Raw genomic sequence first — 71,800 nt, 5'->3', positions numbered from 1 at the left:
CTCACTCTCCGAATTCTGATTCACTAAGTCCAGAGCGAGGCTTGGACACCAGATTGACATATACACACTACTATATATAAATTAGATAACTAATAAGGACCTACTGTATAGCACAGGGAACTCTACTCAATACTCTGTAATGTCCTATATGGGAAAAGAATCCAAAACAGAGTGGATATATGTATATGTATAACTGAATCACTTTGCTGTACAGCAGAAACTAACACAACACTGTAAACCAACTATACTCCAATAAAAATTAAAAAAAAGAAGAAGAAGAAGCGCTAGGTAATTCTGAGGCTAGTGGTTCACATACAACAGCCTGCCCTGCTGCCCCAGCCACTAGTTCTCAAAGTCAGTTTTCAAGCACTGCCCTGTGGCAGCTTCGGCTGCTTCCTGCCCAGGCCAGCACAGATAACGACCGCCAACCTCTCCTGGAGGGGAGAGGGGAGACTGTAAGAACCCTCCTCAGCCACTGCCTCTTGTTGCTTCCGTGGGATTTTTCGGCCTGGACCCTAAATATTGCCTCTTTCTGTGATTCTTTGATTCACTTTCCAGATCTGGCCAGAGGAAGCGGGAAAACCCAGGCGTGGATGTTGCAATAGTAGATTGTTTTACACGACTGGAGTGTTCTCTGCATCCTGAGATCCCCACACTAGAAAATGAGACATTCCTGGGCTGCCCGCCAGGCCTTGTCCACAATCACAAGCATTTATGCCAGAAACAAATGGCTCTTTGCCCTCCATGGCCCATCTGGCTGTTTCCTTCCTACCCCCATGCCCACGGCACCAAGGCACTGAATCAGATCTTAGCATTTCAAGAGGCTTGCTTCATGGGATGGCATCTCGTGGACTTCCCTATCTTCACCTGCTATCACGCAGGCCTGTTCCTTAAAGGCACCCCTCTTGGTCACAAGATTAAAAGAGAAAACTGCTTCTTCCTTCCTTTCTGGTTATGAGTAATGATTGACTCTTTCTCGTGGTCACTATGTGGTGACCGTTTCTGCAGAAAGAATCTAAATTTAATGAGAAGTTCCTGGACTCTCTGACTACATTCTGTGTGTTCTCTACGGCAGAAAAGATTCAGAGAGACCGGGTTAAAATGCCTGTGTGACTTTGAACCAGCTACCTAACCCCTCTGAGATCCAGTTCCTTTATCAGTAAAATAGGGATAACAGTCCTGCCTCTTGGTTAAGAGAACGGAATGAACATGTAGTTCAAAGGGCTCAACAAAGTTGCTGGTGCGTAGTAGGGGCTCTGTGTACCCTTGTACCTTGTCATCATTCACATCTTGCTACACAGTGTGGTCCCCAGAGAAGCAGCATCTACATCACCTGAGATCTTGTTAGAAATGCAGGATCTTATACGTCACCCCAGACCTATTCAATCAGAATCTGTATCTTAACATGTTTCCTGAAGATTCAAATTATATTAAACTTTGAGAAGCAGTGATGAATTCACTATCCAACAGGGTGGGGAGGCTGGGGATGTGTACAGCAACAGCTTTCTAAGCAACCTGTTCATCTCTTTTGTACTGCTCATTATCCCTGCCAAACTGTGCCATATTCATCTTGCATCTTCCTGGGGTAGTGATCTCACTTAAACAGAACTCTGGCCTGGTCACTCTCCTGTGTATTGACAGTTCCCTGTTGCCTAAAGGATAAAGGACTTACTCCTTGGAATGGCATTCAAGTCCCTTCCCAATCTTGCTCTAGCCAACATGGGCAATGTCTGTCATTTTCCAAAGGCAGTCTTCACTTGCAGATCTCAACTCTTAATTCCAGAAATGATCCCTTCCCCAAGGGGCACTGTCTTTTCATCACCTTCTCCAACTTATTCAAGCTCTACTTCCTGGAATATTCTTCTCTGTCTCCAAAACCCTGCTCAGCCTTCAAGGCTCAGTTTCATCGCCATTGTCAGAATATGGGCACATCAAGTTCATGATGGATGAGCATCTCAGAGTCAAGAACTTGGGTTCTTCCTTGGCCCACCAACAGCTCCCTAAATCTCTTTGGGCAAGTCACCTGAACTTCGAGACTTGGGTACTCCCATCAACCCTATCTGGGTAAAGGAGATGATAAATGTCCCAACTTCAGAGAATTGTTATGAGGATTCTTTCAGGCTATTTGTTTAGCACAGTGACTGGCATATAGTAAATGCTCAATAAAACGTAGCCAAACCCACTACTGTGTAAACCCACTTCGGTGTAAATTCCATAGAGAGAAGCACCTATGTCTCTGTTGTTCCCCATTATCATCCCAGTATCTGGCCCAGTTTCTGACACACAGCATATACTCAATAAATATTTGTTAAGTAAATAAATGCCTAAAAAGTGTTATGTAAATTGTAAAGCTCCGTACAAATAAAAGCTTGCTATTTTGTTTGGTTTTATTTTAATGATCAGGGTTTAGATGCCTTGAGAGAGAAACTGAGATCATAAATTTATTATTATTGCGATTGCTGACTTATACTGTCTTACATGGAAGCCAGCTATGACTTCCTCATACACATTTCAAAGAATGTGTACTCTGGGTTTTTTCTCCCATTATTTCGACATTTGTCCAATCTGTTTACCATCTTCTATCACCATAACAAACCTGCACCCCCATACATAATAACAATTTTGCGCCATAATTTTCTCTAGAGCCCCTGGCATCACCAATTAGGCTGTAAAAGCTCCAATACTCAGTCCATGTCCAACTTCTAGGAGCCCATGTCTGTCTTTGATTATCCCCCAATCTCAAAAATGCCGACAAGACATAGAAAACAAATTTATGGTTACCAAAGGGGAAAGGCGGGGGAAGGATAAATTAGGATTTTGGTATTAACATATACACATCACTATATATAAAACAGATAACCAACAAGGACCTACTGTATAGCAAAGGGAACCATACTCAATATTTTATAATAACCAATAAGGGAAAAGAATCTGAAAAAGAATATATATGTATATGGCACTGAATCATTTTGCTGTACACCTGAAACTAACACAATATCATAAATTAACTATACTTCAATGAAAAAAAATGCCCAGAAGAGGTATCTTTTCTAAGAAACAATATAAGAGAGATCCTGGCAGGATATGGTCCAAACACCTGGATGTAGAATATAGGAGAAGGCTAGCTCCAAAATGTGGCTCTTAATCAGGAGGTCAAGGACAACAGAAAATGCTTATTAGGTCATGGAGCCTGTACTTCCCCAGCATGATTATCATCATCTGTTTTTCAGGCCATCTGAGCTGTCTCCCACCCCTCACACTCAGCCCTCACTGTGTCTCTCTCAAATGCAGGGACTCAGGCTCAAGAGGCTGGAGATGACCTCTATCCCACATCTTATTAAATAGCAGAATTGCCTTTAGTTCTTGTTAAATGGTGGATTTTGAGTCAGTAGATTTATGGTTGGGCCTGGGATTCTGCATTCCTAATCAACTCCAGGTAATGAAATTTTCTTGGTCTGTGGACCACACTTTGAGTAGCAAGGCTTCTACTCTGTCTCTGGACTATGGATCCCATCATTCTCCTGGTACCTTAGAGGTCCAGTCCTCAACTAAATACTTTAAATTTTTTTCTTATTTTATTTGTCAATTATATCCATATAGAGCTAGAAAAAGACCAGTTATACATATGGAAAATTATATTTGAAGTACAAAAAATTTCTTCTATAGATTACATAATTCAAATTAATAATTGATACCACAAAGTAATAGATATTGAGTATTTTGCATGTGGAATAAAAGATGAGTTCTAATTACAGTGTACATTGAATATTTACTATCTTAGTTTTGGGGATTTCTTAGTCCTTTTCATAGAAATATAGATTTTTCTATGTAAAACAAAGCTTATACAGTATTTTGTTTGTTATTCTTAAATTACCCTTCTCTTTTAATGCCGTTTTACTACTAGTATTGCATTCATAATCTAAGGGATCTTCCTTCAGACAGCAACCAGGATGAATGATTATTTGGCTACCTGTCGGTAAAGTTGGTGATAGTATAATAAAACAACAACAAAACATTTATTGAGTATTTATTAGGGGTCAGGCACAGTGCTAAGTACTTTATAAGAATTTATCTCATTGAGTCCTTACAATAACATCATGTAAAAATTATTATCAGTTTCCACTGTAAAAATAAGAAAATCGAGGCCAAGAAAAGTTACGTAAACTTTCTCCTATTCCCCAGGGCTGGTAAATTTTTTTAAAATTTGAAAAATAAAAGAAATTCAAGAAACGCAAGAACAGGTTTTAATTTTAAAAAATTCAAAAAGTACAAGAAATCCAAACACTCTTTGGACATCTGCCCAATTACCACAGACCCTTTTAAGAAATATTAATATAAAATTTAAAATTAACTTTTAAAAAATCTTGTTTTCTTTGTGGACAGATGGCCAGAATTATATCCATGAAACATTTTTTCCACACTTTAGAAAAGTAGTATGCAATTATTGTAGGAGTGAGCCTCCAAAAGTTGTTCCTGTCCTGAGCTGAACTAATTTAATAACAAGACAGAAGCACCAGGAATGTCTATCTGCCTTCGCGGGGCCAAATCAATCCTTTTGGCATTTGCTTATCTGGGTCTGTAACTTTGTTTGACTGCTTTTTCTAGTTCTGACTCTTTATAGTAAAATAAGCATAATCTTCTCAACAGTTTAAAACAGACTAAACCTCCTTTCACAGATATGTTGAATTGTGATCAACACATTCACCATATAAAAACTTTTTTAAAACATTAGATATTTGGAAAGTATTGCTTCACCAAGTTATGCAGATCTTCTAAATGTCGACATATATCATTCTATGTCAACAATTATATTCACTAATATCACCATTAATCCCATTAGCAAAGTCCTTAAGTATTGGGAAACTCACGCTCTTGGTGGTAGATGCAAGTTTTCCAAAATTCTAACTTTCACTCCAGTTTTTCCCCCGTTTTATTGAGATAGAATTGACATATAACCTTGTATTAGTTTAAGGTGTACAAAATAATGATTTTATATATGCATATACTTGTATATGCATATAATCGCAAAACGATTTATGCATATATTTATATATGCATATAATTGCAAAACAATTACCACAAAAGTCTAGTTAACATCCAATACCTCACATAACTACAAATAATTTTTTTATTTGTGATGAGAACTTTTAAGATCGACTCTTTTAGCATCTTTCAAGTATACTATACAGTATTGTTGATAATAGCCACCATTACATCCCCATGTATTATCAATCTTATCAGTCCTATAGCTGTAATTTTGTACCTTTTGACCACCCTCTGCTAAAGACTTTTTAACAGTTGTTGTATAGCTACTGTATGTCAGGCTGTGTATTAGGCACTTCAACTAGCTTATTTGCTGTAATGTGTTCACATCCCCACTTTATAGATGAAGAACTTGAATCCCAGAGAGATGTACGGGGTCTTTCGGTCCCTGAGGTGTGGAATTATGAGCTTGAGCTGCAGCTGGGGACACTATGGCTGCAGACAAGACACACCCTCCTGACAATGCTAGGGCACAAGTGGGTGTTTGCTTTGTGTATTTACATTTCTGCTGTTAAAAAGCAGTCTCCAGGATCTGAAAGTGGATTAGCACCCACTTGCTATAACCCACACAGGTGCCTGTAGATAGGTGTTTCTCAAGAGAGTGGGCTCCAAGCCTCCAAGCCGTCTTTGTTAGAGTTACCAAGGATGATGCTTATAATAAATGCAGATTTATGTCCCCATCCAAGGTCATGACTGAGACTTCGCCAAGTTCACTTTCCCTGCTGGGCACACAGCTGGACTATATTTCCCAGACCCCTGCGTGGGGCCACGAGACTAGTTCTTGCTGATTGGATGTGACTAGATGTGAGACAATCACCTCTTTGCTGCAGCAGTTAAGAGCAGTTGTGTCTTCCCCACACCTACCGCTTCATTCCCTTCTTTGTAGTATGGACACAGAAGACCTGGTAAAAGACTGAGGTCCTAGGGAATGGTAAGACCACTAGATAGAGTCCCAGGATGACCAAGTGAAATAGAAAACTCTCCCCCACTGGCCCATACTGGACTGTGGCATGAAAAACGCATCTTTATTGTGTTCAGCCATTGAAGCTGTGGGGTGACTTGGTGCAGAGTTTGTCCTCCCTGATGAGTACAAAGACCTCATGGATCTTGATAGAAGGATCCCAGAAATCTGCATTTTTAGAAAGCCTGCAGCTAGTCCTGAAAAACTGGAATTTCATGAAAAGCGTCAGGCCTGGGACAAAGGGTGGAAGTATATTTGCATGGCCCAAAGAGCTGTATAGAAGGCAACAAACAGCAATCATGTTTTCGCGTCATGCATGATCCTGATGTCTCCCCCAACGCCATTCCCTCTCGTGGCCTGAAAGATTGAAGTCTCAGCCCACCTGTTTTTTTTTGGCTACACCACTTGGCTTGTGGGATTTTAGGTCCCCGACCAGGGCTCAAACCCGGGCCCTCGGCAGTCCTAACCACTGGACCGCCAGGGAATTCCCTCAGCCCACCATTTAGAGACTGCCCTGGTAGCATGTCTTTCCTTGCTGATGGAAAAGTTAATTTCTGGAAGGTGAGTTCAATCTCACAGCGCTCTAATAAGATGATCGAAAACAGAAGTCACAGAGCCTGGATGCATATCAGGTATTTTATCTATCAAAACTACTGGGCATATACCCTGAGAAAACCATAATTCAAAAAGAATCATGTACCACAATGTTCATTGCAGCTCTATTTACAATAGCCAGGACATGGAAGCAACCTAAGTGTCCATCGACAGATGAATGGATAAAGAAGATGTGGCACATATATACAATGGAATATTACTCAGTCATAAAAGGAAATGAAATTGAGTTATTTGTAGTGAGGTGGGTGGACCTAGAGTCTGTCCTACAGAGTGAAGTAAGTCAGAAAGAGAAAAACAAATATCGTATGCTAACACATATATATGGAATCTAAAAAAAAAAAAAAAAAAAAGTTCTGAAGAACCTAGGGGCAGGATGGGAATAAAGACGCAGACCTACTGGAGAATGGACTTGAGGACATGGGGAGGGGGAAGGGTAAGCTGGGATGAAGTGAGAGAGTGGCATGGACATATATACGCTACCAAATGTAAAATAGATAGCTAGTGGGAAGCAGCCGCATGGCACAGGGAGATCAGCTCGGTGTTTTGTGTCCCCCTAGAGGGGTGGGATAGGGAGGGTGGGAGGGAGACGCAAGAGGGAGGGGATATGGGGATATATGTATACATAGAGCTGATTCACTTTGTTATACAGCAGCAACTAACACACCATTGTGAAGCAATTATACTCCAATAAAGATGTTTAAAAAAAAAGACAACCTGTGAAGGTGATTCATCTTTACTTTCCTATCTACCATCTTGTCTGTCACTTCAGAGCTAGGGGTCAAGCCCCGGGGCAGTGCAGGGGTTGGGAAAGTGTGTGTGGGTCTGGAAGTTTATTTCAACGGCCAACCCAAAGGACTGGCTCCCAAGTGACTCTTGCGTCTCTGCCTCTTGTAGGGCTCTAGGGACACAGTCGTGTGGCTGTTCTCTCCACCCTCAACACACATACACACACTTAGAGCCCCCTGAGGGAGAGAGCCCCCTTCCCTCTGCATTTGGCTGGCGTGGCTACCAGCTGGGTTGAAGGCTGTGGGTGGAGAACGGTTCCTGTTAAGGAGAAATGAGTGTCCCTTGTCATCTTCACGGAGCCTGTAAAGGGCTCCTTCTCTGTTAATCACTCACTGTTTCTCTTAGTTATGGGTGAATGGCCACTACGGTGAGTCACCCTTTTTCCAGAACTGCCTGAGACTATCAGACTCTGGCACGGAGAGGACAGGGGGTGGAGAAGGGATGGTCTCTGTTCGGTAAAAACAAATCACAGCATCAAACAGCTGGAACAGACTGGGAACCAGACAGCCTCTAGGTTACCTTCAAAGGTGAGGCAGGAAGCCTGCTGTACCTGGTGCTCCGGACTGAAAGCAATTGGCCCCTTTCCTGTTCTGAAGCCAAAGGAATCTATCTTCAAAGTCACAAGAAGGACGATCCCCCCTCCTAACTCACACACACACCTGTCTTGACCCCCTACCTGTTTCTGGCTAGCTAGGGATACAGTGGTACCCTGAGGTCTTCCTGGCTCAAAAGGAAAGAAACAGATCCCAAGGTAAACCCCTCTTACATAGCAAAGCAGAATCAATCTCCAGGTTCTGATAATTCAAAACTGAAGTTTCCCTCCTTGGAAAATCTGGACGCTCTGTGCTATACAAACTTTCACTTGAAGCTGCCGTAATGTTGGAATATAACAGGTTGTCGTGGGTCCACAGACCCTGAGCATCTGGAGGGCAGGGACTTTATTCATCACCGTAATGCCAAGCACGTAATAGACACTCAATGAAATACTTGCCAAATAAGTGGGTGAATGAATGAAAGACTCAACATTAAGGGCTCAATTTTCCACAGGCTTTTTTTGCAAGACCCGACTCCATCATAAAGAACTATCTCCAAGATGTGAGAAGATATAGGAACTAAATCACATGGATGCTGAAAGCCCCAGTTTTAGCTAAATGCATGAATCATCAGTGCAAAAGGGATTATGTCCTACAGACCCAATGATCTGGTTTGAAGTTAAATTTATTCCTTGTGACCTGATTATTTTAAGTAGTCTCAGGCACCTGGAACTAAGTAAACCAAGCCACATCCAGCATCTGGGAAGAAATGGAAAAGTGAATAAATAGATGTGTGTATTGGATGAAAGGTTGCCGCAGCCTTGGAACTTGCATTACAAAGTCAAAAAGAAAAAAAAAAAATCTAGGATTCCAGTTGAAGCCACATTTCTGAGGTTGGGTATAATAAACAAAGCATGAGATAGGGCTCTCTACAATTATCCCTCCAGCCTCTGTTCCCAATGGCAGAGTCTAATTCCTTTTGCTGTGCATGCCCCCATCTCCCAATATTGAATACATTAAAAGAATTATTATCAATGCTTCTACGGTTTCGAGGTTCCTATCACTGAAATAGAATTGGCATTGGGCTGTATAGGGGTCAGTTAAGGGATCAATCTGTACAATGTCTTGGGAGGAAGTGTGGCAGAGGGGAGAGAGCTATGCAACTTGCATTCAAGCAGCCTCGGGATCACACCTCAAATATGTCACTGATCACAATAGTATTTTTAACAATAGTAGTATATTTAATACGGGTATCGCACGGATTAAATGATATATCCTATGTAAAATGCCTCACACCTGTGACATAGGTCAATAACCTTGAGCCCCGCTCTCTTCTCTTCTTTTCAGCCAAAAGCCTCCACATCTCCCTTGTTCTTTCTTCTCTGCATCCCTTATCGAATATTTCACCTGCCTTCCAGAGGCCAGCACAGCGCTGGGTATCTTGTAGACACTCATGAACGGAACTCTCAATTGAAATGCATCCAGTTGAATATAAGCAAATGAAGCACCTTTTCTGGTTCTTCCTCTTGAAACCTTGTCTCCGATCTTCTTCCTTTCAGTTCAGTTCAATGTTTACAAGCCCTGGCCCAGGGACTCAGGAAGCGTGGAGAGTGGCTGGTCCCACCTGCTTGCTGACAACCTGGAGAAGGTTTAGGGAAGGAGAGAGATGCCCAAGCAGATCTTCTCAGTGTTTTCTGTGCTGTAACCTTCCTTCCTCCTGCAATGGGTATAATTCCCTAGCACACTCCATCCAGCTCTCCGTATTGACCACTGCACACGGATGGGAGGTTTCCCTGAAGAACACATGGAACCCAGCACATACTTTGTGCCACTATTCACATTCTGCTCAGATGATGGGTATTAGTGAATTTGTCTTATTTTTTCTCTCATTTTCCCCTCCCAACACACACACACACACACACACACACACACACACGAAGGTGACAGCTGCCCTAAGACAGATACTTCAGGTATCTGACCCTGGATCTATCTGCCTTCCCTAACTGTGCAAACTTGAACAATACCAATAGCAAATACCCTTTCTGAACCAGCTTCAATGTCATAGTATGCAAATTGGAGTTCTTGCAGGTATTGGGAGGAGCAAAAAAAAAAAATTGTGCGCATTTCTTTCCTTTCTTATGCACCATTGCATCTCCTAGCCACGTACCCAGCACCGGGAACTGAGTCTAGCTCATTTTCCCTCAGCCTGTGGGATGGGGAGCCCTGTCTTGAAAAGACCTCCATGTGGGATTGGTGCTGACTTGCTCACACTATCCCAGAAGGGTGCCTTGTCCCCTCCTCTGAACCAGAATCCATTCAGTCACCCAACACAGGGGCTGCCCTGGCTGTACGATGCCCTCCCCTTTAGACTGGTCTCGGGACTTTTAGCTTCCAGGGGCTGTGATTCTGTTCCTGCTCCCCAGGCCCTAGCTTCCTGCTCCCTCCCTCAGCTTCCCACCTGATTCAGAGACGTCTTGTTAGACTTTTAGCAGTGTGTCTCCCCGTGTACTGGATGTACTGCTAGGATGTCCTAGGGGTCCACCTCCACCACCTACTAACTGTGGGACTTTGGTTCTTCCTTCTTTCCTTCCTTCCTTCCTTCGTTTCTTTTTCTCTTTCTTTCTTTCTTTCTTTCTCTTTCTTTCTTTCTTTTCTTTCTTTCTCTCTTTCTTTCTTTCTTTCTCTCCTTCTCTCTCTCCTCTCTCTCCTTCTCCCTCTCCTCTCTCTCTTTCTCTCTCTTTCTTTCTCCTTCCTTCCTTCCTTTCTTTCTCTATCTCTCTCTCTCTCACACACACACACACACACACACACACACACACTCTGCTTCCTCCTCTGTAAGTAAAGGAGCTGGTGCTAACATTCTTACAGCCCCATCTTATAAAGGACCACACTCTTTCTCTACAATCAGAACCCCCTGGGCACACTGCGCACTGCTGACTGGGTCAGGCCTGCCATCAGAGGCATGCAAAATACAGCGAGGGTGTGCCCCCTGGGAAGGTCATGGGACCAGTACTGTAGGACTTTATCTTCTCAAGTCATGTATTACAAACATCCATAGCTAGATTCCCTGCAGGGGGAGATCCAAGGGGACAAAATGAGGCATCATCAGGGCCAGACATATCCACCCACTCATCACGCCCCAACCCCCGCCCAAAGCCCGTGACTAAGGGGTAACAACCTCCCTGAAGGTCCCTGCCTCACGGCGCTGTCCTCACGAGTCACCAAAAAAGCTGGAGCCCGTCTTCCACCGCTAAAGCCTGATTCCTCTGCCGAAGCCCCGCCCAGCTTCCCCTGGGGTCCTGATTGCAAAAGGACTTGGAGGCGGACACAGCTGCCCCGACCTACCCCGCAGGCCGCACCTGCTCCATGTGCTATGGATGGATGCTCCAACCTGGCCCTGGAGGCCTCGGGAACCACCCCCTCACTTCCCTGCCTGGCCCCCAGGAGCCCAACAGGCAGCAGAAAAAGAATTTAAAAAAAAAAGAAAGCAAAGAAAGCCTGGAGTTTCCTCCTAGACTCTGAAATTGGGAAAGTCCCAGCTATGTTGATAGTATCCAAAAGGCAGGTGAAACCCCATTGACAGGCCTGTCCTCCCAGCCCTGAGGGCAGGTCACTGCCGGGGGCCTCTTTCCAGCGGTAAGTGTGGTGAGCCCAGCCTACATCCGTCGCGCCGGTACGGTACGCTGGGACTTCTCCACACCCTCAGGGATGCAGGAAGCCATCGCAGGTGCCCTGGTGGTCTGGGCACTTGTTAGAATCAGAGGGAGACCCAAGTGACTTCAGGTCACGAGCAGCCTTTGTTTCCACATCCCTGAAAGGGGAACAGGGGTGACCTCCCAGAATTATGGTGACGACGAATAAAACAGTGCAGAGCAGGAGTTCTGGGGAATGGGGTTGACTGTGAACTCAAACTTGCTGGAGGCGGCAGGCTGTCTCACCTGCAGAGGGAGGGCCAGGCCATGTGGGCAACCAGGCCAGGTCTACACCCCCAACCCGGCGTCAGAAGGGCGGGGCTGCCTCCTGGCTCTACTTCTCCCTGGCTGTACAATCTTCATCGATGGTTAGTTAGCCTCTCCGGGCCTCCATCTCCTCATGTGTTAACCGGTGATGATTAAACTGTCACATTTAAAGGAGCTAATGTCTGCCAGGTGCCCGCCTCTGTGCCTGACAGGTGGGGTCCCTACCCTGGACACTGACCCCTTAGTCCACTCACCACTCTCGACACACTTTCATCACCTCCTCTGCCCACCATCAGCACATCTCATGTGGTTTTCTGAGAAGTTTCCCTTCTCTTTTGTGAAATGCAGCAAATAGGGACTCCCCTGCCCTTATAAGAGGAAGTCCTCCAGCCCCAGAGCCTTTCCCCAGCTTTATGTGAGGACCTATGCTCAGTCACCCCGAGGGCCTCTAACACGGATTCTCTTTTCTCAAGTTCTTCGAATGAACAGCAGTCAACTCCCTCTTCCCCAGTCCCCCAGGGTCTGCCCAGAGCCACAGCTGGGCAGAATGGGAGTGAACCAACTCTTTCTTGGGGCTTCCCCATCACCCATTATTATGACCTTGGCACTCCAAGAATACCCACCCTCAGCCCACTTTCCCCAGAATTCTGCCTGGCCCACTTGCCCTGGCATGGCCCATGCCATCTGGCTCTACCCCAGCTGCCCTCAGCAAAGTGCGTCTGTTCTGGCTGTCAGGCTTCAGCTCCACGGAGCCCCACTGTGTGTTAATAAGTGAGAATCCGTCTGTTAACTGCCCACTGGTGACAAATGTGTAAGACGTGATACCCTAGTCCATGGTTATCCGAGACCAGGACATTAAACAGCAATGAAGCACTAGTACCGAAAAGCATTCCCTTTTCTGTTATCTTTTTTTTTATTGAAGTATAATTGATTTACAATATATGTTACTTTCAGGTGTACAGCAAAGTGATTCGGTTTTTTTGCAGATTATATTTCTTTATAGGTTATTATAAGATATTGGGTGTAATTCCTTGCATTATACAGTAAATTCTTGTTGCTTATCTATTTTATGTTTAGTAGTTTGTATCTGCTAATCCCATACTCCTTATTTGTCCCTGTCTCCTTCCCTCTCCCCTTTGGTAACCATAAGTTTGTTTTCTGTGTCTGTGTGTCTGTTTCTGCTTTGAATATAGATTCATTTGTATTATTTTTTAGATTCTGCATACAGGTGATATCACATAGTATTTGTCTTTCTCTGTGTGTCTTGCTTCACTAAGTATATTCTTTTAATTTTTCTGATTCAATTAATAAGGAAGTCTCAGTACTTGCCAATCCCCCGTCCTTCTCTCTCTGCTATTTTTCTTCAACGAGAGAGTTAGCTCAGGACTCAGAAGAGCAGGCAGGCAGCTGCCTCAAGTACAAACTGAAAAACAATGTTTGTTTTGATTGTATATAGAGCATTAATATTGGTTTTAAATGTATAGCAGTTTTAAATGTATAGCAGTTATAAATTGTTTCCTTCCAAAATGAATTTAAGATACAAAAATGAATCATCTTAAAGAAAATCACCAAGTATATGAGAAAACGGTGTTACAAAGACCTGTGAAAAATCACAAAGGTAGAACGCCAGAACCAGGGACGTGCTTTAGCTGAAAGACACACACACTGTAACAGTGACAATTCCAGACCCTTTGGACCAGCTGGTGGGGAAGGTGTCTGGATCCCAGACTTTCTTAATGTGCCCTTGAGTCTCAGCTTTGAGGGTAAGTTTCATGCACCCTTAGGATGAACTGCACCTTTTTCCCCCCGTCCATTCATTCATTCAGCCAGTAGGTATGTTAAAAAAAAAAAAAAAAAGACTAAAAGACCAAAATTTACTGAGCAGAGAGCCTCATCCAGCACCAAGTATGAGCTCTGGGAGACGAAACTGGGGAGAGGGGAGATGGGGCAAACAGGCAAAATTGGCATTACAGGTGGGCTGTCAAGGTCTGGGTTCATCAATCAGGTGAGACTGGGCCTGAGTGGAGGTGAGCTCTGGGTGACGGTGGCCAGCTGCTTCTGCTGTACATGGGACACATGTGAGTCAGGTGATGAACCCAGACAGGTCTGCTCCAGTGTTGGAGGCTAGCTGGGGAGGTCACAGGTGTCACTTATTCAAATTGTGTCCTAGAAAGACCACACGAATAGGAGTCAGAAGCCCTGAGCTCTGACTTCAATTCTGATTTCTGCTGATTGTATGACCTTGAACAAGTCACTTTACCTCCCCAGACCTCAGTTTTCTCACTTGCAAAAGGACAGGGATGGGTGCTATCTCTTAGTTCATAGGGCTATTGGGAGACTTAAAAGTGAGCTTTAGATAAACAACAAGGGTTGACTGGATAGCACAGGGAACAATTTTCAATATCTTGTAATAACCTACAATGGAAAAGAATCAGAAAAAGAATATATCACAAAATTATTTTGCTGTATACCTGAAACTAACACAATATTGTAAATCAACCATATTTCAATTAAAAAAAAAAAAAAGATTAAATGTGAGCTTCACCAAGGCAGGAACCATGCCTGTTAAATGAGTTAACGTAGACCCAGTATCTGTCCCAAGTTAAGTTCTAATTATCTTCATGAATTAATATGTAAACTGTCCGGCAGAAATGTTCTACCTATTGCCGGGTCTTGAAAATGGTAGGTCTGATGATACAGTCGTTCCCTCTACTCCTAGCACCAGCCTTTTTCTGCAGCGAGGATGAATCCACAGCAGGACAACAATGAGGGAAGCCAGTTGAGTTCAGCTGTTCCCCATGGATTTCAGGAGACTTAAACATGAGCAGATGCATGGGTCCCAGTTCCCAGGTGCAGCAAGGCACCTGTGTACCGAGCTCCTTCTCCAAGCTCCAGCTTTGGCAGTTTGCCCCTGAGTGGGAAGAGCAGAAAGACTCTGGGCTGAAACCCTGACCATGGAGCAGAGAGAAAGAAACTCCGGCTAGCAAGGGGGAAAGGTCAATTGGCTTATTATTCTCCTCTTGAAAACCGCCCGAGGACCTATGCTACAGGCAAAAACCACAGGAAAACATGCGGACTTTCCCAGTTACAATGACTAAACTGCTCCTGCTTTTTGAAGCATCTTGAAATGGGGCTTGAAAGCGATCCATTTGTTCTCCAGAAAAACAGACACAGACACATTCCTGCCTTCTGAGCTCCAACCACCCACAAGGGAGGACAAAGTTGACTACATTTTGCAAGCTGCTTTGGAGCAGAGAGGATAAATAGCTTCTTTCTTTGAAATGTTTCCTGTGTTCATTCAATAGAACATGACTAAGCACCTTCTTGGTCTAGGCATTCTCTATGTAATAGGGATCCAAGATCCCACAGGTAAACGGGAGACAGGCAAGACCGATAATGCAATAGAATACATGAATTCTTGTTTGGGGTGAACATTGATGCTGTAGAAATGTAGAAGAAGCATCTTTTCCAGCCTTGGCTTCCATGACTAAGCACCTTCTTGCTCTAGGCATTCTCTATGTAATAGGGATCGAGGATCCCACAGATAAATGGGAGACAGGCAAGACCAATAATGCAATAGAATACATGAATTCTTGTTTGGGGTGAACATTGATGCTGTAGAAATGTAGAAGAAAAGCATCTTTTCCAGCCTTGGCTTCCAGGAGGAAAGAGCCTCTGAGCTGGGTTTTGCAGGACGAGTGATGCCGAAAACTTGGCCTCTGTGCATCAGTGCCAAATCGAATCTCAGAGACAGAGTTTTGGGTGAGACAGGAAAGGATAGATGTATTGCTTTCAGGCAAAGGGGGACACAGCAGGCTCTTGCCCTTCAAAACTGTGTAACTGTGTGTGCCAACCTGGAGGGATTTTGTGAGAAGTTTTATAGCAATTGTTCCAGGGTGAGGTTGCTGATAAGGATTAGGGAGTATGCAGGGCCTGCACTCCTTTAATCTGGCCTCAAATGGTCTCTTGAAGAGTTTCTCTGGTTCATTTAATCTGGAATGAAGAATGCTACCATCTTCCATTTGTTGGGGGTTTATTTCTGTAAAGAGCTCAAAGATATTGTTATGTGTATCCCTTGAGGTGGAACTAGGACCCTGCCCCAAGGCTGCACTATTGTTTCTTGGCTGTCCCTCCCTTGTCTCTGCATCCCCTCCCTTCCCTGATTAGCAAATGCTTGAATCTGCCCTTTGGAACTCAAGGAAGGTCATGGAGGCTGGAGTCTATTCCCTACAAGAAATGGGGGACACGGAAAGTTTTCCCCACAGGGTAGAAGTTGGTTTGTTAATGAAGAAGGGTAAGATCCTCCAGGAACAGGAAACAGCTTATACAAAAACTCAGAAGTGTGCCTTTGGTGGATGGGAAGGAGAGGTAGGGTCCCTGCAAACTGCTTGGCCTTTCTGGTCCTATAATAATCAGAGTGCCGGAGGCAAGAGAGGAGAAATGAAACTGGAGCAAGAGGAAAGGACCAAGCCATCACCAAAGTCCAGGCAGACACACTGAGGGACTTAGCGTTTATCCTGAGGGCAGGAGGGAGCCATAAAGGATTTTCAGCAGGGAAGAGACACAGTGGGATTGGCATTTCAAGCTTTTGGCATCAGGGGGGAGGATGGATTAGAGGTGTGAGATTGTGGGCTAAGAGCCCAGCTGGGAGCCTTGCAGTATCCAGGAAAAAAGTATTTTAAGAACCCGAAGAAGTGCAATGCCAATGATGACGATGAGGAGAAAGCTGGACTTGGAGTGTAAAGTAGATTGAAGAGCCCAGGGTGACTTCTAGTTTTCTATTCAATCTGCTTAACCAAAATTTAACTCCTTGAAGTCATGTACAATGTTATGTCAACTTCCAGCCTCCTAAGCAGCTAGCATGATGCCTTTCACAGAATAGATTTTTTTTTAATTTTTTAAATTTTTTATTTTTGGCTGCTTTGGGTCTTCATTGCCGTGCACGGGCTTTTCTCTAGTTGCGGCGAGCGGGGGCTACTCTTCGTTGCAGTGCGCAGGCTTCTCATTGCGGTGGCTTCTCTTGTTGTGGAGCATAGGCTCTAGGCACATGGGCTTCAGTAGTTGTGGCACACGGGCTCAGTAGTTGTGGCTCATAGGCTCTAGAGCACAGGCTCAGTAGTTGTGGCTCACGGGCTTAGTTGCTCCGCGGCATGTGGGATTTTCCCGGACCAGGGATTGAACCCGTGTCCCCTGCATTGGCAGGCGGATTCTTAACCACTGCTCCACCAGGGAAGTCCCCAGAATAGATCTTTGATAAAACGTTGTTAAAGGAGGGGGAATGAATGAGTGAGTGAATGAATGAATAAAATCTTCCACTAATACCTCTCTCAAGGTCACTGCTAATCTAATCAACACTGGCTATCACTTTTTGTCTTATCTTCTCTTTAGGGACAGTGGATGTCCCGAAGAGATGAGGGTGACAGGAAACTTCAGTCAGCTCAGATGAGAAAGCCGCCCACCTTCCCTCAGAAAGGCCGGACTGGATTCAGTGGAGAGAGAGCTCTGGGCAGGAAGCCAGGTCCTGGCCTCTGGCCTGACCTTGGCCATCTGCCTGTGAGGCTCGCCGGGACCCAGTTGGGGATTTTGCCATGGGGTTGGGGCCTGGGCATGGAAGACAAGGCCGGGCAGTGGGAGGGACCCTGAATTTGTGATGCAGTCACTTAATCACTGAATTTCAATACAGGTGACTTCAGAAGATTGCTGTAAGGAAATAAAGAGTCAAAGCTGTTGAAGGTGCTTATTACACCTGAACTTATTATGAGTTTCTGTGTGAGAGCAATATAGCAAAACCCCCCAGATTTAGAGCTTCGGTTCTGTTGTTTTCTATTTACGTGGCCCTGGCCAAGGTGTTTAACTTCTCTGAACCTTAGGTTAAGAAAATAGAGTGTCTCTAGAGCAGACTGGTGTAGAGACTAGAGATGAGACACATTCTGCAAATGAGCTTAATCAACTGTAAAATGCAACCTACATCTAAGGGATTGTTAATTGTCATTACTATAATCATAATGGGAAAGGCGGCTGGAAGATGGCTCTTTTCTGGGAACAGATCATTTGGTGGCCTTGAAGAGTTCTTCACTTTGTGAGCACAAGAGGATGTCCCTGCAGCTTTGGGACAGGCATGGGAATGATCAACAGTCCCTGCCTCAATTTCCTTCATCAAGGCTTCGGAGAGCCATGTCTGCAAAGAGCTCTGTGGTCAGCATGTGACCGAGCGATTTGACCCCCTCCAGGCAACTTCTTCAGGTTTAAAGGTATCAGGTAGGAATGACTGCAAGAGATTTATCCAGAATCCATGCTTGGAGATTTTGCAAGTCACTTACCAGAGGCTTCTGATGCTCCAAGAACCTTGTGGGAGAGGAATGACTTCTTCCCAGAAAAGTTCTCAGAGACTGAAGTTTCAGCCCAAACCTGGGTCACTAATTTGCTGTGTGACCTTGGGCAAGCCACTGCTTTCTCTGTGCTCTAGGAACCTCAATATGCAAAATGTGGCATGGGCGCCATGATCTCTTTGGTGCCTTCCCATTCTCAACCTAGACATGCAATGTTCATGTCAATCAACCCTCTTACCTGTGGCTGTACCCACTGATGGAAGGATGGTCTCTTGAGCTGATAGGGTGTTAGTAACCCTGATCTCTGCTCAACCTGGAGAAAAGGCCACAGCAAACGTTGAGGGTCTAGAGTCAGAGTTGCCTTTTGATTTCCGCAAGGGCCAGGCTAAGAACCCAGCATCCCCCAGCAAGGCTGTTTCTTGTTTAGCAAGATGCAAATAATGGAGGAGACAGGGGCTTTCTGACTTGACTTCTCCTGGAAGGTCTAGAAACTAATATCACCCCTGGAAAAATCAGTGTCATCCTTCAAAATGGGATGTCTGACGTCACCGAGACTGCCAGTTGGGATGATGACAAGTCCCAAGGAGATGAAAATGAAATGAGAGAAAGAAAAATGGAGAACTAGAAAAACAACTGTAAGAAAGATTGAGCTGCAGAAGCTGATGACCAGAAAGGGAACTAGAGGCTTGATGTTTGGCCCAGAAGAGTGAAGATAAGAATTACATTGCAAAACATATCCGAGAAACAGGAACAAAGAGGATGTGGTTTTGGCCAAGATGTGAGAGCAGACCCCACTGCAGACCACACTGGTTTCAAATTTGGGTATCCAGACCCACTTTCTTGCCAAGATGCCCAGCAAAGCAGTATTGGAGAGTCCCAAACTGGGCTGGTTGTAGATGCAAACGACCTGCTTTCCAATACTTGTGCCGCCACCTTCTCGCACTTGACCTTGGCAGGTCATGTGACCTCCTTATATAATGGCATGATTATCCCCGACCTACTCACTGTGACAAATATCAAGTGAAATGATACTAATGCTGGGCCTGCGGGCAGGAAGCCAGGCATCCCATCCAATAGGGAATTTCCAGAACTGAGATATTTCCTTCCTCTGCAGCTGCCTCAGAAGGGAAGAAGTAATGGGACAAATGAAACTCAGAATTATAAGGAAATTCAAAGATTTATCATTTCCCTTCTGCCCATGAGGACCCATGATAGCCAAACACTCAGCCAAGGTAATAAAGTGAGTCAGTGGGAGGGGTGAATCTGATGAGTGGATGCCCAGTATAGCTAAGACCCAGTCAAAATACAATCAAAACACAGATGAGATTTTTTTCAGATTTTGACCCTTTTATTGAGTTGAGGTCTTCCTGTCCCCAGGCTCTCCATTCATTCAGCAAATATATGCCTAATATAGACTCCCTGTCCAGCAGAGACTAGGAGGCACTTAATTACTGCTTGTTAAATGAATGAGTGAATGAATGAATGCCAGGCTCTGTTCTAAGTGCTAAGACAAAGTCAAAAAAGAATAGGTAGATCCTGCTTATCTTTGCTCAGAGTGTGGTGCAGAAGACATACATATAAAAAACCTTTAAAATACAGGGTGCAATCAAGTGCTGTAAAAAGGAAAGTGTAAAGTTTTAAAAGAACATGAAGGATCATGTGTCTTAAGGAGTCTGGAAAGACCTCTTAGAGAGGGTCCAGCTACTTTTCCAAGCAAAGGAAATAACGCATGCAAGGGCCATGTTCTGGGAAAGATGATCTAATTGGTATTGGTATTCAAATAACCAGCCTAGGGTATTTGAAAGTATTGACTCATGACATGTGCCCTTAAAGGTATGCTGGGCCCAGGTCAGCCCTCTTGATGGCCATTCTAAGGCCATCAAGTGGATATGGAGAGTTGTTGAAATATTTTTAGCAGATCAGATTGGTAGTTTGGGATAGATACCTTTGCCTTCAGTAAAAAGGATGGGCCGGATGGTAGATTTCTCTTGGCAGGAAATCACATTAAACTGTTTTAATAGAACTCAGACTGAGGCAGGGTCATCTGGGACAAAGAAGAGGAAGTGAATGCAAGAGATGCTTCAGAAGTGCAACAGATGACATACCTACAATGGAATACGACTCCGCCATAAAAAGGAATGAAAGTTTGCCATTTGCAGCAACACAGATAGAAGCAGAGATTATCATACTAAGTGAAGTAAGTCAGAAAGAGAAAGACAAATACCATATGATATCACTTATATGTGGAATCTAAAATATGACAAAATAAACCTATCTATGAAACAGAAACAGACTCACAGACATGGAGACATGGTCTTACTGTAGAGCACAGGGAACTATATTCAATATCCTGAGATAAACCATAATGGAAAAGAATATAAAAAAGAATGTATACGTATAACTGAATCACTTTGCTGTACAGTAGAAATTAACACAACGTTGTAAATCAACTATATTTCAATAAAAAATTTTTTTTTAAAAAGAAGTGCAACAGATGGATCTTAGTGGACCAATTGGATGTAAAGGAGGTGAAGAGGAAAATCTAAGGATGGTCTCTGCACTCTGCTTTGGCCTCCTGGGTGAGTGGACATGGGAATTCTTGGCAGGGCAAGCAGATCTGGGAATAGCGTGGTGGTTCTGGGGACTGTGTATCAGGATTGATCTGCAGGCCTTGCACTCAGCATGGCTGCCAGCAGAGTAGTCACATACAGAAATGGCATCAAGGGATGGTTTGGGGAAGTTTAAAACCCCTCCTCAAAAATTCTCCATAGATTCCCTGCCTGAAGCCTCCTCAAATGAATAAAGTAAGGGAAAATGATGTCCCTTTTATGCAAATACAGCCTCAACACCAGTCCTTTACCCCATCTTCAAACCAAACTGATTCCCCAAGCCCCTCGGAGGTAGAAGTTCTGCATCTGCCACAGGGGCTTATTACATTTTAGTTGAAAGAAGAAAAGAAAGAAGGAAGAGAGGGAGGGAAAGGAGAGAGGCAGAGAAGGGAAGATGAACTTGTTGAAGTTGAGTGGCATCCAGGTAAATGTCCAGTGGGCAGATAGAAACACAAGTCTAGAGCTTATCTAAAGACTAATTAGCTGGATTATGAAACTTAACTGTGGGAGTCCCTGGGAAAAAGGGTCCAGGCCCAAGGTAACAGATTCAACTATAACAGGAACTAGGCAGATAGGATAAGTGAGTGAAGGGAGGGAACAATAATTAACCGAGAAATTGTGGGGAAGAGAGAAAGGGATTCTCTGGTAAGCCTGTGAACCTATCCTTTATCCAAAGGGACCACTGCCACTCTGCTCCCATGGACCGTTGCCATGCGAGGATGCAGGCTCAGTGCTGCCAATTCTGATTCTACCGAGACAGACCAGATATCCAAATTTTTAAATGAGAAATCACTCCCATTTTAAACATTAGCCATTACTTTTATTCTTTTGAATCACTGTACAAGACAAACAGAAAAAATCTCCAGGCCAGAACCAAGCGATGGGCCACCAATCTGCAAATGCTCGTGAAGAGTGAGAATACAGGGACTTCCCCCCTGGTGGCTCAGTGGTTAAGAATCCGCCTGCCAATGCAGGGGACACAGGCTCCAGCCCTGGTCCGGGAAGATCCCACATGCCGCAGAGCAACTAAACTCGTGTGCCACAACTACTAAGCCTGCACTCTGGAGCCCGTGAGCCACAACTACGGAAGCCCGTGAACCTAGAGCCCGTGCTCCGCAGCAAAGAGAAGCAACCACAATGAGAAGCCTGCGCACCGCAATGAAGAGTAGCCCCCGCTCACCACAACTAGAGAAAGCCCGCGTGCAGCAACGAAGACCCAATGCAGCCTAAATAAATAAATATATTAAAAAAACAAAAACAAAAAAAGAGTGAGAATACAGGTATGACTCCTTAGTGAAGAACAGTATTTAGGGATGAACAGAGAGAAAAAGCCAGTGAATGCAATGTCAAAAAAGAAGAAGCAGAGAGTAACTCGAGAAAAGAACAGAGCCCCAGACACAAAAGGAGGACAGGATTTCCTGAAAGAGGGAGTGGTAGACGGTGGTTTCACAATGGATCAGAGTTGTGAATAATTCCTTTAATTAAGTAATGAGGAGGTTGCTGATGAGACCATAAAAATTGCAGTTGAGCAACAGATATAGGAAGCAAATGGCCACAGTTAAGGAATTAATTGAGAATGTAGAGGCCACAAGTAGAGATCAATCATTCAAGAGTTTTTGCCATGGAAAGAAAGAAAAGCAAGGGAGTGGCTTGAGGGAGGATGGAGTTAAGGGAAGTACTTTTTTTTTTTTTTAAACGATGAAGAAGACTTGATTTGGAAGAAAGGAAGGGGATTGGAATGAGGGAGATCGAAAAGGCATGGAGCTAATGGAGAATGCCAGGTTCTGGAAAAGGTTGCAGGAGATTAAGGATATGGATTGATCCGTGACCCTCAAAAAGAGGCACCATCTCTTCTTCTAAGGCAGGAGAGAAGAGATGTCATAACATGAAGATGGGATTAAGTTTTGATAGGGGCATGGAGGCAAGCATTTAGGGAATTCTTATCTCATAGTCTCTGCTTATACTGGGGAGTATATTGTTTCCTGAGAGCTCTGAGGCTGGAGCAAGAGATGTAAGAGAATGATGAAGGTTTGGAGCATTGCTGTGGAGTGGGGCAGAAAGAAATAACTAGGGATATGAGAAAGCATTGCTGGTATAGCCATGGAGGAGAGCGAGATTTCCAGCAAGGCTGACAGCTTGGGAGTGGTCGGGAATTGGGGACATGATCAGATGACCTGGGTTTGGGCACTGGTGAGTGGGGGGACAGAATGGTAGAAATGAGAGGATCGGTATGCTGGTGAGAGTGTGACCGACCCCAGGCTGGGCTGGGGAGGAAGGGAAGCCAGGTAGGGGCCGAGGGGCCAGGAGGAGCTGACACAGTGATGCAGAGTTGCTGAAGGGGAAGGAAGTGGAAGGCTGTGGTCAAAGAAATTTATTACTCAGTCCAACACTATGAAATGGAGAAGTTCAGGGAGATGACAGAGTCCAGAGAGCGGCCATGTGGGGCAGGGGCTGAAGTGAAGTGGCGATGAAGTCATTTGAAGAGGGACCCAGAGTACACTGGAGAACGTCCCTGTTATTTGGTTTACATCACCTAACTTTTTCCTTCCCTTCCACCTACTCACCAAGCCTTCCATGTACACAGTAGATGGAGGTGATCTCCAAAGGTGAACTTTAGGATGAAGGGAAAGGAAAATAACCAGGAGAAGGAAATGACTGTTGGAACATAAAGAAGTGTGATCTTGGACGGGGAACACGTGGACTTCAATCCCAGTGCTTCTATTTCCTAGACCCCTTGTCCTTGAGCAAGTCAACTTCTAAACTTCAGTTGCCCCACCTGTGAAATGGGGGTGATGATCCCGGTCTCACTCACATTACAGTGCTCTTCTTAGACTCACATGGTTTAATGAGTCATAAAGCACACATCATGGCCTGCACACAAGTTCTAGAAGGCATTCCGTAGATACTACAATTAATGTTTATCATCATCATGAAATCAAAATTGTATAAGGGAAAAGCTTTTCATGATTTTGAAATATAAGTACCTCCTAATTGTACTGGGAGTGGAGTGGGGAAAAGAAAGTGGGCACATGATGGACTGGAGCAGTGGATTGTCCACAGTAAAGAACTGTGTGTGTGTGTGTAACTGCCATAGTCTTTCTTGTCATCTCAAGGCACAAATGGTTCATGTCTCTTTTACTACGTTCAGTTAATCCCTAGAGCCCCAAGTTGTCCAGATTAGGAGGAAGTGTAATAGTTCATGCTTAAGTGCCCCCTCCCCGCCTCCTCATGTTGCCCGGGGACCATGGAGACCTGTTCGGTCCAGCTGATCAGTCCTGCTGCTAGAGTTCAAGCAAAGTGAGAGCGGGGTGATCTGACCCACCAATCAGTAGCCAGGGCTCTTGGCTGCCGTTGATTCCATCACAGCCCCTGGGGGGAACTGTGGACAGCTGACCCCCAGCCACCCAACGCTGTTCCCTGCTCCTTGCTCTAACTCTGCCTCCTCTTGTCTTGACCACAGTGCCACCCTTGGGCTCCCAAGGTAACAGCATCGTCAGCGTCATCAGCTTGCCCCCAAAGCATGACTACCGCATGGTGGGGGGCGGGCCAGAAGGTCTTCCCACCTCCGCCCTCACCCCCTGAATTCTCAGCCCGGACTCAGAACTCGAGTCAACCAATCCACTTGGAACCTCTTCAGACTCTCAGAAAATGTCTAATAATTTTGGACTTGAAAGACAGGGTCTCGATTCCTCTCCTTTTAGGAGGTCACCTGGTCCTTAAGCAAATGTCTATTTGGTCCATTTGCTCCCCCTGTGGCCAGCTCTGCATCGCAAGGCGTGCTCGAAAGGGCAGCCTTTCTCTTTGGCCACTAAAGGTTCTTTCCTCCCTCCCTCCAGGGCAATGAGTGCCTATTTACAATGAGTGCCTAATTCTATGGTCTCAGTAAAATTTCTCTATAAACAAAGAAGTGCTTCTCCTAGAGAAAAAGTAGCTGGCAGTCTCACTGGAAAATGTTAAGATCCCTGACCCGGCACTTCCCACAACACACACGCACAGCTTGTCTGCACTGACTTACGAGTGCACTAAAATCCTGGGAAACATTCTTTTTTTTTTTTTTTTTTTTTTTAATTGAAGTGTAGCTTTTTTAAAAAATTAATTAATTTATTTATTTATTTTTGGCTGTGTTGGGTCTTCGTTTCTGCGCAAGGGCTTTCTCTAGTTGTGGCAAGCGGGGGCCACTCTTCATTGCGGTGCGCGGGCCTCTCACTATCGCGGCCTCTCTTGTTGTGGAGCACAGGCTCCAGACGCGCAGGCTCAGTAGTTGTGGCTCACGGGCCTAGTTGCTCCGCGGCATGTGGGATCTTCCCAGACCAGGGCTCGAACCCGTGTCCCCTGCATTGGCAGGCAGATTCTCAACCACTGCGCCACCAGGGAAGCCCCTGGGAAACATTCTTTTCCCCATTTTGATTTAATCAGGGCAGGGATTGTCAACTCTAGGATCTTTCTGGCACCTTCCTGCTCGAGTTATCTTCCCCGAATTCATTCATTATCACATATATGTCAAGCCTCTAATGCTAGGTGCTGGTGCTGGGGATACAGGACAAAAATCCCTGCCCTCCTGCACACCTGCCATTCCCACCCCATTAAAAACAGCTCGGAGGAGAACAATGTAAAGTGCTTTCACTACCCTGGCTATATTTTTGAACAATAAATAAGTTGCAGAGTTGGATTATTTAATAATGCTTTGTTCTCAAGTCCCTGCATCTAAGCCAGAAAAGTTGCATGTGTTTTGCAGAACAATTTCCCCCAACTTCACTCTCTCCCCCCCAACAAATACCTTCAGCATCCTCATTCAGACCCTCTCTCAGACTCCAATTTACGTAAATGCAGGAAGAGCTTTGGAGTGTAGCCAGTGCTTTGCAACCGCAGGTTCCACCAGCGAGCCACCTGAAACTATTAACAAAGAAGGAGCTTTTCTTGGGCTGAACTTTCCCTTTCTCGGCATGCACGTTTTGCAACCAAAAGGGAGAAACAGCCCATCCCCAAAGAGGGATTTATGGGGCCCCTGAAAGCCACCATTTGGTAGAGGTCCAGGCACTGTTTCCCCAGCCCTGGCACGATCTTGTCGCCAAATAGAAGAAGTGGGGAACTCGGTAAACCAAAAGTCTTGCTTCCCTACTCATTTCCCTGCCTGATACTAAATCATCCCATAATTCAGCTATCTGGGAGAAATGCTGTGAGATTCTTGGGCTGTTCATCAGTTCAAACAATATTTGTTGAGAACCCATTATAGGAAAGACACTGTACCAGGTGCTGGGATCTGGCCTGGGCAAGGGCCTTGAGGTGGGAAGGAGCACGGAGGGTTCTAGAAGCCAAGAATGACTCTGGGGGCCACAGGAGGTTAAAGGCAGACAATGACCTGTCAGAATGTGAACTTCTGCTGAGAGCTGGCTGCTGTGGGAGGAACTGATACCCTAACTCGATTTGGGGGCTGCTCCTCTCTGACCCTCAGTTTCTGTCAGCCCCTAAAGGCTCTCTCTCTGTCCACACACAGACAAGAAAACAGCGATAAAAAAGAGCCTGGGAAATCGAGACCTGACTGCATGATATAGATGCCCAATCCACTTTCAGAGCAAGAAATAAGAGTGGAGGCTTGGGGACTTCCCCAGTGGTCCAGTGGTTAAGAATCCACGCTTCCAACTGCAGGAGGTGCGGGTTGGATCCTTGGCTGGCGAACTAAGATCCCACATACCATGTGGTGCAGCCAAAAAAAGAAAAAAAAAAGCATCAGGGTTTTCCTGGGCTTGGCCTTGTACCCGGAGACTGTCTGAGATCGTACTTGCTCAGGCCCTCAGAGTGACACAGCTTTTTACACGTTGCTTACAAAGCATCTTTGGTTTATTATTTCGTATTAGTCTCATGACAACGTTAGAAACGCTGTCTTAATAATCATACGTTACAGAAGAGGCCCAGAGAAGTCAAGTGACTTGTGCAAAGCCATCCAGCTAGATAGAAGCAGAGCCAGGCCTCTGGCCCTAGTGGTCTGACGTTGCCTAGGGCTCTTTCCACGATTCTTTTCCCTCTTCTTTACCCCCTCTCTTCTCTTACACTTTCCATCTCCCTGTTTTCTTTTTTCTGCCTGTGTCTTTCTCCTGTTTGTGCCACCCAGCCCGCCAGCACAGCCTCTACCCCATGCACCCTACGCTTCAGCCCAGGGGTGCCCAAATATAGACCAGCAATCATCTGAGGGGAGGAGGAGAGCTTAGAAAAAATACAGCTTTGGGGGGTGGGGGAGGGATGGATTGGGAGTTTGGGGTTAGCAGATGCAAACTATTGTATAGAGAATAGATAAACAACAAGGTCCTACTGTAGAGCACAGGGAACTATATTCAATATCCTGTGATAAACCACAATGGAAAAGAATATAAAAAAGAATATAAATATATATGTATAACTGAATCACTTTGCTGTATAGCAGAAACTAACACAACATTGTAAATCAACTATACTTCAATTTTAAAAAGGGGGAAAAAAAGAAAAAATAATCTTTAAAGAATAAAATTACAGACTGCGATTCAGCAGGTCAGAGGTGAAGACCAGAACTCTATTTTTGTTAGGTTCAATTGTCCTTAACTATCTGGAGGTCATGGATGCCTTTGCTAATCTGATGGCAGCTATGGACCTGCTCTCCAGAAAATTACACAATCACATAAATGTGGGAGACAATTACAGACGATTCTTGAAGCCTAGCCAGGAGCAACAGATAAGACCCTTGTCTAGACAAAATGAACTGCTCATGTTTCCCACCCCTGACCACAATTTCCCCTGCTGAGCCCTTTTAAGGTTCTTCTAATGGGACGATAGACCAGCATCATAAGCCTCACCTGGGAGCTGGTTAGAAATGCAGGATCTCAGGCCCACCCAAGACCTACGGAATCAGAATCTGTACTTTAACAAGATCCCAAGAAGATATGTGAGCACTTTAAATCTCTGATCTCTATAAGTTCGCTCTAAAATTCACTCCTCCTCCATCCAATAATCACCCAAGGTTCAAAACCTGCCAACCCCTGAGCCCATCTTAAAAGAACCACCATGAAGCTTTCCTGAGCCCCTTAGCTGGGGCTCTCACAGCTCTGCCTCTCTCTGGTTATTGCAGTGATTCTGTGTGTCACTTGCGTTTCCTTCAGAGGACCCCAACACAGGTGTTAAAACACGGATGCCATAGAAGGCTGTCAAAGCGATGGTTCTCTGTCTCCACCCCACCTGCTCTCCATGAGCTCTGTTCCCCTACGATGCCCCCAAGTTCAGGGCTGTCACAGGGGTACCTCAGATGTGCTCGCCAGTCCCCCTTGACAGTGCCCGGGGCACCTTGGGCAGTGAATCCCAAGAAAGTGGCTTCTCCCACACTGTGCTACGCCTGGTTACAGTCTATCTGGGGAGCAGTATCGAGTCTTACACTGTCATTATCCTAACAATTTTCTTAGACGTGACCCCCTTGCCCAGAGCAGCCCCCTCACTGTAGGGCTCAGCTGCTGGTCCCTGAGGACTGGCCCAGAAGGCAGTCTAAGTGACAAGCCCCCCACTTGGCTGAGACCCATTCTCTCCCCCCGCAACCAACAAGAGCTGGCTGTCACAGGTGAATCTCTCCTTTCTTTTCCCATAGGCTATACCCTCCTGCTCCCTCCCCGCAAACATCCTTGGCTCTTTCATACATATAAACTTGGGGCAGATTCACCCAGAACACAGGAAATGCCTGGATGCTGAAGCTTGGGGTGAGCACTGCTTAGGTTTATTTATAAACTCAGCCCGACTTCCCGTGGATAGTTAATCATCTCATCTGGAAAGCAGGCTGCATGTCTGGCTCGCTTTTCCCATCCTCCACCCCCAGTCCCCTACCTGGTGCTGTGCACCGAAACGATAATAACTGTTTGTGTGTTATAACAAGGAGCTGGTGCAGCATCTGAGGAAGGATGACACGCTGAGAACCCAGAAACGGACAAATCCCCACAGACTCTGCCGTTCGTCTACTACGTCACCTCAGGCCTGTCACAGTCTCTTTCTTGGCCTCAATTTCCCCATCCGTGAAACAGGAAGACAATCTCCAAGGTTCTGTTTTGTGGGTTTTTTTTATAAATTTATTTATTTATTTATGGCTGTGTTGGGTCTTCGTTTCTGTGCGAGGGCTTTCTCTAGTTGCGGCGAGCGAGGGCCACTCTTCATCGCGGTGCGCGGGCCTCTCACTATCGCGGCCTCTCTCGTTGCGGAGCACGGGCTCCAGACGCGCAGGCTCAGTAGCTGTGGCTCACGGGCCCAGTTGCTCCGCGGCACGTGGGATCTTCCCAGACCAGGGCGCGAACCCGTGTCCCCTGAATTGGCAGGCGGATTCCTAACCACTGCGCCACCAGGGAAGCCCCAAGGTTCTGTTTTTATCTGACATTCTGTGCAAGAATAAAGAATGGATTTCTCATCCTTGAAAGGCAAGGGATCTCAGAGTTGGGGCCCCAGGAAAATAAGCTCTGTCCTCCCTAGAATTCAGATCTCACGTAGAGGAGAACGGGACGTAGCAGCTGGAGGAGAGGCCTGGGGAAATGTCTAGAAAGGACCTAATGGGTGCAAGGCCTACTGTGTATCTCACACAAAGTCCTGAGCCGGGGGAGAATCAGCAAGCAAAGGCGAGGGCGCCCCGTGCTAGATGCAGAGGGGGAAGCAGGCGAACTGTGGAAGGGACCAAGGCAGGGGCGAGGTGCTGGCTTCTGATATGTCTAGAAAGCTCACTCTCAGTTCCTCTTTCCTTTGCCCCTGACACTGAGTGGGAGTCTGGGCCGATGATCAAGGTCCACGCGGAAGATCCTGGTTGGGGTGGGGGGCGGGGTCAGCCCACAGGGAGGAAGGAAGGAAAGATTATTCACCAAGAGGAACTTTTCCATTCCTTATCTATGCATTGTTGAGGAGGGGGGTCCCAGGGGGACTGGGGATTCTGGGGAACAGCAAAACCTTAACCCTGCCTTCTCGCCACAACTCTCCCCGGGCCCCTTGCGTGCCCTCAAGCCGGACACCAACCCGGACCTTGCACTGGGATGTTCACAGCACAGCCCCACGTGAGATGTCTCTGGCCCCAAACCCAGCATCTGGAATGCAGGCTCCAGCCAAGTTCATTCTTCTCCAAGGAATCTGGGAACTTCCAGAGCTGCCTCAGAGTGGGAATTTCCACTTGTTTCTCCCATCCTGTGATTGACCCTCCAGCTGGGGAGAACACCTCTTCCTGACTGAGCAGAAGTGAGAGGGAGACGGCTACCATCTTCCAGAAGACTTTCTCTTTTGATTCATCTTTCACCTTTGATCTGTTTATTGCCTGACACTTGCAGTGACTGAGTCACTTTCCAAAAATGGTGATCCCTTCCTGAAGCTGAGACATGGCTTCAAATACTCAGAAGTCTGCCTGAAAACTCAGAAAAACCAGAAAACTTCTCTGTGTGACTATGGGTGACCAGGGGCCAGCTGCTCTCCCTGCCCATAGCAAGAATATGGTTTCCTTACGTAAGAAGAGGAGATTTACTGTAAGATCTCTACAGGTGCATTGGCTCTAGGAGACGAGGAATGATAACTACCTGACAGAATCAAGAGAGAGTAGTTTCAAGATCTCAACGTCTTTATTTTTTTAGGGGAATTATATTTTTATTTATAAAGACAAATTATCAGTGTCGTGAATGAAAGATGACACATCAGCATTTAACCTTTAGACAATAAAGAGGTAATAAGAGGATACTGTGGACAAATATATGTCCATAAATTGAACATGATACATAAAATCGACTAATACATCACAAGAAACAATTTACCAAAACTTTCCCACAAAGAAATAGATAACCTGAATAATCATATACGAAAGCCTGATATCTATCCAGTTAAAAACTTTCCAAATAAAACCTTCAGACCCAGATGTTCTCTTACTTTTCAATATTATGGGGGTTTTGTGGTTTTTTTCCTTATAGATTTACATTTTTAAAGATCTCAACATCTTTAAATTTGTTACCCTAGACAAAAATCCAAGGAATGACCGGATTCTAGAGGGAAACGGGATGCAATCCACCAAGTCCACAGACAAGGACACTAATAGATTAGAGAGGAGTTTCCATTAATATGAGGAAAAATGTCTTGGAAGTTAAGGTGAGATGGTCTGGGAAGACATACGTGAAGTTACACAGTCTCCATTCCTGAAAATACTTGACTCATTCAGTAAGAATGGATAGAGCCATTGGCAGAGCACTGAGCCAAACAGCCCAAGTCGGGGGAGAGGGGGTGGTAGAGGGGTTAAAAAGAGTCAGGCAGAATGCAGTTAAGGCTCCTAGAGGGGTGCAAGCAGAGCAGTACACAAGTTAATTTGTTCTCTTTGTCCTGCCTTTTTGGAATTACACCCAAGAGCCTGGCATGGCCTCTCCATAGATTCTCTGCTCTTAGATTCTCTAGGAAACCAATATCCATCCTGAGACATTAAGCCTAGTGCCTGGAAGGAGGGATTCTGGAATCGGTGTCCTGGGTGGAAATCTCAGCCCCACCTGCTCTTACCTGTGAGATCCTCGACAAGTGAGTTGACTTCAGTTTCAATGTAAGGCAAGTTGGGTTGTTTGGAGGACCAATGAGACAATGCTGGAAATCACCCAAGCACAGGGCCTGGCTCCTGGGAAACACTCAATGACGCCAGCGAGTCCTCTTCTTCGCCATTACTGACCACTAACTATGGACCAGATACAGTCGTTTGTTCAATAGAACCCATTTCTTATTACAAATGTAGTAATGGTTACAAATGGCAGATGGTTCTTCTAAAAAGTTCCATGTATTTCATAGACCTTATCTCAAAGACTCTTTAAGAAAGAAAGGTCACCAGCTCCTTCCATGCCCACTGGGCAAAGACCAAGCAAGCTCAAAAGCATGAAGCAGTGGAATGAAGGAGTAGAGACCTGAATTCGAGGCTCGGCTTAGCCACCAACATGCCTCAAGGAATCCTATCGTACTTGTAAAAGAAAAGAGTTCGCTGAAATGAATGCTAAGGTCTTAGGTATTATGACTGCTTCTGGGGTTTCTGAGGAAATCTAAGACAGAGCTGCAGCATGAAGGCAAGTGTTCTAATTCCAGTAATACTGTTCCTTTGCTCACTCCTGCTACCTAGGAAACCAGAAAGAAGCTGGGATAACAGCCGCCATAGCAGAGGACACGCTTCTTGTCTTGTCTGCCTGCTGTGCTAACCACAGACTCCAACTCCCATAATGACTTAACCGCAAGGAACATCCCCGACTCCCCTTTAGATGTCTGTTAGTTTGGCAGAGGCTGAGGACAGAGGGCACCCAGATAAATGACCAGACAGCCAGCTGGAGAATGTGCCCCTTTCATATGTCCTAGTCATGACAGCACAAGACATGGGGTTCTTCTTGGGGGAACTCAAGCAGGTTACTTAACTTCTCTGTATCTTGGTTGCCTGGCTATAAAATGGGAATGAACAATACCTACTAGATGGGGTTGGAGAATTGAAAGACTTGGCATTTGTAAAGGGCTTAGAATATTCCTGGCACAGAGTAAGTACTGCATTAGTATTACATGAAAATTTCTTTTGCAGCACTACATGATCTAGATGGCTTCTTCCAAGTCTTAAATCTGATGATTCTAGAATTCACTTTTATAGTTTAAAAAAACCCTATAGTTTGGCTAAGCTTCAATTGTGCCACCATCCTACATTCTAAAGAGCAAAGGGATTTAATACACTGTTCGGGGAGGCTGCCAAGACTTCAGGACCCTTTCTTGGTTTGAAGGTCCCCTGGGATGTTGCTTGAAGGTGGACCAGGGTTAAACCAGGGTTAAGCTCAGAGATGCTTTCATCGTCCTTATGACCTCTCTTTCCCGTGCTTCCTTTCTTCTCTGCAGAGTTTTCACTTCGGAGAAAGCAGAATTCTTAAGAATAAACCATTTGGTTTATGTCTGTGGTCTCTCGGGATATAACTGTTCCTCCCATTTCTTTTCATCTCAGCTGCGAATGGAAAAAGTGCCCAGTCCTGACCTACCGCTTCTCTCTCCTACTTCCTGGAAACGTCCTCGGGTGCTTCACTTCCTCAGCACTTTCAAGATTCCACTTCATCATTCATTGAGGATGATGTTGCCCTGGGCCAACCTCTCTCCCATTGCTCCACCCTCTTGGTTTTCAATAAAAGGCAGGCAAAGCCACTGCAGGAGCAGAGAGGCTGAGATCAATCCAGAAACCAACAGCTCCCACGCTGAATCTTGAATCCTCTCCCTCCAACATGAAGGTGTCCGCAGCCCTCCTGTGTCTGCTGCTCACAGCAGCTGCCTTCAGCACCCAGGTGCTCGCTCAGCCAGGTAAGCCCCCTGTCTCTTTCCCTTTGAAGCACATCACCCCATCTCTGGGTCATGATGGGCCATCAGAGCAGAAGTGTACCCACACTCTCGCTTTAACTACAAGATCAGGAAAGTCAGAGAGGCATAGGAGTGAGCTTGATCACAGAGCTTCCCTTGGGCAGAGCCTGGATGAGAATTCCAGCTGTAGACCCCAAATCCAGCTCCTTCCAGGACTCCAGCTCTGGAAGCATGAACCCAGAGCAGTTACTGCCCTGGCTCCTTTCAGCAACATTTGGGGACTGGGATATAAAGAGAGGGGGTTCTCTGGCAGGGTATTTCCAGATAGTGTGGAGGGCAGAGGAGGAGACCTGGAATCTGGACTCCAGAGACTCAGTTTTGCAGAGGCAGTGGGTACCAGGGAAACTCACAACCAAGCATCGATTACTTGGAGCCTAAAGGGGACCCACAGCTGTTGTGTCCCTGACCCCGATAACTTGGATTATTAGCTCCTCCTAACAGCACTTCCAAAAGTTATTTAGTTTTAACAGAGCTCCCTTCCCTCAGTTCATTATCGATGCTATATACCCATTTTAGAGCATAGGAAACTGAGTTTGTATGCTATTCTAGCATAGGCAGAAGTATTGGGATTTAAGCAGTTCTACCTCCACTCCTGACTCCGTTTTGTGTTCTCCTTACTCCTCTTTTCTGCTCTGATTGAGATCAGAAAGAACCTATTCCATCCTAAAGTGCTTTTTCTTTGTGGTTCTATTTTCAGATGCAATTAACTCCCCAGTCACCTGCTGCTATACACTCACCAATAAGAAGATCTCGACACAGAGGCTGATGAGCTATAGAAGAGTCACCAGCAGCAAGTGTCCCAAAGAAGCTGTGATGTGAGTTTAACACTTCAGGCCTCCGTGGTCCAGTTCTTCCTCGGGGCACTAGGGGCATGGCTCACAAATGTAAAGTCAGAGAGTTACATGACCTAATCCTATATCCAAAGGTGCCCAACGGAAAAACTGCAGCCACAAGGGAAAAAGTTACTCCTAACATCACTCTCCATCTGGGTGCTTATTCAGACCATCCCAGTTTCTTTAGTCTGAAATCAGGATGGCTTTAACTGTGCCATCTACAGGACTGACTTGCCCTGGGCTCCCTCCTTCCACCTGCCTTCCTCCTCAAGTTCCCATGGCAGCGTCTTGGAGCAAATAGCCTGCATTCACAGGCTGAAATCTCAACGGAACTCCATCTAACCGTCCCCTCTCTCCTCCACAGCTTCAAGACCATACTGGGCAAGGAGATCTGTGCAGACCCCAAGCAGAAGTGGGTCCAGGACTCCATGGGACATCTGGATAAGAAAAGGCAAACTCCAAAGCCTTGAGCACTCCCTCCACAATCCGAGAATCTGAAGACAGTTTGTTTTCTTCTAGCTTTTCCTTAACTGCCCTCTGATGTTATCTTATTATAATTTTAAAGAGTATGAACTTTATTGATATGAAACATGATGTCTTAAGTAATATTAATCTTATTTAAGTTATTGATGTTTTAAGTTTATCTTCCATGACTACTAGTGTTTTGTGTTTTTTTTTTAAATGGAGATTTGGGCAAATTGCTTTCCTCTGTGAATCCCAATTCTACCCCTGGGATGGCGGGAGGGTCCTTGCAAGGATGATTAATGAAAAAACTTTTTGTTTTACATTCTAAGTCATTGCTGAAAGTGCTATTGTGGAAATGTATATTATGTAACTATTGAACAAAATATATATATTTTTGTACAAAACCTGTCTTTTGACATTTTCTTGAAGGAAATTAAAAAGCTGAGTATAATCTTGGTGAAGGGGGAGGAGCAGGGTTTCAGAGCATGGGGCTCATGTTTTGGAAGAATAAGAATGTGAACTGGCTCTGATCTTTTCCACTGGGTGAGCTCATCTGAGTGCCTACAGAAGAATTTTTATGGCAGGATCCAATCAGGCATTTCATCACTACCACTCCAATCCCCGACACCATCTGCCCAGATCCCAATGACCCTTGTCACCTGTTTAGCAACAGCCCACCCACCCCCATCCTTTTGCTCACAGCCCTTGACCCCTGCCCTCAATATCTCCTATAATCTATTGCAACTTTCCTCTAACTGTGTTACTTTCCTCCAATTTCTCCCCCTCCTGTTAATCCTCCAACTTGGAGTAATACAGACACTGTAGACATTGGGAAATCAGGGAGAGACTTAATGACCATCGATAAGATTCATTAAGAATATATGACTTGAACTTATCTTTGATGAATGTATGAGATTTTTCTAGACAAATTACAAGATCATTAAGAAAAGGAGAGGGAATTCCCTGGCGGTCCAGTGGTTAGGACTCTGTGTGATCTCACTGCCAAGGGCCAAGTTTCAATCCCTGGTCGGGAAACTAAAATCCCACAAGCCATGTGGCATGGCCAAAAAAGAAAAAAGAAAAAGGAAAAGAAAAGGAGAAGAGTGGGACCAAATATCTAGAGGTAAAAATGATGATGACATGCCCATCAAAGAGGGAGAAAACCAATTAGATGAGAATTGGGCTCCATGTCTGTGTCAAGTGACAGGGAAGATTAGGAAGGAAGGTTGAGCAAAGGGTTTTATTTATTTATTTATATTTTGGCTGCAATGGGTCTTCGTTGCTGCGCATGTGCCTTCTCTAGTTGCAGCGAGCGGGGGCTACCCTTCGTTGCAGTGTGCAGGCTTCTCATTGTGGTGGCTTCTCTTGTTGCGGAGCACGGGCTCTAGGCACGCAGGCTTCAGTAGTTGTGGCACATGGGCTCTAGAGCACAGGCTCAGTAGTTGTGGCGCACAGGCTTAGTTTCTCCACACAGGCTTAGTTGCTCCGTGGCATGTGGGATCTTCCTGCACCAGGGCTCAAACCCTTGTTCCCTGCATTGGCAGATGAATTCTTAACCACTGTGCCACCAGGGAAGTCCCGAGTAAAGGGTTTTAAATGTCAAGGTGGCAAGTTAATAGCCTCATAGGTTAACAGGAGATGCTGGAAATGTTTGGGCCACTAAGGAAGGATATGTCCATGTTCAGAGGTTCAGAGATGAGTTTCAGTAAATGTAACTTACTGGCTTCATGCAGACCTGGACAAGTAGGGACAAGGAAGAGGCTACTGCCATGGTCCAGGCAAGAGATGATGAGTGTCTGAATATGGAGTATAAGAGGTAACATCGGAGAAAAATGAGCTGGGAAGAGTGAAATGCTGGGTATCATAGATGGAGGAGAAGACCTGTGACTTAAGATACAGAGGAAGCTCCTTCTACAACCTACATTTTAAGGGGACAGCTTTCCCTGAAACCAGAATGCACTTTTCTCCATCACTATCTCCCAATCCCAACCCCAGGAGCCTGGGATCATATTTTAGATGGACAGGCCTCTTTTTCCAGAATGTCCACCTAAGTTGTCTATTCCTTTGCATGGCTTTTTTTTTTTATAATGGTTTTTTTTAAATTAATTAATTAATTTATTTTTGGCTGTATTGGGTCTTCGTTTCTGTGCGAGGTCTTTCTCTAATTGCGGCAAGCAGGGGCCACTCTTCATCGCGGTGCGCGGGCCTCTCACCGTCGCAGCCTCTCTTGTTGCGGAGCACAGGCTCCAGACGCGCAGGCTCAGTAGTTGTGGCTCACGGGGCTAGTTGCTCCGCGGCATGTGGGATCTTCCCAGACCAGGGCTCGAACCCGTGTGCCCTGCATTGGCAGGCAGATTCTCAACCACTGCGCCACCAGGGAAGCCCCTTTGCATGGTTTTTGACCTACCTGTGAGGCATTTGACCTACCTAGACACAGACAGTTCCTCCACTAAGGAAAGCAAATATCTTTCCCTGTGAATAAACTCTGCAAGGTGAATTTGCAGATACCGAGGCCACTCTTGTGGGGAGAGGGCTGCTGTATCAAGCTAGATCAGGCAGTGCCTTTGGCAGTAGGGGAGAACCCTGGTTGGCAGAACATTTAGGTTCTAATCCCGGAACTGGCACTGACTCACTCTGTTACCTAGGGCAGGTTGAGTATTCTGAGTCTCCATCGGTAAAATGGGGATGATGTTGTATTACAAGTAGGAACCCAGCAGACCCTAGGTTTTGGGATCTGGGGGTATGTCTTTTGGAAAACTTTCATTTCTACCACCTAGAGCTGAAGAGGAAGAGAGGGGATTCTGCTTCTAGGAAACCAGATTCCTGAGCCCATCCGGAGTCCCTGATTCTGGCTGAGGGATTCCATCAGAGCTCCAAGGGACACTCCCAAAGGGCCCTGGTACATCAGTCAGCAGACAATTCACTGGCAGCTATTAATGGAACTCACTGACCCTCGTGCCAGGTCCAACAGTACCCCCTGTCCGTCCTTCACTCCTCCAATCCTCAGCCTTGACCGCTCAAATTGCAGTGGATGCCAGGAGGCAAAAACAGAATGAAGTGCATGCAAATGGGGCATCACCCTACAGCTTACTGAGCATCAGACCCTCTAATGCCAGGCTGATTTGAAGTGGAGGGTCTGGAAAGAGGGGAGGCTTAGGGGCGGGGCAATGCCTGTGCTCAAGTCCCCAAAATAATCTACTCACATTCCCTTTGCAACCCATATCTACTCACTTTCAGGAAACCTTGAATCCATTTTTGTTGTTGCTGTTGTTCCAGCTAAGCATGGGATTCCTTGCTCCTTGCGTGACGAATCTCTGAGCACAAAGCACTGGCAAGAGGCCCTGTTTTAAGAGGGAATGCCAAGTGTATTCATATCCCGTCACTGCCAATAGTCTGTTCCAGGAAACCTAGGCTTTTCCTATCATGCTCAAGATTCTTCCAGCCTCTTCTCGTTGCCCCATTCTAAAGTCACTTCTACATGTTTTAGTATTTGTAATAGCAGCACCCCACTTCCCGGTACCAAAATCTGTATTCATTCCTTATTGCCACTGTAACAAATTATCATAAACTTAATGCCTTAAAACAATACAAATATATTATCTTACAGTTCTGGAGATGTTTAAAATGGGTCTGTAGGGCTGCATTCCTTCTGGAGACTCTAAGGGAGAATCAGTTTTCTTACCTTTTCCAACTTCTAGAGGCTTTCTGCATCCCTTAGCTCCTGGCCCCCTCCTCTATTCATAGCAGCCTTTTTTTTTTTTCTCTGCCCCCCCTGCCCACCCTTTCCACCTTCTCCCCACACACCTGATAATGGTGAATAAAAGACTGGGGCAAAAGAAATAAGCCAGAGAGAGAGAGAGAGAGAGAGAGAGAAGGGGCAGGTGATAGGCATTAGCCAGATTCTGTGATCCTTCATTCATCTTCCCTGCATATAGCGGGAGAGCTATATAGGATCAAAGTTCACATATACTATTGAAATTAAGATGGTATTAACCTGAACTAGATTGTTACAAATTACAATAATAGCAGTAATCCTCATAGTGCCCACTAAGACAATAATTCAAAAATATACAATAAAAGAGAAGAGGAAATAAAATGGTACACGAGAAACTATGGAACACAAGAAAATTTAAAAAGTAATGGAAAGAAGAGTGAAGTCAGTAAGATGACCAAATAAGATGTCCCTTGCTCATATCTCCCCATCAACAACAACAATTTTTCAGTTATCCATAAACAAAAATGCCTTTTTGGAGCTGTGGGATCGAGTACTGTATGCCACGGGACCTGGGAGGAGTCTTGCCCACCCATTCATCAGGTCAAAAGCATATAGATCAAAGTCCTAGCTGTGAAATCTGCAGTAGCCCATGAATTGGCACCAGCCTCTCCTGTCTGTGGTTTGGAAGCCCCTGGAGAACAGTGTCTTAGCCAATTACCCACAGATGAGAGAGTCTTTGTGGAAGTCCAGGTTTCCAGTGGAGATGTTCCAGCACACCACGCAGTTGGAGCAAAAACACCAAGTTTGGATGCATTGGAGAGCGTAACAGGACCAGTTTCATGTTACCTGCATTACCCCTCCCCCAAAGTGGTACAGCTCAGTGCCAAGAAGGACATTCTGAGCTGCTGTGCTTTCTCCTGGGAGGTTGGGGGGCAGGGAGTGAGATTGTGTGTGTGAACTTCCCCAGCTCCCCAGCTGTGTGGACACTGCCCCAGAAACCCATTTCTTTCCTGCTCCTTACAGAGTCTTGATTCCGAACTACATACATGACTAGGGGGCAGGAAGAGGCTGGGAGAGCAGCAGATAGAACTTTGGGGAGGCATTAGAAAGATACAGATCCTAGTAATTGCATTGCAGACTCCGAGAAGCCTGCAAGATCTCAGCTGCAGATCCCCCTAAGTGGCCCACGGGCACCCCAGCACTCCATGAGCCTCACCCACACACACACACCAAACCTGTGGCTGGCTCCCTCTGAGTGTTCCCGACAATGGCAAGAGCGAGCTTTGGCAGACAGCTAGAGAGCACATGCAGAAAGCTGGCCTGAATCTGTGCCTCACGGAGAGATCTACTTGGGCTTTAACCCCGCCCTTGAGAAAGCAAAGGAGGCTGTCAAGCACTTGGTAGGCTTGAGAGAAGGCATGCAAGTTAAAGAATTCTGCCACAAAGGGGAGCTTAAAGCATGGAGCAAGCATATTTTTAGAAGTTCCGAGAGAACCTCAAAATCCCTAGCAGGGTTGACAGGAGGTATTTCTCTCCTGAAGTCACTCAGTAAAGACCAGAGGGAGTGACTGCTACTTCAGATTCAAAGAAAGCAACACAAGACTTCAAGGAACATGAAAAGTCGAGGAAAGGTGACACCATCAAAGGATCACAATAATCTTCCAGTAACTGACCCAAAGACACTGAGATCTATTATTTACCTGAAAAAGAATTTTAAATGTCCTTTTAAAGGAATCTCAATGAGCTACAAGAACATGGAGAAAGACAATTCAACAAAATTAGTCAAAAAATATATACACAAACAAAATAAGAAGTTTAACAAGGAGATAGAAAATCATTTTTAAAAATTCTGTGGCTGGAGATACAATGAATGAAATGAAAAATACAATAGATGCCATCAACAGCAGAATGGACCAAGAAGAATTTGTGAAATAGACGGCAAGACCTTTGAAATTATTAGTCAGAGGAGAACAAAGAAAAAAGAAGTAAAAAGAGTGAAGAAAGACTTTGTGATCTATTGAATACTGTCAAAAGAAACAATCTGTGAATTATTGGAGTCCCAGAAGGAGAAGAGAGGGAGAAGGGGGCAGAAAGCTTATTTAAAGAAATAGTGGCTAAGAACTTCACAAATCTGGAGACAGATTTGGATATTCAAGTTCATGAAATTCATAGGTTCCCAAACAAACTCAAAGAGATCTTCTCCAAGACATGTTGTAATAAAACAGTCAAAAATCAAAGACAGAGAGAATCTTAAAAGTACAAGAGAAAAGAAGCTTGTAACTTAAAAAAGTAACTCCCATAAGGTTGTCAGTGGATTTCTCAGCAAAAACCTTGCAGTCAGAAGAGAGTTGGATGTTATAGTGAAAGTGCTGAAAGAAAAAAAAAAAAGCTGCCAACCAAGAACACTCTACCTGGAAAAGTTGTCCTTCAGAAGTGAAGAAAAGATAAAGATTTTCCCAGATAAACAAAAACTGAGGGAGTTTATCACCTCTAGACCTGCCTTACAAGAAATGCTGAAAGGGGTTCTCCAAGCTGAAATGAAAGGACATTAATTAGTTATATGAAAATATACAATACACTGGTAAAGGTACGCATATAGTCAAATTCAGAATACTCTAACACTGTAATATGATTTTACACGTAACTCTAGTACAAAGGTTAAAGGACAAAAGTATTAAAAGTAAATATAGCTACAATAATTTGTTAATGGTTACATGATACACAAAAAGGTTAATTGTAACATAACAAACATAAAAGGGGGATAAATGAGTAGAGTTTTTCTATGCAATCAAAGTAAAGTTGTTAACAGTGTAAAATAGACTGTTGTGTCTATAAGATATATTATGTAAGCCTCATGGTAAACACAAAGCAAAAAACTAGAGCAGATACATAAAAGATAAAGAGAAGGGAATCAAAGCATACCACTATGAAAAAGCATCAGTTCACAAAGGAAGGCAGTGAGAGAGGAAGAAAGGTTCAAGGGAACTACAAAATTGTTAAGAAAACAATAAGAAGGCAGTCCTAAGTCCTTACCTACCAATTATTACTCTAAATGTGAATGGATTAAATTCTCCAAAAAAGGCATAGTGTGGCTGAATGGATTAAAAAGACAAGACCCAACTATATGCTTCCTACAAGAGACTCACTTCAGCTTTAAGGACACACACAGGCTCAAAGTGAAGGGGTGAAAAAAGATATTTGATGCAAGTAGAAACCAAAAGGGAGCAGAAGTAGCTATACTTATATCAGACAAAATAGACTTTAAGCCAAAAACTATAAGAAGAAACAAAGAAGGTCATTATACAAGGATAAAGGTGTCAGTTCATCAAGAGAATATAACAATCATAAGCACATATGCACCCAATATTGAGGCAACTAAATATATTAAGCAAATACTAACAGATCTAAAGGGAGAAATAGACAACAATATTAGTAGGGGACTTAAATACCTCATTTTCAATAATGGCTAGATCATCCAGACAGAAGATCAATAAGAAAATATTAGACTTGAACTATACTTTAGACCAAATGCACCTGACAGACATATACAAAACATTTCATCCAACAGCAGCAGAATACACATTCTTCTCAATCACACACCAAACATTCTCCAGGATAGATCATATTATAGATAACAAAATAAGTCTTAGCAAATTTTAAAAGATTGAAATTATGCCAAGTATTTTTTCTGATCACAATGGTATGAAACCATAAATCAATAACAGGAGAAAAACTGGAAAATTCACAAATATGAAAATGAAACAACACACTCCTGAACAATGGGTCAATGAAGAATCAAAAGGGAGATCCAAAAAAAATCTTGAAACAAGTAGAAATGGAAACACAATACAACAAAACTTATAGGATGCAGCAAAAACACTCTAAGAGGGAAGTGTATAGTGATAAATGCCTTCATCAAGAAAAAAAAAAAAAGATCTCAAATAAACAACCTAACTGTACACCTTAAGAAACTATAAAAAAGAGGAACAAACTCAGCCCAAAGTTAGCAGAAGAAAGGAAATAACAAAGATCAGAACAGAAATAAATTAAACTGAGTCCAGAAAAACAACAGAAAAGATCAACAAAACTAAGAGCTGTTGGTTTTTGTTTTTTGAAAAGATAAACAAAAGTTGACAGTTAGTTACACTGAGAAAACTAAGAAAAAGAAGAAAGAAGGCTCAAATAAATAGAAGACTCAAATAAATATAAAATCAGAAATTAAAAAGAAGACATTACAACCAATACCACAGAAATACAAAGGGTCATAAGGGACTACATCAACAGTTTACACCAACAAATTAGATAACCTAGAAGTAATGGATCAATTCCTAGAAACTTACAACCGACCAAAACCAAGTCATGAAGAAATAGAAAATCTGAACAGACCAATAATAAGTAAGGAGATTGAATGGGCAATCGAAAATCTTCTAACAAAGAAAAGCCCAGGACTAAAAGGTTTCCCTGATGAATTCTACCAAACATTTAAAGAAGAATTAATGCCAATTTTTCACAAAGTCTTCCAAAAATTTGAAGAGAAGGAAGCACTCTCAAACTAATTTTACAAGGCCAGCGTTACCCGATATCAAAGCTAAACACTACAAGAAAAGAAACCTACAGCCCATGTTCCTGATGAATATAAATGCAAAAATCCTCAAAATATCCCAAGCTGAATTCAAGAGCACATGTAAAGGATCTTATACCATGATCAAGTGGATTTATCCCTGAGACATAACTATGGTTCAACATGCACAAATCAATAAATGTGATACACCACATTAATAGAATGAAAGATAAAAACCACGATTTTCTCAACAGATGCAGAAAAAGCATTTGATGAAATACAACATCCTTTCATGATAAAAACTTTCAACAAAAGGGGTATAAAAGGAACATACCTCAACATAATAGAAGCCATAGATGACAAGCCCACAGCTAACATCACACCCAACAGTGTAAGGTTGAAAGCTAAAACAGTGGTTTTAAAACGTGTCTGCAAATTCTTTCACACTCCTTACATTAAGATACATGGTCTACGTTCCCTGGCCTTGCACCCGGGAGCCTAAAAGGAAAATGGGGAAATTCCTTTCATCTCCTTGACCTTGGTATCCCTACTTCCTGCCTTGTTCTACAGAAAGTGTTTTATTTAAAAAAACAGGACCCTTAATAATAGCCAGAGGTCACATCCTGTGGTCTGACTTGGTATAGCCCCTACCTCCCCTACCGCTCCTGATCTTAGAAGGAAAACAGGCCAGCATCAACTCACACTTTTCTCTATCTCCTAACAGCTTCCTCAGGGCAGGGTGATGGCTCGGCCGATTTATTACTCCATCCTGTGATTCACCCAGAAGAATAAGGGCCTCTCACCCACTGACTTTCTCCCTATTCCTGTGTGCTCTCTATAAAAAGTAGGCAGAGCCACCAGAGGGGAAGAGAGGCTGAGACCAACTCAGAAACCAGCAACTGCCATGGTGAAGCTCAAGTCCTCACCCCCCAGCATAGAGGTCTCTGTAGTCCTCCTGTGTCTACTGCTCACAACAGCCGCCTTCAGCACCCAGGTGCTCGCTCAGCCACGCAAGCCCCCCTCTTCTTCCCTTTGAAGCACATCACCCCGTCTCTAGGTCATGATGGGCCTTCAGAGCAGAGGGGTATCCACACTCTCACTTTAACAACTGTTTTTACAAGATCGGAAAAGTCTGAGAAGGATAAGGAATAAGCCTGACTGCACGGCTTCTCCTGGGCAAAGCCGGGATGGGAATTCCAGCTGTGGACACCAAATTCAGCTCCTTCCAGAACTCCAGCTCTGGAAACATGATCCTACTGCAGTTACTACCCTGGCTCCTTTCAGCAGTGTTTGGGGACCAGGATATCAAAGAGAGAGGGTCTGTACCAGTGGGTGTGCAGAATATTTCCAGATATGGTGGAGGGCAAAGGAGGAGACCCAGAATCTGGACTCCAGAGACGTATCTCTGCAGAGGCAGTGGGTATCAGGAAAATTCATGACTGGGCATAGATTGGCTGGAGCCTAATAGAGGACCCATACCTGAGGTCCTTTTGCCCTAAGGAATTGTAATATTCTATTCGCCCCTCCAAGCATGTCAGCCCAGAGTTGCAGTCAGTTCTTCTCCTCTCATTTGGTGATGGTGCCCTCCCACTTTACAGCACATGCAAGTGAGACGGAGAGTTTAAGGAATACCTCAGAGGGCAGACCACTGGGTTTAGGATGGGCAGTTTCCCTTTTCTTTGACTCCTCCTTCTATGGTTCTCTACTTTATAAACAGAAAGCCCCGGAACACAGTCTAAGTAGCCTTTCTTTTGTTGTTTCACTAAGAAGGAATTAATCATTCAACCACCTGCTACTATAGACTCACCAATAAGTAGATCCCCATCCAGAAGCTGGAGAGCTACAGAAGAATTATCAGCAGCCAGTGTCCCCAGGAAGCTGTGATGTGAGTGGACCACGACCACCCACGTTCAACCCTCGGTCCTGAGTTCTTCCCCTGGGGCAGTGGATAGGGTTATTATCAGACTGAGCTGGAGATGCTTTAAACCATCTCTAATCCAATTCTAGAAATTTTCCATTGGGAAAACTGAATTCAAGAAAATAAAGAGACTTCTCCCTCCCAGGTCCTGTCCAGTCATTGGTTCAGCTCTATAGTTCCTTCATCCAGGAGCCAGGATGGTTTCCCCTGGACCAGCAAAGGCAGCTGCTTCTCCTAAGGCCCCTTCTCCTCCTCCATCCCTGGGGCAGCTCCATCATCCAGACTATTGGGCCAGGCATGTTTCCTATACAGTAGGTTACACTCCCAGGCCTGAATACTCAAGGCTCCCCATCTAACTGTGCCGTCTCTCCTCCCCTCCACAGCTTCAAGCCCAAACTGGCCAAGGAGGTCTGTGCTGACCCCAAGCAGAAATGGGTCCAGGATCTCAGGACAAGAAAACTCAAACACCAAAGCTTTGACACTCATGGGTGCACTGAAGCCAAGCTGGCACCTGAGAAACAATTAATTTATATTCCCTATCCTTCCCAAGATGCATTCTGAGATAATTTTATTATAATTCTAAAGAATGTGAGCTTTGTGTAATAATTTGAATCATAGTTTTTCTTCCATAATATTTTATATTTTTAAAAGTAATATTCTAATTTAATGTGACATGGAATTAATTCAGTTAATTAATTTAATAAAAGTGGGATTTAAATGCAGACCTTTGGACACCTCACATCACATCAGTACCCTAAAAACTACAGGGCGCTCCTCTCCCCTCTACCTCACTGATTTGCCATTAAAAACCTAAAATGTGTGGTATTGATTAGACATTCAGCAGCAGCAGCAAGGAAGCTAATATCTCAGGTTGAAGAGATGGAGGTTCATGTTACAAAGGGTCAAAGCTGTGAGGTCCTGTCTGCTGAAACTGTAGCGCCAAGGAGAGAGTATGAAAAATATACATTAGTCATATATTGGTTGTTTTTGTCTTCATTTGTTAAAGTATTGCAAGAAAGAGATGAGCTCAGAAAAGAATGGACAGGTTTTAAAGTAGAAATGAAATAGAATAAAGTCTCCAGATCCAGGACCTGAGATTGTTGGGAAAGCCATCTGTTTCTGGGTCCCAAACCTTAAAAGAAGGAGTTTAAGGGGAAAAAGTAAAAGAATTTTAGTAATAAAATTCAGAAAAAGAACTCTTAGTTGGATGAAGTGACTTAGGGCAGAATCAGATTGAAGTTGTAGCCTTGCCATTTCAAGCTCCATTAATAAGAGGAAGAGAAAGAGAAAGAGAGAGAGGGAGAAGAAAAAGCAGAAACCATTTGAGAAGTTTATCCAGAAATAAACTTGGGCTGTGGTTGTTGGCATATGAAATTGACTGAGTGGAAAGGTATCAGCCTACTAAGTTATCAAGAGAATTATACTATATTGCCATTAAAACAGTGAATGAATGGGCTTGGACTGGAAAAAAAAACAAACAGAAAAAAACAAAGAGAGAAGCCATTGACAGTTCAAGATGAAAACAAGCTCCAAACACTACAGTGCAGCAAGCAGTCTTCAAAGGCTGCAGAGCCCCCATAGAAGATCATGTCTCTCTTCCACATCCACTTCAAAGGTGGCCAAGGGGAATAATGTAAAAGGAGGGTTCTCACAAAGGCAATCAGGAGCCAGGATCAGAAAGACAAAAGAGACTCCCCAGATTGCAGAATCAAGCCTCATCAAGGGTGAGGGACTTTTCCAACCTCTGCCTGAAGGACTGCAGGATTGAGACACAGTACTGTCCACTGGGGTCTACCATCTTCCCCTCCATGAAGGAGGGTGTTGATGGCAAGTAGACTGTCCTCTGCAAACTTGATATATTACATTAGGGGCAAAGAGTTTGTCTTTTTAGTTCATAGGTCACTGGACAAAATATATCCGTATCTTCACCTGACAGAGAGGATCACCTGCCATCCAGAGATCCTGGACATTTAGGTTGATGCAATGACTACATAGGACCTTGGGTTGTCTCTCTCTCGGGGATAGGTTAATTGTGTTAACCTATGTTGAGAAGGAAGTGAGCAAAGGACAGACTATGATAGAAACGATCAGCCCTAATCAAAATTTATGTGCTCCTCTTCATTTCTCAGCCTCCTTTGCACTTAGACTAGAGTCATGTGATGCATGAAGGTCAACAGGATGTAGGCAGATGTGATATAAACTGCATCCATGCCTGGTTCTTTGAAACATCCTACACAATCTATCCACTCTCTCTCTCCCTGCCTCAGTGAACTTGGAGGCCACACGTTCCAGATGGTGGCTGTAATTTACAAACAAGCTGGATCTTAGTCACTCCTCAGAAGAGAGCACTCTTGACAAAGCAACCTGACCAATATCAGGCTGTGACATAAACAGAAAATAAATGTTACAATAAGCTACTGAGATTTTCATGATTGTTATCGTTGAAGCATAGGCTAGCTTTACCGTGACCAATGGCTCAGGAAAATACTTCCAGCATTCTGTGCATCAGTTTTACCCTTTGTATGAAAGATTGAAGTTGATTGCTCCAAAAGGACTATATGAGATAATATAATGAACAATAAGAGTCTTTTAAATACAAGACTTTTAAATATAAGGGTTTTTATTTATCTATTTATTTATTTATTTTTATAATTTTTAGTGGGGTATAGTTGATTTACAATGCTGTGTTAGTTTCAGGTGTGCATCAAAATGAATCTGTTATACATATACATATATCCACTCTTTTTTAGTTTCTTTTCCCATATAGGCCATTACAGAGTATTGAGTAGACTTCCCTCCCTGTGCTGTACAGTAGGTCCTTATCAGTTATCTATTTTATATACAGTAGTGTGTATGTGTCAATTCCAATCTTCCAATTTATCCCTCCCTCTCTTACACCACTGGTAGCCATAAGTTTATTTTCTACATCTGTAACTCTATTTCTGTTTTGTAGATAAGTTCATTTATAGCCTTTTTTTAGATTCCACAGATAAGTGATATCATATGATATTTGTCTTTCTCTGACTTACTTCACTCAGTATGACAATCTCTAGGTCCATCCATGTTGCTGCAAATGGCATTATTTTGTCCTTTTTATGGCTGAATAATATTCCATTGTATATATGCACCACAATTTCTTTATCCATTCCTCTGTTGATGGACATTTAGCTTGCTTCCATATCCTGGCTATTGTAAATAGTGCTGCAGTAAATATTGGGGTGCATGTATCCTTTCAAATTATGGTTTTCTCTGGATATATGCCCAGGAGTGGGATTGCTAGATCATATGGTAGCTCTATTTTTAGTTTTTAAGGAATCTCCATACTGTTCTCCATAGTGACTGTACCAGTTTACATTCCCACCAACAGTGTAGGAGTGTTCCCTTTTCTCCACCCCCTTTCCAGCATTTATTGTTTGTAGATTTTTTTGATGATGGCCATTCTGACCAGTGTGAGGTGATACCTCATTAAGGAAACAATCCCATTTACCATTGCATCAAAAAGAATAAAATACCTAAGAATAAAGCTATCTAAGGAGGCAAAAGACCTATACCCAGAAAACTATAAGATATTGATGAAAGAAATAAAAGATGACACAAACAAGTGGAGAGATATACCATGTTCTTGGATTGGAAGAATCAATATTGTGAAAATGACTATACTACTCACAGCAATCTACAGATTCAATGCAATCCTTATCAAATTACCAATAGCATTTTTCACAGAATGAGGCCAAAAAATTTTACAGTTTGTATGGAAACACAAATGATCATGAATAGTCAAACAATCTTGAGAAAGAAAAACAGGGTAAGTGACCTGGAAGATAAAATAGTGGCAATAACTACTGCAGAGCAGAATAAAGAAAAAAGGATGAAAAGAACTGAGGACAGTCTCAGAGACCTCTGGGACAACATTAAACACACCAACATTCAAATTAAAGGGGTCCCAGAAGAAGAAGAGATAAAGAAAGGGACTGAGAAAATATTTGAAGAGATAATAGTTGAAAGCTTGCCTAATATGGGAAAAGATATAGTTAATCAAGTTCAGGAAGAACACAAAGTCCCATACAGGATAAATCCAAGAAGAAACACGCCAAGACACATATTAATCAAACTATCAAAAATTAAATATAAAGAAAAAAATATTAAAAGCAGCAAGAGAAAAGCAACAAATAACATACAAGGGAACCCCCATAAGGTTAACAGCTGATCTTTCAGCAGAAACTCTGCAAGCCAGAAGGAAGTGGCAGGACATATTTAAAGTGAAGAAAGGGAAAAACCTACAACCAAGATTACTCTACCCAGCAAGGATCTCATTCAGATTCGACGGAGAAATTAAAACCTTTACACACAAACAAAAGGTAAGAGAATTCGGCACCACCAAACCAGCTTTACAACAAATGCTAAAGGAACTTCTCTAGGCAGGAAACACAAGAGAAGGAAAAGACCTACAATAACAAACCCAAAACAATTAAGAAAATAGTAATAGGAACATACATACCAATAATTACCTTAAATATAAATGGATTAAATGCTCCCACCAAAAGACATAGACTGGCTGAATGGATACAGAAACAAGACCCGTATATATGCTGTCTACAAGAGACCCACTTCAGACCTAGGGACACATACAGACTGAAAGCAAGGGATGGAAAAAGACATTCCATGCAAATGGAAATCAAAAGAAAGCTGGAGTAGCAATTCTCATATCAGACAAAACAGACTTTAAAATAAAGACTATTACAAGAGACAAAGAAGGACATTACATAATGATAAATGGATCAATCCAAGAAGAAGATAGAACAATTGTAAATATTTATACACCCAACATAGGAGCACCTCAATACATAAGGCAAATGCTAACAGCCATAAAAGGGGAAATCGACAGTAACACAATCATAGTAGGGGACTTTAACACCTCACTTTCACCAATGGACAGATCATCCAAAATGAAAATAAATAAGGAAGCACAAGCTTTAAATGATACATTAAACAACATGGACTTAATTGATATTTATAGGACATTCCATCCAAAAACAGCAGAATACACTTTCTTCTCAAGTGCTCATGGAACATTCTCCAGGATAGATCATATCTTGGGTCACAAATCAAACCTTGGTAAATTTAAGAATATTGAAATCGTATCAAGTATCTTTTCCGACCACAACACTGTGAGACTACATATCAATTACAGGAAAAAAACTGTAAAAGATACAAACCCATGGAGGCTAAACAATGCACTACTGAATAACGAAGAGATCACCAAAGAAATCAAAGAGGAAATCAAAAAATACCTAGAAACAAATGGCAATGAAAACACGATGACCCAAAACTTATGGGATGCAGCAAAAGCAGTTCTAACAAGGAAGTTTATAGCAATACAATCCTAACTCAAGAAACAAGAAACATCTCAAATAAACAACCTAACCTTATACCTAAACAATTAGAGAAAGAAGAACAAAGAAACCCCCAAAGTTAGCAGAAGGAAAGAAATCATAAAGATCAGATCCGAAATAAATTAAAAAGAAATGAAGGAAACGATCACAAAGATCAATATGACTAAAAGCTGGTTCTTTGAGAAGATGAACAAATTTGATAAACCATTAGCCAGACTCATCAAGAAAAAAAGGAAGAAGACTGAAATCAATAGAATTAGAAATGAAAAAGAAGTAACAACTGGCAGTGCAGAAATGCAAAGGATCATGAGAGATTACTACAAGCAACTTTATGCCAATAAAATGGACAACCTGAAAGAAATGGACAAATTCTTTGAAAAGCACAACCTTCTGAGACTGAACCAGGAAGAAATAGAAAATACAAACAGGACAATCCCAAGCACTGAAACTGAAACTGTGATTAAAAAACTTCCAACAAACAAAAGCCTGGGACCAGATGGCTTCACAGGCGAATTCAATCAAACATTTAGAGAAGAGCTAACACCTATCTTTCTCAAACTCTTCCAAAATATAGCAGAGGGAGGAACACTCCCAAACTCATTCTACGAAGCCACCATCACCCTGATACCAAAACCAGACAAAGATGTCACAAAAAAAAGAAAACTACAGGCCAATATCACTGATGAACATAGGTGTAGAAATCCTCAACAAAATACTAGCAAACAGAATCCAACAGCACATTAAAAGGATCATACACCATGATCAAGTGGGGTTTATCCCAGGAATGCAAGGACTCTTCAATATATGGAAATCAATCAATGTGATGAAACATATTAACAAACTGAAGGAGAAAAACCATATGATCATCTCAATAGATGCAGTGGTCCTGGGGTGTAGCAGTGGCTGGTCACAGCCCCACCCTCACGGAGGTAGTCTTCTAGCCAGACAGACAACAGTGACAAAAACAAAAACAAACAAACAAAAATGGTCATGAAGAACCTAGGGGCAAGACGGGAATAAAGACACAGACCTACTAGAGAATGGACTTGAGGATACGGGGAGGGGGAAGGGTAAGCTGGGACGAAGTGAGAGAGTGGCATGGACATATATACACTATCAAATGTAAAATAGATAGCTAGTGGGAAGCAGCTGCACAGCGCAGGGAGATCAGCTCAGTGCTTTGTGACCACCTAGAGGGGTGGGATAGGGAGGGTGGGAGGGAGAAGCAAGAGGGAGGAGATATGGAGATATATGTAAATGTATAGCTGATTCAGTTTGTTATACAGGAGAAACTAAGACACCATTGTAAAGCAATTATACTCCAATAAAGATGTTAAAAAAACAACAAAAATAAAAAAATAAAACACACCACGTTGCCTTAGGGATTTTATTAGTGGTCCCCAAGCTTAAGGTCTCTATTCTTTTTTTTTTTTTTTAAGAAAGGATGGGAATAAAATGAATGTTAATGTCTCTTTCAATTCTGTGTATAACTTTGCATTATTAGAGGAAATCTGGAGCAGAGCTGCAAAACAAACAAGGAGTCTGGCTTCCTGGGATCCTTGGCCACTGATCATCAGTCATTCTTTGGAAAACCGTCAGGAAGGTCAGGTTTCATTTGTTAAAGATTTCATTTGTTAACGTGAGGAGCCACGTTCTGCCCGTCACTCAGAGTCATTCCTGACCAAAGTCCCACATTTATCAGGCTCCAGGCCAGAGGCAAGTAATGGATCCAGCTCACGTCACCACTGAGTGACGAATTTCCAAGGAAGAGAGGCGCGACAGCCGGTGAAGCTGTCCCCACCTGTAAGAGCCAGCCAGGCAACTGGACAAAACAGCTGCTGAACTTAAATGTTTAAAGATCTAGTTTATTTCTACCTACTGAGGTTTCTCTGATCCAGATGAAATCCAGAGCTTTGGAGGGAAACACAGGAATGTAAAGTTCCTTGCTAATAGGACCCTCTAAAAACCCAGGAGAGTTATGAAATTATTCCTCCTAAGAGAACATAATCACTCAACCTTGACAGCCAAGCATGTTTGAATGTGCCAAACTTGTTATACTGACACAGCTTTGAAGGGCTTTGTTCCTCCACTAGTGTAACTCAAGCATTCTTGGAGAGTGTCCCTAACATGCCTTTATTTGGAAACAGTTGGGAAAATTGGAGAGAAGATGTTGATGAAACCATCTGGCCAGACTCAAGGTCCTTCTCTAGCATCCCCTGGCCCACAAAATCTGCCCCCTTTCTAAATACTAATATATAGGAATTTCCACTTACAGAGTAGCAGAGTGGTCACTCCACAGTGCACTTTATATATATATTAACTCCTTTGTTTCACCCAACAATTCTCTAAGGTAGGCATGATTATTATTCCCATCTTAACCTAGCAGAGAGTGGCCAGTGAGTTGTCCATGGTATCAAAGCTAATTAGTGGCAGAGCCATCACCCAAACTCAGGATCCTGATTCCAGAGACCACGCTAGACAACTTCATCTGGAGCTGAGCAGGAAAGAACAAGGAAAACCCAGATTTCCTGGTCTCTACTTGGTTCCTTTTTAGGTACTTGTAGACCAGTTACTCTAGATGGGAGCTGAGAGACCACGTAGGCCAGTAAGTGAACTCTCTTAATCTCGTGTCCATGATGGACATGACCAGTCAGCCACATCACTGTCGTCTACTAATGCAAGGCAAGCCCTCAGAGTCCTTCTCAACACACCTCTCTGTGCCACCTGTACCAATCTGATATGGGAGTGTAAAGGAAAAGCCCGGAAAGGGCCTTGCAGTCCCTCCATACCAGTATTCAATTCTGTATTCACCGCAGTGACCCCATTAAAGACTTTAATTAAGGACCTCATTAAAAGACCCCATTAATAATGACCTCCCCTTGCACCATCTCCTCCTAGAGGGCCTAGTGTTGTGCACGAAGAGGATACATGTGGGTTCTTGTCTCCTCTTTCTTTTTGATATTTTTAGCCATTGGGCACCTCGTCTGCAATGTGTGCTCAGGGAGTGAGGTTGAACTAGATTGCTGGTTTTCCAAACGTGTTCCTTGAATCCTTGGGGTGTGAGGGCATGTGGGCCACCTATTATGCTTCAAACAGACCCAATCCACTACAGTGTATTTGATGAACAAGCTTTGGCTATTTGATTCCATTTGGAAAAGGCTTTAGCGGCTAAGCAAATAGTTTAGAAATGCACAGGAACCTCCATACTGTGTTCCATAGGAGATGCACCAATTTCCACTCCCACCAATAGTGTACAGGGGTTCTCTTTTCTCCACGTCCTCACCAACACTTACTGTGCCTTGTCTTTTTTATAAAAGCCATCCTAAGAGGTGTGGAGTGATACCTCATTATGGTTTTGATTTGTATTTCTGGGGAGATGTTTGTCACAGTCTACAGACATTCAGTTATAAGATGAATGAGTTCTGGGGGTCTAATATACAGCAAGGTGACTCTAGTTAATAATACCATATTATATACTTGAAATTTGCTAAGAGAGTAAATCTGAAGTGTTCTCACCATGCATATGCCCCAAAAAGTTAACTATGTGTGGTGATGGAGGTGATGGATGTGTGAGTTAACTTAATTGCAATAATCATTTCATAATGCATGTGAATATCAAACCATCATACTGTACACCTTCAATATATACAAACTTTATTTGTCAAATTTCCTTAACAAAGCTGAGTAAAGAATGCACAGGAAGTCAAGATAAATAAGAAATATTCAGTGCTGATGTCCTATAACACTAAAATTCCAGGGCACTAAGATTCTGTGACCACTAGATTGAATTATGGGGTGAGTTTCTCATGTGCTACAATTCCTGGGTTCCCAGAGACCAAGCAATGTTCAGAGCTGCTGAGATCTCTCTGCACTTGGTTGGGAGCCTAGCAGAAGTTTTAGGGCCCCTTTCTGGCCTCTAAAATCCTAAAGACCACCATGTGAACAAAGGGACGAGGGAAGGTGCTTGAATCTCCTCATCTCTTCATGCCGTTGGTCTCCCTGACTCTTCCCCCACTGCAGAAGGCTCATTTCAGAGAAAGCAGAGCTTGTAAAAATGACCCTCTAGGTTACCATTTGTGTTCAGTCATTCCAAAAACATGCATGAATGAAAAATGTGTCGTCCCCTCCCCCAAGGTTGCCTCTTATGTCCTGTTAACTTGATGGAATCCAGAACAGCAATTCAGGACCTGCCTTTGTCATGATTTGTTCATGACCCTAGCCAAGCAAAGGTTTCCCTGGAAGCTCCCACGCCCTGTGCTGTCTTTAAAAGGCATACAGAGCAGCCAGAGCTGCAGAGAGGCTGAGACAAACCCAGAAACCAACAGCTCTCAGGTTGAAGCTGGTAACCTCCCCCCTCAACATGAAGGTCTCTGCAGCACTTCTGTGTCTGCTGCTCGCAGCAGCCGTCTTCAGCACCCAGGTGCTGGCTCAGCCAGGTAAGTCCCTTCTCTCTCTACAGCAAAGCTGATCACCACCAGAACTGTCAGATCAGCAAGAATCTGCAGAGACTTGCTGCAGACCCCTTCATTTTAAAGACGGGAAAACGGGTCCCATGAGTGACAAGAAGAACCCCGACCTCACAATCAGAGAAAGAGCCAGAACTAGAAACCCAGGTTACTGAGGTCTGTCCCCACATTCTTTCCTGACATGAGTACTGAGAGTGATGTTGTGTCCATCCATAATCTGGCTGCCTTCTCATGCTTGGGGATGGGGGCACACAAAAGAAAGACCCTCTCTTATTGCAGGCACAGGGGGCATTTTTGTCAGTCGTGGAGAGAAAAAATAATGCTTTGACTGTACACCCCAAAATTTTACTGGATCCCCAGACAGTTTTCAGAAACAGTGGTTAGAGGAAGGGAATGAGGTCCCAGGGGAATCTCTCAAGGTGACGTGTTGTGATTGTATCTATATGTTTGTATCATAACTCATGTTTTCATCCTCTGATGGCTTAGATTTACTGCATGTATCAGTATGAATAAGACAATGCATGCTGTGGCAACAAACAATCCTAAATTATCAATGGCTTAAAACAACAAAGGTTAATTTCTTACTCATACTAACTATCTATAATGTATTGGCTAGAGCTTTTACTTCATATGCTCAGGACTCTGGATTGATGGGGCAATTGATGGATTGGGAACATCACTGCTTACTGTAATGAAGGAAAAGAAAGCTCTCAAGGGTCTTGCACTGACAATTACAAAAGCTACCTTAGAAATGATACTTGTCACTTTGTCTTCTCACTTATTGCTCAAAACTCGTTAATGGTTCCAATCAACCAAAAGTGGCCAAGACTTGCAAGTCTACCATGCGTCCAGAAAACAGAGAATGGAGAGTATCTGATGAACAGTATTATGACTATCACTTAGTGACATAGCTGTTCGTAATGACAAAGTTGGAGCTTATTGCATTGACCAAGCTTTTTCCGTATTCTTGCCTGTAGCGATGGGTCCCTACTGTACAGCTGGGGACACCAAATCAAAGGCAGAGGTACAGGACCTCAGAGCAGATGGGTTCTGCCTCCATCTCTTACATTTCCTTGCCTTCCTGAAATTTCTTTCCTTACAAAGTCATGCTTAAAAATTATCTACATATCATTAGTGCTCAGTCTTTCTATTCATTTCTCCCCGGTTCAGCTTCTGTCCCAACCGTCTGCTGCTTTAATGTGGCCAGAAGGAAGATCTCCTTTCAGCGACTGCAGAGCTACAGAAGAATCACCGACAGCAAATGTCCCCAGAGAGCTGTGATGTAAGTAGACAAAACCTACCCTCTCCCAGCCCAAAATTCCATTTCTGGGGGATAGAGCTCTTGAAACTGCATTAGAGTTACCTAGAGCCTTACCTTTAGAGAGTTCCATCTCTATAATCCAATCCATGAGTTTTCACAACAGGAAAATTTCCCTCTAGCTCCCTGCCTGGAAGTTTGTTCAGGTCATACCAGTTCCTTCGAGTCAGGAGCAAGAATGGCTTTACTGAGCCATCAAGAGCAGCCACTGACCCTCAGCATCCCATCCTTCCTCTATCTCCTTCCTCTGCTCCCATGGTAACCCCTTCATCCCATGGCAGATGGTCCTGGAAGGTTTAGGATTAAATTGGCACAAGTTTCAAAGAGGATCCTTAATAAGTTCTTTCCCTCTCTCCCACAGCTTCAGCACCAAGCAGGCCAAGAAGTTCTGTGTTGATCCCCAGGAGAAGTGGGTCCAGGATGCCATGAAGTACCTGGACCAAAAATCCCAAACTTTGAAGCCATAAATATTCACCTTTTAAAACCAAACCAGAGCCTCAAAATGCTTGATTCATTCTCCTGATCTTCCTAAGATGTATTCTGAGATAACCTCATTCCAAAAGGAACGGCTTTTATTTAATAATTAAAAAAATATATATTGCATATAAGTTATTGACTTTTTAAAAAATCCTCTGCCATGAATTTTTGTTACTTTTGAAATGTAAAGCTTTGGTTGGGTCCCTCCCCCTCTGTGAGCCCCAAATCAATCCCCTGCAATGTATGAGTAATGTTGTCTCTCTCCTCTTTAATTCCCTGGAATCTTGTAAGGGTCCTGGCAAGGATCATTGATACAAAAATGTTTTGTATTTTTAAGAAGACATTGATTGCTCTTGTGAACCAAAGGTGTGGCTCATAATGTTAAATGGAAATACATGTTATTTTAGGAATTCAGAAAATATATTTTTATTACAGTCAGCAGTCGTATATTTTGTGGGGAATCCACATTGAGCTGGGAGGGAGAAAAACAGAAGTAGGGGTGAGAGGTATGGTTATGGGGGCAGTAACGGTGTTCCTGAGAAATGGCCTTTTTGTTCTGCTGGTCTGCAATGAGATTCAGGGTAAAACTGACAAGACCAGACAAAACCTTTCCATCCCTCTAATTCCAGTGCCCAAGAGAGGTTTCCCAGACCCCAGGTACTTCAGTCTCTTATTCAGCAGGAATCTCACCACCACTCCTTGCCTGGCCAGCCCCATGCTTGCCCCAAATCTCTCCCATGACCCGTTGCAACAGCCTGTGATATTCTCCCTGTGCCTGACATTACTCCTCTGATCATCCTCCAACCCAGGATAAACAGAAGAGAGACATTGGGAAGTCAGAGGAAGCCTAGATAACCCTTGACAAGAGGTTTATTTAGACTAAGCCTTTATCAGCACTTAAGGAGGCTTCATCCTGGAACTTAAACCAGGTCTTCATGGATGGACAAGCGCAGGGGCTCTTTGAAAGCTCTTTCAGGCCAGGTAGAAAGGAGACAGGTATAGTCTGAGCGAATGCCTAGAAGCGGGGGGGGGGGGGGGGATTATAATGTGTTTATCAAGTTGGGTGGAGGCCCACTGGGAAGATGTTAGATTGGGGTCTGTGTGAAGTGGTGGGGAAATCTGGGAAGGAAGGTTGAGGCCAGTCTGTGAAGGTGGGGAGTTTATGCTCCATTCAGATAGTCATAAGTAAGATGAACATGTCATTTTTATCACCCAAATTAGGGCACGTTTGAGAATAAAAGGAGGCACCATTAATAATTATGCTGGGACAACAGATACGAATTAACACCGACCCTGGCAAATCGGAACATCTGGTCACCCTAGTGCTAATAGACATTGAAAGTTTTGGTTTAGTGGGGAAGGGGAGTGCCATGATCAGCGGGGCTTCTTCAGTCAACACCTCTATGGGCTGGAGTGGGAGGGGTAAGGGGGAGCGGCCAGTACACTCTGCAATGTATAGGCATGAGGTTGTTAAACAACAAAAATTCTACTGAATGAGTTTAAAGGTCAAATTGGCTTTATTCAACAATTCATGAATCAGGCAGCAGCCCATCTAGCAATAAAAAGGAGCTTCCCCAAGCTGTAGAAAGGAATGGTTTTTAAAGGCAGAAAGGGGATGGAAAAAGGAAATTATTAGCAAAGAATGCATTGTTTCAGGCAAGGTCACCTTCCTAAGGAGAATGGAAGGACCTGGCAGTTGGGTCAGCTCACTAGTGTTGACCGGATAATTCCAGGTAGACTGGTTAAAGGTCACAATCCTGGGGGGTTGAACTGAAGTTAGTTCAGGTAATAAGTCTTGGTTTGCTGATGTGGGGTTTAGCACAAGTGACTCTATTTGGGGCCTGCTGTGTCCTTTTTATTTTGTTTTATTTATTCCATTTTATTTTTTATTTTTTCTGTCTCCTTTTAAAACTATCCCCCACCCCACCGCCGCTTTCGATCAGACTTTCAGAATAACTGAGACATGAGATCAAAATTTAAGGCATTAGCACCACTCTTAGCTACTGCTCTGTAGTTCTCACAGCTTTTATCCATCCTCTGTGTGGTATTCACCATTTTTTCCTACATCGCTGTGATGTCCATAGGTCATGGTTTCAGGTCCACGATTTTTAAGTTGGCTATTCTCTTTGTTCGTCTTCTGACATTCCAGTCTTAGAGAGAATTCAACACAACAGGGAGATGACTATGATTATTATAAGCCAGATAATCCCTAATGTTTGGAGTGCACTTCGAGCCATGGTCTCTAAGACCCAAACCAATCAAAATCAAATAAGTCAAAGAAAGAACCATTGAAGGAGTCACCTTCCTAAGCCAAGTGGCTTGCTCAGTGGTCTTACATAACCGAGTCTCAGCTTCCCCAGAAGGGTTAATCCAGGTGCAGCAAGTGGTGTTGACCACAGCACAGACCTCTCTTTGTCCAGCTAGAAGATAATCAAGGGCTATCCTATTATGAAGAGGAACCTTGACCAGAGAGTTTAAGGATCTTTATTGGGCAGCTATTGTCTTAGCAATGGAATCTGCAATGTCTTCAGGAGTTAAGGAGGGGTTCCTGATCATATTGTCATTTGTATTTACTCATAACCAGGGAAGTATGGCCCTGCCAAAGGAAGCTAATCTTGAGTCATGAACACCTTCTGATAATTCCTTTCTAACTCAGTGGTGTAAATCCAGGGAAGTCAATCAATGAGATGACTTAACTCATTTGTGGAAAGTTAGAGGCACAGTTAGATAACCTAAGAGGCATTGCCTGGCTGTGCCCTAGGCATCTAGGCATACATAGGCCCAGGGAGAATGAAAACAACCACAGAGAGAGACAAAGCATGTTGAGGCGCAGACCATTCTGGGTACTGTTAATGGACTCATTCACAGGGTTTGCTGTATTTACCCATCCAAGCCAGGGGTCAGTCAGGTCTTCAGCACATATGGGAAGAGAATCTCTTAGCCTGAAATAAAGAGTCATCCTAAATGCTTTGTAAAGATGTGCACTGCCGGTGAGATCTCTTAGCGATTGGGGGGGAGTCTGATTTAGATAATCATGGGAACGTGGGGTTGCAAATGTACTAAGATTTTTGTAGGTATTTGTGTCTAATTGAGTACATACAGTTATGATTTGACAAAGGGAAAAACAAGGCACAGGATGTTCTGGTGATAAGAGTTGAACTTAGTAAGAGAGTTCTAAATGGGGGTCAATCGTAGTTTGCAGTGACATTGGAAATAGAAGAGAAATTGGTCACAGAGGGTCTCTAGCATCATGGATAGATTAGAATCTTTGAAGACAAATTGAGCATTCTGAAAGATTACTCCCCTTAGCAATGGCCTGGGAGATACAGATCAGAGTGTTATCTTTCCAAGCCAATGCCAGAGTAAAAGAGAGAAAGAGAAGAAAAAAAATTTCATGTTCAGTTAAAGTATGAAGTCTTGATCTGGCGTCTTGGGTGGAAACAGTCTACTTTGAAGTCAGCTGCTTCTCTCTTATAGTTTGGTTCAGGGGTCTCCAGCATCTGTACAGGACCAGATGTCAGGTGGAGGCTTCCTTAGCTGTGATGTGCGTACCCAAGGCTCAATGCCCTCTAGTTTCACAGCAGTGTTAGTGGTCAGGAGCACTTGGTAAGGTCCTTTCGAACAGAGTCCAAAGGCTGTTTTCCTCTGATGACGTTTCCAGAATACCAAGTCACCAGGCTCCAGACTGTGACCAACACGATCTTTTGAATTGGAATACAGGAAATCTTCTTTAACCTGTTGATAGGCTTTAAGCATAAGACATTAAAGCCTTACAGTAGCTGATCACATCAGCATGAAACAAAGGATCAGCAGACCGTTGTATACCAAGGGACATTTGTCTACCGGTGACTATCTCATGTGGAGTGAGTTTATGTTTCCCCAAGGGTGTATTACAAACAGTCAGCAAGGCCAGAGGCAACATCTTAGACCAAGGGAGTCCAGTAGTTTCAGCAAGTTTAGAGATTTTAAGTTTGAGGGTCCCATTAGTTCTATCTTGCCTGATGATTGAGGCTGATAGGGCCACTGATGACCCCCAAAACTTTGCAGGGTTTTTGCTAAGGCTCGTATGATTTTCCCCCCCGCCCCGAGAAGTGGGTGCCTTGATCACTGGAGTTTGTGGAAGGTTTGCCCAAAGTGGAAAACACATTTTCTAAAAGTTTTATTTTCCACTATGAGGGCATCAGCCTTGTGGCAGGGAAAAGCTTCAACCCATCCAGCAAACATACATACCATGACAAGAACATAGTGATAACCCATTCTAGGTGGCAACTGAATGAAGTCCAGTTGCAGGTGTAAAAGGGTCCAGAGGGAGGAGGTCGGAGGCCTCTGGGAACAAAGATAATTTTTCCAGGATTAGGGACCTGACAGGTCAGACATTGCTGGTAAACGGTTTTTGCAATTTTATAGGCATCTTCCCACCAAAGTTTATTTAAAATTTGAGTCATCTTAAATGCACCATGGTGAGTGAAAGAATGCAAAACCTGAAAAACGGGACTGGCCAGGAAGCTGTGAAGAAACAAGTGGCCAACTTGATTTCCCCATAACTCTGACTGTTTATTGAATTTACAACCACAGTCAATCCTAATTTCTCTGACTCAGGAGCAGATTGTTGCTCTGTTGCAAGGACATCAGCATGGTGGAAGTCTGGCAGCAAAAGGTCACAATATAGAGGCAGAATGGACTTCATCCACATGTGCCACAGCTTTTTTTTTTTTTTTTTTTGGCCACCTTGGGTCTTTGTTTCTGCGCATGGGCTTTCTCTAGTTGCGGCGAGCGGGGGCTACTCTTCGTTGCGGTGCGCATGCTTCTCATTGCGGTGGCTTCTCTTACTGCGGAGCACGGGCTCTAGGCGCATGGGCTTCAGTAGTTGTGGCACGTGGGCTCAGTAGTTGTGGCTTGCGGGCTTAGTTGCTCCGCGGCACGTGGGATCTTCCAGGACCAGGGATCGAAGCCATGTCCGCTGCTCTGGCAGGAGGATTCTTAACCGCTGTGCCACCAGGGAAGTCCCGTGCCACAACATTTATAGACTTTTATGGCCTTCTCATGAAAGCCAGCCAGGGTGTCTCCCTGATATTCAGGTTCAGTCCTTTTAGTGTGAGCCTCAATTTTAATGATAGCAATTTCAGAAGCTAAGAGAATGGCAGTAAGAAGGTTGTTTATTTGTTATCCATGTTTGATTGGGGTCCCAGAGGATGTAAGAAAACCCCTTTGTTTCCATAACATTCCCAAATCACGGACAATACCAAAGGCATACCAGCTGTCAGTACAGATATTAACAGTTTGTCCTGATAACTGGCACAGAGCTTGGCTTATTGAGCTGATTTAGCTTGTGGGAGACTTTCCCTCTCAAGTAGTTCATTTTGGGTAGTAAAAGCATCACCGGTGTGGAAATCGCCTTTCTCATTTTTTTACAATCTGAACCATCCACAAACAAAATTAGATCAGGATTACTCGACAGGGTGTCTGTAAATCAGAACGTTGTGTCACAAAATGGGATGTTATTACCGTGCAGTCATGGGGCTCACCTTCATCAGGTAGAAGTGGTAACATAGCAGGATTAAGGATGTTGCAGTGTTTAAGGTACAGATTAGGCAGTGAGAACAGAAGGATCTCACAGGCCAGTCTGCTTGCAGAGAAATGTTGGGTCAGCTCAGAATTAAGAAGACTTTGGCCAGTGTGAAGAATTTGTAAATAAACATCATTTCCTAGGGTTGGATCCTCTGAGGCTTTACTAACTTTGCAGCTGTGGCTACAGCCTTAAGACAGCTGGAGTGGCAGGAAAAATGGAATCAAGCTGATGCTGTGACAGGCCTGTGTTTATCACCAGGCTCTCGATGCTCCCAGGGCCTGGTTCTCTCTCTCCTGCGCAGATAAGGTGAAAGGTTTTGAATAGTGAGGTAGCCCTAGGACAGGAGGTTCTTGTTTTAGTCTTAGAAAGGCCTACTCATGTTTATTTTCCCATGGAAGTGGTTCAGGGACAGAAATTTTACTAAGTTCATAGAAAGGGGAAGCTAATAGGGAAAAATTAGGAAACTGTAAGGCAATAAATAGTCAGCTAGGCCTAGAAAGCCACAAAGCTGTCACTTAATTGTGGGCCTAGGAAGTCCTTGGTTTAGTTTAATCATCTTTGGAGATAGCTGGATTCCCCAAGAGCTTACATTACGACTCGGTAATGAACAGTGTCTAGAGATAATTGTAACTTTTACTTACAGCAAATAAGTGGAATGCTTTATGGGCGCCCCTTTGGTAGCTGAGCACAGCAAGAGGTCATCTACATGCTGTAGAAGGTTGATTTCCTGACACTGGAGGGTCTTACATCTCAGTGGAGCCCTTGGGAGGAACAGGAGGGGGCCTCAGTGAACCCTTGAAGCGTGACTGTCCAGGTATATTGTTGATGGTTCCAAGTCAAGATGAATAGATACTGGCTGTTGGGGTCCACAGGGATGCTGACAAAGGCTGAGCAAAGGTCCACAGCAGTGAACCCTTCTGAGTCTGGCGGAACTTGTGATAGAAGAATGTGCAGGATTGGAACCACCGGGAAACAGGGAACAACTATCTTGTTAACAGTTCTCAAGTCCTGGACAAATCATCATCCCGCCCATTAGCTATACTGGGAGGATCTGCGTGTTTGCAGGGGCCGGTAGAGAAATGACCAGCCTCAGCGTGATTAAGTCTTTTGCTATGTGACAAGGTGTGAGGCCTTGTACAGTCTCAGGCTTTAATGGACACTGAGGCCATTTAGGAAGAAGTTTAGCCATATCTATCTGAATATGTACAGGCTTTATACTTTTTATTCCACCAACATCAGTATTAGAAGTAGCCCACAGATTTTTGAGCACCTCGATTAAATCAGGGGACTTCTGTTGGAATTCTTCTTGCAAACCAAGGACAAATTGTAAAAAACATATAAGATCAGGTTGAAGTTGGTCAGGAAATTCTAAGGTGGAGTCTCCATGGGAAGCAAAACATATCAGTCCTTTTCATTTAGAAAAGAGATCTCTACCTAATACATCCACTGGGGCTGTGTCACACAGCAAAAAATAATGCTTTACCCATAATCATTTTGCATTGCTTGAGATAGAAATTCTCCCTGAACTTTATTAGATGGAAACCTTTTTTTCACAGGATTTGTTGTCCTATGAGAGTGGGGTTTAAAGTGGAGAGTGCAGCCCAGGAGCTACCAGAATTTGGCAAGGTTTCCATCAATTTTAATTTTTGTTTCCCCTGGGCTGTTTAAGGGTATGGCTGGTAGCAGTTACCAGCGGGTCCCTCAGAGCCCCCCATCAGTTTTGGAAGAGGCCCAAATGAGTGTTCTCTCTTAGGGACATTTGCGTGGATATTGAGGAATTTGTATAGGACTTTGAGGACAATTTTTCTTTTCCAGTGTCCCAACTGATTACAAGTGAGACATTGCTTCTTGGGTGGGCATTCTAATGATGGACCTAGCAGGATGCGATGTGGGAGGCCCAAGTATTATCTGAGGTCTGGTCTTGGTGCTGTTGTAGTTATAAGGCCAATAATGCATCAGATCTTTGTTTACCATCTTGTTTCAAAGTCCTTTCAAAGTGCTCAGCTATGGTCACGAGTTCAGTCAGGTCAGTGGCCTCCCATTTAATTTTCTGCCTTTTTTATTAATCCACTAATCTCAAGAGATATTCTGTTTACAAACAGGGCAGCTGGAGCAGCTTAGGTGACATCATTTATTATATGAAATCCGGAATGCCTCAGGACAAGCATTCTTTCTTTTGTTTGAATGTTTGAAGAGTAGAACAATTAGTGCAGGGAAGACTCTAGGAATGGCTTGTAAAAGGTCGGTGGCTCTTTTGCGAGCTTTTTTTTGGTTGAGGCTCTCAATCATCATCCTCGGGGTTTTGCCATTCTGCTTTCCGTATCCGTTTTTGGGTTTCCCCAGGTCCCACCATCCCGGGCACAAGCTGATAAAGATCTGGCAGCCCCGGGTCATAGGCCCCAGTAAGGATTCTAAATTCTTCAAAAAACTCTTGGGATCCTCCCTGGGTTTAGGAAACCCTTTAGCTATGGCCCTTAGTTCAGTCTTTGACTAAGGAGTAGAAGATACCTGAGGAGGATGGCCTGCAATCTTGGGCAGTTTTCATTTTTAAAAATAACTGTTGGGCTTCCCTGGTGGCGCAGTGGTGAAGAATCCACCTGCCAGTGCAGGGGACACGGGTTCGAGCCCTGGTCCGGGAAGATCCCACATGCTGCAGAGCAATGAAGCCCATGTGCCACAACTATTGAGCCTAAGGTCTAGAGCCCGCGAGCCACAACTACCGAGCCCACGTGCCACAACTACTGAAGCCCGCGCGCCTAGAGCCCGTGCTCTGCAACAAGAGAAGCCACCGCAATGAGAAGCTCACGCACCGCAGCGAAGAGTAGTCCCCGCTCGCCGCAACTAGAGAAAAGCCAGCGCGCAGCAACAAAGACCCAACGCAGACAAAAATAAATTTAAAAAAAAATAACAGTTTACTAGTCTCTTAGAATAAAAAGGCAGTTCAGAGAATTAGTAAAATGTGAGTACCCAGGTAAAGAAGGATAGAGGGGAACAGGAAGAGTCATGCTGGTCCTATTATCTTTTGTTTCAGGTACCTCCAGTGTCCTTAATTTTTTATTGGCCTTTTGCAATGAATCTTTCTCTTTTTCTCCCCATTTTTAAATTGAGTTTTTAAAAAATATTTATTTATTTATTTATTTGGCTGCATGGGGTCTTAGTTGCAGCACAAGGGATCTTTAGTTGTGGCATGCGGGATCTAGTTCCCTGACCAGGGAGGAACCTGGGCCCCCTGCATTGGGAGTGCAGAGTCTTAGTCACTGGACCACCAGGCAAGTCCCTGAGTTGTTTATTTTTAATTTTTTTTATTGAAGTATAGTTGATTAACATTGTGTTAATTTCTGGTGTACAGCAAAGTGATTCAGTTATATATGTGTGTATATATATATATATACACACACACACACGCACATATATATTCTTTTTCAGATTCTTTTTCTTTATGGTTTATTAGAAGATACTGAACATAGTTCCCTGTGCTATATGTTAGGACCTTACTGTTTATCTATTTTATATATAGTAATTTGTATCTGCTAATTCCAAACTCCTAATTTATCCCTCCCCCACCCTCTTTCCCCTTTGGTCACCATAAGTCTGATTTCTATGTCTGTGAGTCTGTTTCTGTTTTGTAAATAAGTTCATTTGTATCATATTTTAGATTCCACATATAAGTGATATCACATGGTATTTGTCTGACTTACTTCCCATAGTATGATAATGTCTAGGTCCATCCATATTGTTGTGAATGACATTATTTCATTCTTTCTCATGGCTGAGTAATATTCCATTGTACGTATGTACCACATCTTCTTAAGCCAGTTGTCTGTGGATGGGCACTTGGGATGTTTTCAGGTCTTGGCTATTGTAAATAGTGTTGCTATGAGCATTGGGGTACATGTATCTTTACGAATTGGAGTTTTTTTCCAGACATATGCCCAGGAGTGAGATTGCTGGATCATATGGCAACTCTATTTTTAGTGTTTTAAGGAACCTCCATACTGTTTTCCATAGTAGCCACCAACTTACATTCCCACCAACAGTATACAAGGGTTCCCTTTTCTCCACACCCTCTCCAGCATTTGTTATTTGTAGATTTTTAAATTATGGCCATTCTGACTGGTGTGAGGTGATACCTCATTGTGGTTTTGATTTGCATTTCTCTAATAATTAGCGATGTTGAGCATCTTTTCACGTGTCTATTGGCCATCTGGATGTCTTCTCTGGATAAATGTCTATTTAGGTCGTCTGCCCATTTTTTGATTGGGTTGTTTGGTTTTTTGTTATTGAGTTGTATGAGCAGTTTGTGTATTTTGGAAATTAAGCCCTTGTTGTCACATTTTTGTAAATATTTTCTCCCATTCTGTAGACTTTCTGTTTTGTTTATCATTTCCTTTGCTATGCAAAAGCTTATAAGCTTGATGAGGCCCCATTTGTTTATTTTTGCATTTATTTCTGTGGCCTTGGTAGACTGACCTAAGAAAACATTGCTAAAATTTATGTCAGAGAATGTTTTGCCTATGTTCTCTTCTAGAAGTTTTATGGTGTCATGTCTTATATTTAAATCTTTAAGCCATTTTGAGTTTATTTTTGTGTACGGTGTGAGGGTGTGTTCTAACTTCATTGATTTACATGTGTCTGTCCACTACTTGCTTAAGAGACTGTCTTTTCTCCATTGTATATTCTCGCCACCTTTGTCAAAGATTAATTGACCATGGGTGTGTGGGTTTATTTCTGGGCTTTCTATCCTGTTGCAATGTTCAATGAGGCTATTTTGGAATCGCGAAGGCTTTTGGAGGCCTCTGCATACCAGGTAAAATAGGTACCCCGTTCTGCTTGCTTAATTCGGGAATCCTGACTTTCAAGTGCTCTTCTTAAATGATCATGTCTAATTGAAATGTTCTCCATGATGACCATTGTAATTCTAGGCTCTTTTTGGTAAGATTTTGCCATTTTTGTAGATATTTGTAGCTTTCAGGATCATATTTTTCAGACATAAAATAAGCAGTTATGCCAAAAGGTGGTGCCCTTGACTCTTTAGAGTTTAAGGATCCCATTAGCTAAGGCTTTGGGTTTCTCGAAGCTGGTCTAATACCTATAAGGGATGTGCCACTGAGTTGGGGATTATGTGGTATTTTACAGTGTACATTGTTGCACGGAAAATTTCTTGAGGTTGGTGAATGACCTAGTGTCAATTTGACCCACCCGATGGCCAATTTATCCTAACACAGAAGTCTTTGGGTTTGGCGGCAAGTGCTTTAACAGTTCTTATGTGCTTGATCCATACCCACCAATTTTTTTAGCTTTTTGGCCTCCCAGATTACCATTAGCTGTAGCCTTTATAGATACAAAACAAGACAAACAAACATGTGCACCTTAATATATCAGCAATAACCAACAGATGTTACTGCACCCTGGCCAGGAAAAGGCCTTGTGCACACCACCAGCAATTCCCAGTGTGAAACTGGGGATTGGGGAAAGGATTGAACCAGCAAACCCCAAAGAATGGAGACTTTAGGCTGATTCAAAACAAATACGGAAATGCAGACTAAACCGCCAGCAACTCCCAACATGGAATCTGGGGATAGAACCAAGAGCTGGGGTTTCCAATCAAACAGACAACTGTGGTTTAAGGTACCAGCAGCTCCCAACTTGGAACCAGTGATTTCAGACAAAAGGAGAGCTAACTGGAAAGCTAATTTTTAAAAAAATCTTTTTTAAAAAATATTTATTATTTATTTATTTATTTTGGTGCGCTGAGTCTTAGTTGCAGCACAGGGGATCTTGGTTGCGGCATGTGGGCTTCTTAGTTGCGACATGTGGACTCTTAGTTGTGGCATGCATGCGGGATCTAGTTCTTCGACCAGGAATCGAACCCGGGCCCCCTGCATTGGGAGCATGGAGTCTTACCCACTGGACCACCAGGGAAGTCCCTGGAAAGCTAATTAAATTGAGCTTGATGCAAAGAGAGTGATGCTCAAAATCAAAGAGGAAACTTACCCTCAGAATTGGTGAAAAAGATAGTGAACTCAAAGGGTTCATGGAGTACCTATGTTTCGCATTGTCCTGAAGCTGTCAGAAGTCTCCTTCAGTCCCACCATTGCCACTAAATCTATTAAACAACAAAAATTCAACTGAGTGAATTTAAAGATCAAATTGGCTTTTTTCAATGATTCATGAATCAGCATCCCTTCTAGCAATAGAAAAGAACTCCCTCCAGCTGTAGAAAAGGAATAGTTTTTAAAGGCAGAAGGGGGGTGGAAAAAGGAAATTATTAGCAAAGAATGGATTATTTCAGGCAAGGTCGCCTTTCTAGGGGGAACAGAAGGGCCTATCGGAGGGATCATCTCACTATTACTGACCAGATAATTTCATGTTGCCTGGTAAAAGGTTATACTCCTGGGAGATTGAAACTGCAATTAGGTTAGATATTAAGTCTTGGTTTGCTGACATGGGGTTTAGCACAAGTGACTCCATTTGGGCCTGCTGTCTTCTTCTAACAAGGTAATGGGGGACACAGCCAGGGAACTTGTAGATGGGAAGGGGGGAGAGGGCAATTGTAAGGAGAACGGGACTAGGTCAGGTGAAATGTTGAATGTTGTGGATGGAGAAGCAGGATTAGTGATGTGGAAACTTTCCAAACTCCACAAAGCTGCAATTAAAGGTGGCTTCTTAGACCCAGAAAATTCACTTCCCTCCATCACTCTTCCCATTACACCCCAAATTTCCAAGCTCAAGAGCTTCCAATCAAGTGGACAGGACCCCAACTTCCTGTATCAGCAGCTCAATCAGGATTCCCCTGCAGCATATGAAATCAACTGGCATTTCTGTCAGTCACGTGACCCCTGGACACAAAGACCCACCGTGTCCTCTAGGGTAGAAAAGGGTCACTGGTGCTCTGCTGGTGTAACTCCACGCAGCCTGATGCTGCCAATCTGGAGAGCCGATTGTCCCCTACATATTGTTACATCCAGCAGTGTCACTGCATTGCATAGCTCCAAGGGGCACCATTCACACCAAAGTCCCCTTGGGCCACTATATGTGGTGACCATGGCAGAAGGCAATATAAATGGCAGCATGAGGCATCAGGAAGCACACTTACCTGGGAGGCAGGTGACTTCCATTTTAGCCCTTAGAAATGGTCTCTCTCACTATATTACTTTGGTTTTGATTACCCCATCCATAATATGAGAATAATGATGTTTTAGATGTTGATTGAAAGAACACACACAACATAAGAGCAGTGAGTTTCAGGTTTATTCAGGGACCTTACTGAGAACTAGATCCTGGAAGACAGCCCCTCAGATAGTTCTGAAGAACTGCTCCGAAGAGGTAGGGAAGGAGCCAGGATATATATAAATTTTTTGGCTGAGAAATACATGTAGTCAAGCATACATCTTGGTAAAAGATTAGTGCTAATCAGTAAAAAAAAAAAAAAAAAAACCCAGATATCTCAAGGTAATGATTTTAGTGCTTTTCGGTGCTTGGGAATATGCAAGAATCTGGGCTCACTGAAATTCTTCCTTAGATATGCATCTTAACTATCTAGGGGTTATATTTCCAAAACTCAGAATGCTTCTCTGTTTTTCTCCATCTTGAATTCCCCTCAGGGTGCACTGTCTGTGGGTTGCAACTTAACCCTTTGTATAACTGGATGGTGAGTGAGACTCTTGTTCTTTTTGTTTGTACAGGGAAGGATCTAAGGGATCAAATAAATGGTCCTTCAAGATCTTCTGCTCTGAGAGCACTTTCTCTTGGAAAACATCACTATCTCTACCCACCGGGGCAGGGAAGTTTGGGTGAGGGTTCTTACTCACACTCCCACAATCACACAAGGGTCAAGCCAACTGACACATCCGTGCATTCAGACTGCCTTTCTGGGAAGCTTTTCTATCAGAGCCTCAAGTAGAAGCAGGGACCCCAGGAGCCACCAGAGAGCTCCCAGTGGCTACCACAGAAAGTCTCCCATTTAGAGTAATCACTGGACCTCACTCCAAGGACAACAAACCTCCCTGCCTTTCCTGCAGCCAGCAGACTTCAGCCCTAAATGCCACTCAGAGAGGCACCTCCAAATGTTAGCATATCCAGAGGCGGGCACCAGCAGACCAACAGTGTGGTGGCCACAGGACAGCTTACTGGGATCAGCAGACCCTCTGGTGCCAGGAAAATCTTGAAGATGGGATCAAGAAAAGAGACTGGCAGGGGGGAGTGTCTTCCATTTTTGAAAGACTAAACAGAATTTGCTCACATCATTATTGCCCAACTTTCTCTCTTCTCATTCAAGGAATCCTGAGCCCGATTCACCTCTAACCAGGCACAGCATCATCTGCCCCTGGAGTTTGAATGGTGGGCACAAAACATTGGAGATATTTAAAGCTTCTGATGGCACACATTTTACCGAACTAAACCTGGATCTTCTTGCCCTCGCAGTAAAGCCAATCTACTGACACCGGGTTGTGGTGAAAGAAAGTGTAGCATTTTTTTTGGACTGTTTTTTTATTTTTTAACATATTTATTGGAGTATAATTGCTTTACAATGGTGTGTTAGTTTCTGCTTTATAACAAAGTGAGTCAGCTATACATATACATATATCCCCATATCCCCTCCCTCTTGTGTCTCCCTCCCTCCCTCCCTATCCCACCCCTCTAGGTGGTCACAAAGCACCGAGCTGATCTCCCTGTGCTATGCCCCTGCTTCCCACTAGCTATCTATTTTACATTTGGTAGTGTATATATATCCATGCCACTCTCTCCCTTCGTCCCAGCTTACCCTTCCCCCTCCCCGTGTCCTCAAGTCCATTCTCTACGTCTACATCTTTATTCCTGTCCCGCCCTTAGGTTCTTCAGAACCTTTTTTTTTTCTTTTAGTTTCCATATATATGTGTTAGTATGCGGTATTTGTTTTTCTCTTTCTGACTTACTTCACTCTGTATGACAGACTCTAGGTCCACCCACCTCATTACAAATAATTCAGTTTCGTTTCTTTTTATGGCTGAGTAATATTCCATTGTATATATGTGCCACATCTACTTTATCCATTTGTCTGTCGATGGACACTTAGGTTGCTTCCATGTCCTGGCTATTGTAAATAGAGCTGCAATGAACATTGCAGTACATGGCTGAAAGTGTAGCATTTATTGCAGGGCATCAAGCAAGGAGTCCAGACAGCTAGTGCTTAAAAGGCCTGAACTCCCTAAAGACTTTCAGGGAAAGGTTTTTAAAGATAGGGTGAGGGAGGGGTCTGTGGGGTGTGGGGTGTGTGATCAGCTCGTGGACATTCTTCTGACTGGTTGGTGGTGAGGTCATCAGGAGTCAACATCATTAACCTTCTGGTTCCAATCGGTCTGGAGTCTATGTGCTCATGGGCAGCATACAGTTAACTTGTTCCGGTCTGGTGGGGATTTCAGTATCTGCATAACAGCCCAAGGATATGGCTCAGAATATTCTCTATAGCCCTTGAGGAGGAACTAAAAGTCCTTGACTTTGTGTAATGGCTAAACTAATATTATTTTGTCTTGCTTGACTGCTTTCCTTTCTTTCTGCATTTTCTCACTCCTCTGATTACAATTATTCTTTGACCAAAGTTTTTCTACAGACAAAAAGCAAGCAGAAGACATACATTGGGGGTGGGGGGTGTGTTGTGAGGATGTCCCATAGGGTCCTGCTCAGTTACACACAGACCCCAACCAGGGAACAGGGATGTCATCGAATGGTTTCTCTGGGAAGCAAACTCTTAGATGAAAACGCTAATCCACTGCTGCAGCTGGTCTTGAGGCTGTAAATGATACTATGGTGTTGCAATTAATAATAAGAAATACATGTTCCTGGCACAGAGCTCCTAAAACTGGAATTTCCAGTGATGAGAGCTAATATGAGCTGTTACGTAAGGAGGT

At 43.6% G+C, this 71,800-nt stretch overlaps 2 protein-coding genes and 1 pseudogene across 3 annotated transcripts; all 3 read left to right on the top strand.

Annotated features, from left to right (window-relative positions):
• Window positions 1-32,982: 32,982 nt before the first annotated feature.
• Window positions 32,983-34,900, top strand: LOC309651256 (C-C motif chemokine 2). The gene is made up of 3 exons (XM_082443761.1): window positions 32,983-33,141; window positions 33,896-34,013; window positions 34,396-34,900. The coding sequence occupies exons 1-3, from the start codon at window positions 33,066-33,068 to the stop codon at window positions 34,499-34,501; spliced, it is 300 nt and encodes a 99-aa protein (XP_082299887.1). The 5' UTR covers window positions 32,983-33,065; the 3' UTR covers window positions 34,502-34,900.
• A 3,448-nt stretch (window positions 34,901-38,348) lies between these two features.
• On the top strand, window positions 38,349-45,250 carry LOC309651233 (C-C motif chemokine 8 pseudogene; annotated as a pseudogene). Its single transcript has 3 exons — window positions 38,349-43,805; window positions 44,590-44,657; window positions 45,074-45,250. The product of its transcript is annotated as a C-C motif chemokine 8 pseudogene (transcript).
• On the top strand, window positions 45,250-65,304 carry LOC309651258 (eotaxin-like). Its single transcript, XM_082443763.1, has 3 exons — window positions 45,250-54,519; window positions 55,720-55,831; window positions 56,229-65,304. The coding sequence occupies exons 1-3, from the start codon at window positions 54,444-54,446 to the stop codon at window positions 56,332-56,334; spliced, it is 294 nt and encodes a 97-aa protein (XP_082299889.1). The 5' UTR covers window positions 45,250-54,443; the 3' UTR covers window positions 56,335-65,304.
• The last annotated feature ends 6,496 nt before the right edge of the window (window positions 65,305-71,800 follow it).

Source organism: Balaenoptera physalus, assembly GCF_965194825.1.
Source record: "Balaenoptera physalus genome assembly, chromosome: 20".
Lineage (NCBI taxonomy): Eukaryota > Metazoa > Chordata > Mammalia > Artiodactyla > Balaenopteridae > Balaenoptera > Balaenoptera physalus.
Note: the sequence above shows the minus strand (reverse complement) of the source record. Positions and strands in the feature narration are given on the sequence as shown.

Excerpts from the sequence above, each read along its gene's own strand:
- LOC309651256 (XM_082443761.1), top strand. The coding sequence starts at position 33,066 with ATGAAGGTGTCCGCAGCCCTCCTGTGTCTGCTGCTCACAGCAGCTGCC. Across the intron at positions 33,142-33,895 it reads CCAGGTGCTCGCTCAGCCAG|ATGCAATTAACTCCCCAGTC; the intron begins GTAAGCCCCCTG and ends TTCTATTTTCAG. Across the intron at positions 34,014-34,395 it reads TGTCCCAAAGAAGCTGTGAT|CTTCAAGACCATACTGGGCA; the intron begins GTGAGTTTAACA and ends TCTCCTCCACAG.
- LOC309651258 (XM_082443763.1), top strand. The coding sequence starts at position 54,444 with ATGAAGGTCTCTGCAGCACTTCTGTGTCTGCTGCTCGCAGCAGCCGTC. Across the intron at positions 54,520-55,719 it reads CCAGGTGCTGGCTCAGCCAG|CTTCTGTCCCAACCGTCTGC; the intron begins GTAAGTCCCTTC and ends TCCCCGGTTCAG. Across the intron at positions 55,832-56,228 it reads TGTCCCCAGAGAGCTGTGAT|CTTCAGCACCAAGCAGGCCA; the intron begins GTAAGTAGACAA and ends TCTCTCCCACAG.